Here is a 71,139-nt window from a genome sequence, read left to right as displayed (position 1 = left end):
CTTAGACAGACTCCCTAAAACCTGTTGCAGGGCTTCATCCCATGACCCTGAGATCATGACCTGAGATGAAATCAAGTCGGTCATTTAACCAACTGAGCCACCCAGTTGCCCCTTTTTTTGTTTGTTTTTTTCTAAGAGCAAAGCGGTCAGCATCATGTAGATATGGGTTTCTATCCCAGTTCTCTGCTTGATCTTTTTTTTTTTTTAAGATTTTATTTATTTATTAGAGCTAGAGAGAGCACAAGCAGGTGGAAGGACAGGCAGAGGGAGAGGGAGAAGCAGGGAGCCCACCACGGGACTTGATCCCAGGACCCTGGAATCATGACCTGAGCCAAAGGCAGATGCTTAACTGACTGAGCCACCCAGGTGCCCTCTCCACTTGATCTTGAGTAAATCAACTTTCTGGGTCTTCGTGTTCCCTTATCTGTAAAATCAGGATTCTTATAGTCCCTATTTCCCAGCACTGCTGAGAAAAGTAAATGAAATAATGCCTATAAAAACACTTAGCCCAGCTCCAGGCATACGATAAGCTTATAATTAAGGTTACCTGTGCCACTAAGTTTGGGTGAGTACCAACTTTTTGTGTGACCACAGACCCTGCTTACTTCTAGCACCTTAATTTACACAGACGTATGCTCTGGAAACTTCCTGGGCCTATGTATACATTTAAGGAAGTTCCAACTGTGTCATTCCTTATAGCATTTCAAAACAAGGAAGTATACTTCTTAATTGTTAAAACTCAATCCTCAAAACAAACAAGCAAACAGAAGACACCCATGGTTTAACTTTGGTGAAAAGTTTCACAGCAGGGGTGCCTGGGTGGCTCAGTCGTTAGGCGTCTGCCTTTGGCTCAGGTCATGATCCTGGGATCGAGCCCCTCACTGGGCTTCCCTGCTTGGTGGGAAGCCTGCTTCTCCCTCTCCCCCTCCTTGTGTTCCCTCTCTCTCTGTCAAATAAATAAATAAAATCTTATTTAAAAAAAAGTTTCACAGAAAACTCAGCATGGGGCATTTAGGTCAACCTCACACCCTTGGAGTGGAATTCAATGAAGACATCGTTGGTAAGTATGTGATTGATTAAAAGAGGGTATCACCAGGGCCAGAACAACAAGGAAAAAGTTCTCCCACGGTTTCTTCAGCCTCCGTACATGTTTATTTTTCCGTCATTTAAAGGTGAACTTAATTAAGCATTTGTATTTATACGTGCCAGGTATGCTGTGAAAACATAATTGCTTATGAACATATGAGAAGATTGGAAAATAATGTAAAAAAGCATAGAGCAAAACAGAAAACATTTAGAGGAACAGCTTTAACAGTTTAAATTTCTTCTAATCCGCTTATCTGACTTCAATGGGGAAAGGCTTACAAGTGTAAAGAGGACAGCCAGCCAAAGGGATCTCCACTGGGGCCAAGCAACACGGCTTGTATTAAAAAGAAATGCTGCTTTTTGAATACCAGCTAGGTACAAAGATTTTTCATATATTACCTACTGCACAAAACCCATGCGGGGGTGGGTGGTGAGGATTACTTTAACTCCCATTTTATAGATGAGAAAATGGAAGCCCAGAGTGAGTTTCCCAAGATCTCAGAGGTAGGAGGTGGTCCTACCAGAACCCGAGACCCATGAGTCTGATACCATACGGAAGCTACTTTGCCTTCTGCCACAGATCACTGGGGCCTCTCTCAGACCTGGCCTGGTTCTCCAGTGAAGACGAATCTTAAAGCCACACCCCTCCTCTTCTCTGAGCTAGATCATTTGAAAAGTTTTAACTTTCCCCACAGTGCCCTTCCCCGAAGCCTGGGTTCCTCCTGTGCCTCTGTTCCTCCCCCAGAGAATCTGATGCCATTGGTCTGGGGTACAGCCTGGGGTCAGTGAGCACTTAAAAGGTCCCCAAGTGGGGTGCCTGGGTGGCTCAATTGGTTGAGCATCCGACTCCTGGTTTGGGCTCAGGTCATGATCTGGTGGTCCTGGGGTTGAGCCCCGCATCGGGCTCTGCGCTCAGCATGGAGTCTGCTTCTCCCTCTCCCTCTGCTCCTCTCCACCCCAACTCCCTCTTCTCCTAAGTTAAAAAAAAAAAAAAGAAAGTCCCCAAGTGATTCTAATGGGCAGCCAGGTTGAGGACCACTGGACCAAGGGAATCTGTGTGGTAAGGATTCTGAGCCTCCAGTCCAAACCGGCATCGTGAAGGGCTCGGAGGAGATGTCCCATCTCCACTTGCGTGGCCAGATCAGATTTGCCCAGAAGCTGCTGGGCCTTTAAGATAAAGAAGAAAAATACTTCCCTGCCAGGCCTAAAGGCAGCCCCGCCAAGACTTTTGCACTGCTGGCTTCTGTTAGATAAGAAGCCCAAAGCCCGGGCTCTCCGCCAGCAATCCCTGGGTCAGGCAGTTGCTTCGCCAGTTCAATAGTTGCGTGAACAAAATGCATCATTGCAGCAGTTTGTGGAATACGAGGCTGGGAAATCCGGCTCCCCTCCCACACCTGCCCCGTGGCCTGGACAGCGAAGACAGCTGGTTGAGCAGCCTACCTCTCTCATCTGGCGTCTCTCCAACGCTCCAAGAGCAAGGGATGTCTTGGCCCCCAAACAGGCTGGCAGGATCTGTGTCATTTCAGAAAACACAGGAGAAAGACATCCAAGGAGAATGACAAGAAGGCGATCGGGAGCTGGAGGAGTCAGAAGCCCATGTGACTTTTCCTTGGGGTTTCTCTGTTGTTGGCAGAACCCACAAAGACACGCTGCTCATCTCAGGGACTGTGGAAGAGAAAAGCAGAATGTCGACTGTCAACTCACATTGGTTGAAAGATAAGATTCACCCTCTTCTTGTCCCTTTCAGGACCCACCTGAATATGAACACCCAGTTTAATCTCAAAATCATTTACCCAGAAACCTCAGCGAAACCATGGGCTTGACTTCTGCTTCGACAGAGGTTCAGGCCCTGGTTTGGAGCCTCTTGACCTACATTTTCTTTCCGGTCCTTATTAGAATTGTGTTCCCACTAAAATTCCCTGGATCCTTCCTCTCTGTCAGCACCAGCTAGGCGCTGGGGGTTCTTCGGGGATCCAGACGGGGCCCTGGTGCTCTGAGTTCACCATCTAGTTGAAAGCTACACATATGTCCCTTACCAGGGAATGAGTCTGACTAGGCTAAGAGATTTAATAATAATAATATATCCCCAAGAGGCGCCTGGGCGGCTCAGTGGGTTAAGCCTCTGCCTTCTGCTCAGGTCGTGATCTCAGGGTCCTGGGATCGAGCCCCGCATTGGGCTCTCTGCTCAGCAGGGAGCCTGCTTCCTCCTCTCTCTCTGCCTGCCTCTCTGCCTACTTGTGATCTCTGCCTGTCAAATAAATAAATAAAATCTTTAAAAATATATATATATATATCCCCAATCAATTCTTTTTTATTTTATTTATTTATTTGACAGACAGAGATCACAAGCTGGCAGAGAGAGCAGGCAGGGACGGGGGGGGAAGCAGTCTCCCCACTGAGCAGAGAGCCTGATGCGGGGCCCGATCCCAGGACCCTGAGATCATGACCTGAGTGGAAGGCAGAGGCTTAAACCACTGAGCCACAAAGGTACCCCGTCCCCAATCAATGCTAATACGTCTGGTGAGAGGGATTCTCCAGGTTGGTTGGTAACCTCCTTGGGAGCTTCTCTGGCGAAATCTGAGATTACACACCCCTCCTTCCCCTCCTCGCCCCCACGCCCACCCCACCTACCCCATCCGCACCCCATACTCAGAGGGCAGGGAGAGACCAAGAAAAAGCAGGTCACTCCACGTTGGTAGATGAAGCTTTAACAAATAAAGGGAACTTACCCAGAAGGCTTGTCTTGGGCAGCAGCAAGATGAAAAGAGCCCCGCAGCTGCCCCCCCACATCCGAAATTTACAGGGAGGGAGGCCTTACCTGGGTTCAGGCAAGCATACTGTCAAGGTGTTCTCAACACTGCATCACCATCTCAAGGCCACATCCTTGCAGCAGGCTCTGGGGGCGGAAAAGGTAAGGGGAACCCCCATTCCGAGGACAGGAGAGGGGGTGAGGAGCCTCAGAGTCCCGGGGTCCAGGTCACCCATTAACAGACAGTCACATCTGCACGATGACCTTCCCCAACATTCCTACCTCCAGAAGACTACAGCCAGGAGATCCAAATGTGGGAAGAACCGCTGGAGACAGCTGATAGTTGAAAGCAGAGCGAAAAACAAAACCAAAGACTTGGAAAACACAGAAGTCTGGGGCCATTTAGTGCAGGGCAAGCTGTCTTCCAGGCCTCTGTGGGCACCCCGATTTTCATTCGGCAGTGAAATATGGCTAATGATAACAACTCTGACTTACTGCTAGATACCGCCCCACATACTCCGGATACAGAAGGCTCCCAGCCACCCCCCGCGACACGAAGTTCCCCACTCTGCAGCGGGAGGACGGCCCCCCAGCCACGCAGCCTCACGGCACCCCCCAACCCCCGGCTGGCAAGTGCCAGGTCAGAATTTGAGCCCAGGTCAATCTCTCTTTCCACCTGTCCCCAAATGGTTGTTCATGGTTATAAACCAAAGACACATGAGAGTTGGCAGGGGGACCCTCATTTGGCAGAGGAGGAAACAAAAGGGAATGTCTCTCCAAATATGCCAACTATATTTATTAGGAGTCTTTGCTGAAAAAGGCAAAGAAGGGTGTTACATTTCAGGTAGATTTCCACCATATATGGTCCCCGTAACGCTGTCATGGGCTGGGTCCCTGGGGCACAGAGCCCGAGATAGGCTCTTGGGGTCTATGACTTGTTAAAAGGAGTGTTCTTCAGGGGGCGCCTGGGTGGCTCAGTCAGTGAAGCATCCGCCTTTGGCTCAGGTCATGATCCTGGGGTCCTGGGATTAAGACCCTGCATCAGGCTCCGTGCTTAGGAGGAAGTCTGCCTCTCCCTCTGTTTCCCCCCACCCCGCCCCCGCTCCTGCTCTCTTTCTCAAATAAATAAATAAAATCTTGCAAAAAAGAAAAAAGCAGTGTTCTTCAGAGGTTGCCTGGGTGGCTCAGTCGGTTGAGTGGCCAACTCTTGGTTTTGGCTCAGGTTGCAATCTCAGGGTTGTGCGATCGAGCCCTGCGCTGGGCTCTGGGCTTGGCGCCCAGTCTGCTTGTCCCTCTTCCTCTGCTGTTCCCCCCACTACTCACTTTCTGTCTCTCAAATAAATAAATAAAATCTTAAAAAAAAAAGATGAAAAAAAAAAAAAAGAATCTCTCCCTACCTCTCCCTCTGCCCCTCTCCTCTCTAAAAAGAAAACAGAAGTGTTCTTCAGAAAGACCTGTGACGCTCTGAAGCAGGATAAAGGGAAAGAGCCACATGGAGCTTTGGTCCCAGGCAAAATGGAGCCCTGGCTGGATCCGCAGTAGATGGGTGGGCAGGCAGGGTCCTCTGGATCGTAAATAACGTTGCAGGGTCGCCTGGGTGGCTCAGTCATTGAGTGTCTGCCTTCAGCTAGGGTCATGATCCCAGGGTCCTGGGATGGAGCCCTACATCGGGCTCCCTGCTTGGCAGAAGGCCTGCTTTGCCTCTCCCGCTTTCCTTACTTATGTTCCTGCTCTCGGTGTCTCTCTCTCTCTGTCAAATAAATAAATAAAATCTTAAAAATAAATAAATAAATAACATTGCAGAGTTGTCCTCTCCCCCACCTTGATGTCAAGGGGCTGCCCTTTCATTATTCTGTATCAGTTAGTCTTTGGCTGTGGGCTGCTGGGGGTGGGGGGCGGGCGGGTATAAACTGAGCAGGAAAAGAGACCCTTAGCCGCTGAGGACGACTCTCAGAAAGAGGGGTCCTCCACGAGCTTTTGCAGCCAACCCACACAGGTGGGCTGGGTATGCTGGGCCAGGGAAAGAAATCTGGGCAGAGTGCCAAAACAGCGTCCACTGACATACTCTGGACAAGGCGTAATCCTCGGTCTGTGTCTTTGCTTTCCCTGCTGGATTGTCCGCTTTCGTGTCATCAACTCTCAGTTCCCAGCACAGGCCTGGGCACCTGATAGGTTCTCTGTAAATACCAACAGAATGATTCACAGGAGGAAAATTGCCACTGCTTTCAAAGAAGCAAACTATAGTGGTCTGGAAAAAACTGCCAGCTAGGTGAGGTATCACTGGGCTTAGGGCCACGCTGGAGCTCAAGAGAGACTCATTGAATACGGGGCCCACAAACTCCCCTCGGCGGCCGGGTTTGCTGAGAATGCAGGTCTTTTCATTGAAGCAATACGGCTTCCCCACTTTGGGAGAGCATATCCCATCAAAAAGAATCTTTTGATGGCTTCTCACAAGCAGGAGATATATGTGCTGTCACTGAGAATTAATTGTCGAAAGCCTAGCCTAAGGAAATGCCCAATTTTCTCCTTTTTGCTACCAGATTTGGTAGCAAAGCAAGAAGTAGACTGGCAGATGATTACTGATGTGTTCTCTACACCTCTCCAAATGGCCTACTTTTGCAAGCAACATCCCACCTTTAAATAAAGCTGCTAGCAAATGCAGAAAGCTGTCTATGTTCTCTTGCCAAGTCGCAGTATTGGAGTTATAAGTGAAATACAGGAAACCTCTAGAATCCGCAAGGCTGCTGCTACTCTGATAAGGAAAAATCCCTCGACCCTGGGGATCTCACATACTGGGATGTACTCTCATTTTCCACGCTTGTCCAAAATCAAGAAGGATGACCGATATTGTCTGACCTCTGAACACGGTTACAGGAACGGACACCAGATACAGTGGGGAAGTGGACTGGTTTCCAAACAAAAACCAGGAGATGGAAGGCATCACATGAGACGGGGCTGTTAAAGGGCTATTTCACTAGGCCTCCATTAAAACCAAACAAAATAATGGTAAGCATTAGTGGAACTTGGGGTGGGGGGTGAAAGTGACTTTGGGGCTAGAAAATGCATATGAGCACCTCAGATCCCAGATGGGCTCTGCTAGAACCACCCCAAGGCTGATGTCCACATACACACCTGTTACAGTACCTACGTGGACCCTTCCTGTTCTGGCACATTCCGGTTGGGTTCCCATGGGCACAACGTGGAAAGTCGAGGGCTTATCCAGATTCAGTTCTTCTGGGGTGGGATGCTGGCAAGGAAAGAAGAAAAGGACAGCCATTGTGATACAAAGTGGCATTTACACAGAGGGAGAACACTGGAGGTCTGGAAGCAGAATGTAAACTGTAGATGTATTTTGTTTGGCCCACAGTTTTGTTTTTGTTTTTTACAAATTTTGAATCAGTTGCCAATTGGAAGAATTCAGAGATTTCACCTAAACACCCAGAATTTTCGCTTTTCTGGAAAAATCTACCCACATTACTGCACACCGCACGTCTTGGTTGGGCTGGGGAGCTACTGCCCCCTCTGGTGTACCGTGCTCCCTGCAAGTCACTGGGCTCACACCTCGTTTACAGGCCTTGCATGGCCCTTGCGAGTGTGTCAGTTTGAGACCCCCGATGCTGTAAGCAAATGCTGTGCATAACTGCTTGGTTTCTTTTTTTTTTTTTATTGTAATAAAATGTACACAAAATTTACCATTTTAACCATTTTTCAGCGTACAGTTCTATGACGAAGCACACGCACACTACTGTGCCACCCCATCAGCACTGTCCATCTCCAGAATGCCCTTCATCCTGCAAAATGGGAACTCTGAGTCCCTTCAACTCTCCACGCCCCCGTTGGCAACCAGCATTCTACTTTCTGTCTCTCGGTATTGGCCTCTTCTAGGTCTCTCGTAGAAGGGAAGTCCTACAGCACGTGTCCTTTTATGATAGGCTCGCTTCACTTAGCACAGTGTCTTCAAGACTCCTCATGGCTTTGTTTCTGACTCAGAATTCTGAGGCTTAGTTTACGGATGAGATTGAGACCCCAAGAAAGCCCTGCTTTCCTATAAGCAGCAAGGGGCCCAGTTGGAATGGGAACATGGATCCTCTCAGTTCCTGCTCAGGGCACTTTCCTCCATGTCACTCTTCTTTCTTCTCTTTCACCTTCTTCTTCTTCTTTAAAGATTTTATTTATTTGAGAGAGAAAGAGAGAGCACAAGCAGGGAAAGCATCAGAGGGGGAGGGCTCAGTCCCAGGACCCTGGGATCATAACCCGAGCAGAAGGCAGCTGCCTAACCCTCTGAGCTGCCCAGATGCCCCACGTTGCTCTTGTTAGACCAGATTTCGACTCCCCAGCAGGGTGAGTAGGAAAGACGTGTTCTTCACAGCAGCAGAGTCATCCTTGTTCATAAGGGTTGAGAACCTGCCCTTCTCCTGGTTGGCCCCTTGGAGGGGTTGCCCAACATCAATCTCATGAAAGGGGAAAGAGGTGCCCTCTGATGAGGATGGTGGTGGACATTAATAATGTATTCCCCTCCTAAGGGCCCAAACACAGTTGCAACCAAAAAAAAAAAAAAAGACAAACTCACTCTGTCCCCTCCATATACTTTTAGTGAATCCTTGAACTCCAAGGAGGATTTTAACAATGGCTCTCTAGGAAATTGTGGCTGTCACACCATTCTTATTGCCAGGAAATGAAGAGAGCCACCCTCATTCATGTCTGGGTGTTTCTAGAACAACCCCCTTCTGGCTCTCCCGGGATTGATTCATGAGGTTACATACCCCCACCCCCACCCCCCACCCCAACACACATGAGAATGTTCGCAGGAGCCATTATATTGCCGTGAATGCGGTCCTTGAAGGCTGAGAGGGAGCTCGCGGTAACCAGGCTGATGAGCATGCACATGTCTTCCCTGCTGCCCCCCCGTACCCCCTCACCCCCCCATCTGCCCCTGCTCGGCACCCACCCACCTGCTTTGCCAGAATGCCCTGGAAGGATGCGGGAGCGGGCTGCCTACCCAGGCGGGCACGGGAGCCGTGGGTGACAGCGGGGCTGGCATTCTGTACCCGCTTAACAGGTTCATTCCTTCTTGAGCAAGCTTGTTAAAAGTTAGAGGGGCTTCACACCAGCTAACTGGCTCCCGTCTCATTTTCTGCCACGCTGGTTTCTACGGGAGGCTTTCTCCCGAAGCACGGGCTACGGTTGTTACGCACTTTCTCATTTTAGTCTTGAGATCATTTCTTGCTTCAGGCAAGAGTGAAGTTTAATTTTACTCCGCGTCAGCCCCTTCCCATTACTCTAATCAACAAGGCTTTTCTTGGCTGGGGGTGGGGGTGGGGTTTGGGGAGAGAAGGAAAGAGGGAGGGGAAAAAAAAAGGCAAGAAAAGGCAACCTCCCCAACGTCAATAATCCTTTTCCTTGAGTGAAGAATAATCATCAGCTACTATAGATATGAATAATGTGGTCTAGCACTTCTTTATTTATGACTGTGGCAATGAAAATAACTTGGTACTTAACCAATTATTTTTAAGAGGTGGTAGCACAGTGTTTCTTTGAATGTTAAAAACCAGAAATAGAGCCTTTAAGAATTTCTCCCATCTGCCAGCCTGGATGTTGGCTGGGTAGAGTTTTTAACAGCACACATGTGATAGGCTGGGCCTCCTCGCCCCCTATGTAGAACACAGGCCCATGAAACCCAGCGCCCCTCTGTGACACGCAATTAGCTGAATTCTGCTTCGCCAGCCGGGGCTCCACCACTGAACCGTTGGGCAATCGGGGGAGACAGAGCCCCCGTCTGGGCGGCAGGTCCTCCCCGGAGGTAAGTAGTGACATTTAGGGGAATGAGCGTTGTGCTGCTCTGGGAATGACAGCCTGTTACCAGGGTAAACACTGCATAATGAGGTTGATTGGGAATGCCTTCGGCAGCGCCTTGCTCATTTCAGGAACTTCTCCTCACAGGGATGAAAAGGAGGCAAAATCTGGGGTATTGGTTTTGTGGTTTCGCATGTCTATTTGGGTTGGAATCCACTTAAAAATGAGTTGGGGCTCATTCTGCATAGAGGAAAGCTGGCGCTTTGAGAAGAGATCCAGACACGATTTAGATATAGTCCCCAACCCAAGGAGCTCCAGGAGTTGTAGGGGAAGGCAGATGAGTAGTTAGAACTGGAAAAATACCACAGCCCGATGGCTGGGAGTTTGCTCTGGACAAGAGGAGAATAAATCTCTATACAGATTCCCTTTCTATTACTGAGACTAGTGGGAGAGGGAGCCCTGCCTGGGAATTTGATTTGCCCCAAGGTAAGAAAATCTCAGTGTCATGGCTTCTGCCCCATCGGTGTGGAGCTGGAGGTGGGGTGGGGGCGGGTAGGGGACTCTTTGGGAGGAGCACCCAAATAGGCTCGTTCTCTCCTGCCCACATTTTAGCTTCCTTGTTATGTCTGAGATTTCAGAAAAGCCTCTTCTGCAGCTCGTGTTATACTGTGAAGAATTAGGGCAGTGGCAGAAGTGGCCTCCTCTCCTCCAGCCCTCTGTTGAGGTCAGCTTGGTGGCGGCCGTTTCCTATGGAGGGCGCTGGTCTTGGGGGGGACAGTCAGCCCCACTCCCCATACACACTTTCCCCACATGACCAGGGAAAGGGGAGCCTTGGAAGAGAGGCTCCTGAAATACTTGGGTCCAACCCACATCACCAATATTCATACAACAGGGCAAGTGCATTTTGGGGGGATTTAACGGTTTCCTTTCATCCCCTACCCTATTTGCTCTGGGCAACCGTGGCCAGTCCTTCTCTCCCTGGGCAGGCGTGGAGGTGCCCCACGGCCGCTCTCCTGGTGGACGTCTTCTCGGCCGCCCTTGTTCTCACCGCGTTCCTGCATTTGCCGCCCTTGCTGCAGGCACACACGATGGAGAGTGTGTCACGGTGTGCTGCCTTCTGTAAGCGCTGGGCTCCCCGCTCCTGTGGCTGCAGGGCCCGACACACCGAGAACTGCGGTGCCCTCCTAACATCCCTGGGGGATTTGACCAATGACTCCTTCGGTTTGACAGCTCTTTAAGAAGCCCTCTCTCCCTAGCTCTCCTGGCAAGCCAGGGAAGCCTCGAGAACCAACAGAGAAGACAATGAGGGAGGCAGGGAATGTTAGCTCTTTTTTTCCTTTTTTTTTTTTTTTAAAGATTTTACCTATTTATTTGACACAGAGAGAGAGAGAGAGAGAGAGAGGCAGGCAGAGGGAGAGGGAGAAGCAGGCTCCCTGCTGAGCACAGAGCCGGATGTAGGGCTCTATCCTGGAACAGTGGGTTCATGACCAGAGCCCAAGGCAGATGCCCAACCCACTGAGCCACCCAGGAGCCCTGGGAAGGTTAGTTCTTAGAGGTGTTCCTCTTCTCAAGTTTTTGCCTGTGAATCAAGTTCAGACTCCTTAACCTGGTTCCCACGACCGTGATCTGAATCCTGCCTTCCTTCTGGCCCCATTTCTCACCACTTCCCCTTCCTTTTCCCTTGCGGTTCCCCAAACGTGCCTGCTATCTCTCACATACTCATCTCCATAAATACTGGGCCCTTGACCTGAAGATGGTTCCCATAGCCTCACCCACTTTTCTCCCTCTTCTTTTGACTGCCTCCTGCTCATCACGCGGGATTTCGCGATGATATTTCTCCCACGTGTTCTCCCAACACCTGTGAAAGTTGCCCTCTTCTGCGCTCCCAGAACACCCTGTCCTACCATCTCAACGATACCGCTGAGCACTGTGATTGTGATGTCTGTTGGCATCCCTATCTCCCTGCTCAGACTGCATAGTCCTTGAGAACAGGGACTATACTTTATATTGATTTTATTGATTTTATTTGATTAATCTGATTGATTTAATTTGAATATCTGATTTGATTTGATTTGATTTCATTCGATGAATATTTGATTTGAAAATCTGATTTATTTGATTACATCAAAAATATTGATTTTATTTGCTCTTCTTTTGAGAGTGTGCAGGAGGTATTAAATAATTTATTGGATGAATGAATAGTGAAACATTTCCTGGAATCAAACCTGTATGCTTGAGTCTCTTCCTTTTAGACAAGTTTTTCCCAAAGGGGGACCCAGTCTGCAGAGTTCATAGACTCCAGATGGACCTACCCCATTGGTCCTCTGGCCTGACTCTTAGGGTCAGCCTGGCTGAGGCTTGAGCCAGGACTCTCCCTCCGTAAGCATCTGATGGTGGTGGGCTGCTCAGGGCTTTTTAAACCTTAGTATGTGTGGACACCCTGGGGTCCTGTGAAAGGCAGGTTCCAGCCTAGTTGATGAGGGTAGGTCCTGAGATGTTAATGCTGCTGGTTGGGGACTCACACTTGGAGTGGAAAAGCACTGACCAGGTGCCTTGTGCAGTCGCTTTCACCGATTCCAAGATTCCAATTTACAAAAATTAATTGGCAAAAGTGGAAAGTACTGAAGCAGCCTTTCTAGGAGACACTTGGGTTTTTCAATGCTTAATTATATTAAGAACAGAAGTGTTTTTTTTTAAGAACATGTAATCATCACTGTAGGTTGCATCCTCCTATTCTTACACCCAACCTTCTTCTCCCTTGTCTGTCTCAGACAGAGATCGCTAAAGCTCAAATACTAATATCCCCAACCTCCCTTACTGTTTTTTTTTTTAAAGATTTTATTTATTTATTTTGACAGAGAAAAAAAGAGAGAGAGAGAGAGAGAGCACAAGCAGGGGGAGAAGCAGAGGGAGAGGGAGAAGCAGGCTCTCTGATGAGCAGGGAGCCTAATGCGGGGCTCGATCCCAGGACTCTGGGATCACGACCAGAGCTGAAGGCAGACGCTTAACCGAAGTGCCCCTCTCCCTTACTGTTCTTGTGGAGAGGGATGTGGTTAGCCCTTGTGTTCTGCCTTAAAGGCTAACGTGCTAGCCTGAGCTGCAGCACTAATTTCAGCAGTTCAAAGATCACAGGCTAACGTCTTTGTGATTCTCTCAGCCTTTCTCATATGCTTCTTACCTCATGGTCACAGAATAGCTGCTGCTGCTGCTCACTAAGATCTAACATCTCTCTCTCTCCTTTTAAGGAATCTCTACACCCAGTCTGGGGCTCGAACTCACGACCCTAAGATCAAGAGTCACATGGTCTATACCATCTGAGCCAACCAGGCAGCCTCCAACATCTCTTATTATCACTGAACATCTAGTCCAGATTTTTTTGATCTTAATTTTTTCTACAGTTGACTTACTTGAATCAGAATCATATTATGTTTGGTTATTTTTTACCAATGTCATATGTCTTAACCTCCAAATTTCTTATGAGATGAAATAAATTCTTACTTGTTTAAGTTCCCTTATCAGAGTTTTATGTTCCTTGCAGTCAAACTGTAATACAGTATTACCATTTTAAATATTAAAATGTATTCTCTCTCATTAGCAAATTAACATACCCTGCTTATAGAAATCTTTAAAAATGTGGAAGGGCACCTGGGTGGCTCAGTGGGTTGAAGCCTCTGCCTTTGGCTCGGCTCATGGTCTCGGGGTCCTGGGATCCGGCCCTGCATCGGGCTCTTTGCTCGGCAGGGAGCCTGCTTCCCCCTCTCTCTCTGCCTGCCTCTCTGCTGACTTGTGATCTCTCTCTCTGTCAAATAGATAAATAAATTTTTTTTTAAATGTGGAAAAGTAGGAACAACAAAAAGAAAATTAGGGAATCCCATCATGGAAGTACTATTAACATTTTTGTGTATTTTCTTCTGGTGTTGTTTGTACAGTTGAGATAACACATTTAAAAAATACTATTTTTTAAAAAGTAAGTTTAAAAAAATAAAAAATACAGGCGCCTGGGTGGCTCCGTGGGTTAGAGCCTCTGCCTTCAGCTCAGGTCATGATCCCAGGGTCCTGGGATCCAGCCCCACATCAGGGTCTCTGCTCAGCGGGGGGCCTGCTTCCCCCCCCCCCGCCTGCCTCTCTGCCTACTTGTGACCTCTGTCTGTCAAATAAATAAATAAAATCTTAAAAAAATTTTTTTAAGTAAATTAGCGGTGGGGGCACCTGGCTGGCTCAATAAATAGAGCGTGCAACTCTTAATCTTGGGGTCGTGAGTTTGGGCCCTATGTTGCATGTAGAGTTTACTTGAAAGAAAGAAAGAAAGAAAGAAAGAAAGAAAGAAAGAAAGAAAGAAAGAAAGGGACTTCCCAGGGCACCTGGGTGGCTCAGTCGTTAAGCATCTGCCTTCGGCTCAGGGGCTCAGGTCATGATCCCAGGGTCCTGGGATCAGGTCCTGGGATCAAGTCCCGCATCAGGTTCCCTGCTCAGTGGGAAGCCTGCTTTTCCCTCACCCACTCTCCCTGCCTGTGTTCCCTCTCTCACTGTCTCTCTCACTGTCAAATAAATAAATAAAATCTTTAGGGGAAAAAAAAAAAGGACTTCTCACTCTTAACTATAGAGAACAAACTGCGGTTACCAGAAGGGAGTTGGGTGGGGGGATGGGTTGAACAGGTGATGGGGATTAAGGAGGGCACTTGCTGTGATGAGCGGTTGCTGTATGAAGCATTGAGTCACTATACTGTACACCCAAAATTAATATTGCACTGTACATTAACTAACTGGAATTTAAATAAAAACTTTAGAAAGCGGGTGGGAGAGGGCGCGGGGGAGGAGGACTTCTCTGTATCTAGAATTAGGTCCTCCAGGAAGTAGAAATATTGTGGCGAAGTGTAACACTGCTTGAGTATTTCTTGAAGGCTTACTACCCATCAGGTGGGGACCAGGCTAAGTACTTTGCATGTATTATTTCTTCAAATTCTTCATCCCCTAAGAGGTCTCTTCTATCTCTAATTTTCAGAAGTTGAAACTGACGCACAGAGAACAAGAAACCCCCCCAAGGTCAAGGAGCCAGGCGCCTCCCCAGCTCTGCCTGTTCCCAGAGTCCACGATGCCAACATTCCCTCATGGGGCACTAATTTCTACAAACCTTGCTAGTTTCAATGGCGAAATTGCTATCTTGCTCTGAATTGCTTCCCTTCCACGACTGGTGATGCTGGATATGGCTTTGTGTTTGTCGAACTAGACACATTCTAGTTCGGGGGCCTTTCCCATAGTTGACTCTACCACTGGAAGAGTGAATAAAGTGGGACCTACGGGCTTAGCCCTGTAGTTCAAAAGAAGAACTCGAGGCACGGTTTTCTTTTCGGAAGTATGCTCAAATGTGGCTGCGGTTTTATTGATGGCCAGCACGACTCAGGGGACTCCTTATGCCCAAGCTCCTCGACAGGAGTGCCCCGTTCTCTCCCTCATTCCTGCCGCGGTGGATGCTGGGTTTCGTTCATTTCGACTTTTGGCATTGTCCTCTACCTCCCCGGCCTAGTTCCTTATCCTGAAACATGAGTGGTGAACTAGACAGCATGTAAGGCCCCTTCGGCTTTGAAATCCTGAGCCTGGGTACGGATTTGCGAGAGCAGCAGCACAGTGGAAAGCGACCTGGCTGTGGGGCTGGGCGTCCCCCGCTGGAGCAGACTTTCTGTTCTTTCCTGCAGCGGGAGGGCTTCGGGCCACGCTCAGCTGCTCCCTCACTGCTCTGTTCCTAAAGCACTTAGCCAAAGAACGGCTTCCTTTCCACCGTTATGTAGACAAAGACGACAATGATGAAGATGCCAAGCACAGCGAGCTTCAAGCCCACTGGAAGAATTTCTAGGTTCCCGTACTCAAAACTCCTGTTCACGGGGCAGTCGTCTGTCTCTCGGGTGTTCCGTCCTCTGCATCTGGTGTTTGATGCTCTCATGGGTAACCTGTGAAAACATTAGTGGTTCTTAGGGCTGTGGACAGCTATGACTTGAGCACCCCTTTAACGTATGTGGGCCTTGGGCCCCAAGGGAGCAACCGTTGTGGGGCTAAAATTTAGCGAGCAGCCCTCTACTTGTTTAAAACCTATGCTGATTTCAACAAGTGAGACTAACGAGGTATCACAGGGATGTGAGATCCCTAAAATCCCCAAAGGCATTTTTTAGCAGTACCACCTGCTTGCACAATGTCTCCCTATGTTGGCCCAAGGCCTGCCGCAGGGACCCGCAGACCCTTCAGTCCTTACTGGAAACAGGTACAGGTGGATGGGGGATGCCAGGACCCACGATCTCTCCTTTCTCTCTTCACATGTGTGAGTAAGGACTGCCCCTCAGGGGTAGGATGGGAAGTACTTTCGAAATCTGCTAATGTTGATTTCAAAGGACAAGTTCGTACGTTCTGAAGTCTCTTAGTGAGAGTTTATGTATGGACCCACTTGTCTAATCCTGGAAATCTTCCTAACTTTATTCAGAAGTTCTGGAATTTTCCGGGAGACTTTTCTTTCTGAACAACACATAAAATGACCTGTCTTGAGCTCTTATTTCAACTACCTGCTCCTTTTTTTTCCCCCCTCTCTCCCTATTTTCCAAGACATAAATAGGAATAAATGTATCCAAAGACTGCAAATCAAGACACGTGGATTCTGGTCTCAGTTTGTGTTGACTTTTGGTATCTAGCCTCTCCGGCCTATTTCCTTATCTCTAAACTTAAGTGGTGAACTAGATAGTTCATGCAAAGTCCTTTCAGTTTTGGAACAATGAGCTACGGGGATGCCTGGGTGGCTCAGTGGGTTAAGCATCTGCCTTCAGCTCAGGTCATGATCCCGGGGTCCTGCGATCGAGTCCCACTTCGTGCTCCTTGCTCAGTGGGGAGCCTGCTTCTCCCTCCGCCTGCTGCTTCCCTGCTCGTGCTTTTTCTCCCTCTCTGACAAATACATCAAAACGTAAAAAAGAAAAAGAAATGATGAGATACTACGAATCTTTTTTTCTCAACAGATTCTTTTCAGCCTCAAGCCCTTCACAGAAATTTGAATAACAAATTTGTCCCCAGGAGTTATATAAGACAACAATATCCTCTCACATGCTAAGAAAAGCATTACCTTATTCCCTCAGAATGCTTATAAGCCAGGCAGTTGATATCTAGGGCTTTTGGTTTCGTGATGGAAGACTTGAGTCTCTAATGAACAGAAAGAAAAGAATTTATTGTTTCCCAGGTCTGGTACAAAGGACTTTATTTATTTTTTTATTCTAGAAAAAGCCATATACTCTGAGGACTGATCGATGTTTCTGGTACATCAGGTCTTTAGCCACCTCATAACACAAACTTCCAGTTTGCCTTTACTCAATAATTAGCAAAAACATTCCTGTGCCATGGAGTAATATTTTACTGCAGTGACTCACGCATTAACAATAGACACTCTGGTAATGAACTCTTTATTTTGCTTTTCTTTGTGTCTTATTGCTTGGAGCTTTTTTTTTTTTTATGAGCAGGCATCATTTGTATATAAAGAATAATGTTATTCTCAGTCAGTTGAGCGACCGACCCTTGGTTTCGGTTCAGGTCATGGTCTCAGGGTCGTGAGATCGAGCCCCGTGTGGGGCTCCATGCTCAGCGGGGAATCTGCTTGAGGATTCCCTGTCCCTTTCCCTCGGCATCCACCCCCGCCCCAATTTGCACACTCATGTGCACGCTCTCTCTCTCACTCTCAAGAAATAAAGAACTCTTTTAAAAAAATAAATGGATTAATTAAAAATAAAAATAAAATGAAAAGCAAGTTGGCCATGGACAAAAAATGGAAAGTATGGGGTGCCTGGGTGGCTCAGTCGTTAAGCCTCTGCCTTCGGCTCAGGTCATGATCCCAGGGTCCTGGGATCAATCTCCGCATCAGGCTCCCGGCTCAGTGGAAGCTGCCTCTCCTTCTCCGACTCGCCACCCCCACCCCGCTTTTGTTCCCTCTCTCTCTCTCCCTATGTCTCTCTCTGCCAAATAAATAAATAAAAATCTTTAAAAAAAAACAGGAAAGTAATTTCAGAAAATGAAAATGCTGTCCTGTAAAAGGTATAGAAGTCAGGACAATCGCATTTTCTGTTTTTTTTCCCAAAACTTCCTTTCGTTTTGTTATGTTTCCAATAAAGTGAAAAGGTACAGCTCTCTATGCCTTTGTTTCCTCCCTGTGAAATAGAGTTGTAAAGAGGGAGTGACTTACCATATGCAAAGTGAGGGGCCCCTGGGTGGCTTAATCAGTTAAGCAACTGCCTTCAGCTCAGGTCATGATCCCAGGGCCCTGGGATCGAGCCCCGCATTGGGCTCCCTGCTTAGTAGGGAGCGTGCTTCTCCCTCTACCCCTCCCCCTGCTCATGTGTGCTCTCTCTCTCTCTCCTCTTTCTCTCTGAAATAAAGTCTAAAAAGAAAAAAAATATATATATATATATGCAAAATGATTAAAATATCTCCTGGCCCATAGTCAGCATTCAATGCATGTTAGCAATAATGATTATGATTCTGGTCATTATTATTAATTGTGTGTTGCTGTTTTTCCTCATATGTCTAGGTTAGCCGACTGTCCACTCATGGTTATGATGCGGGTCTCATCATCCTCAAACATCTGCAATGTCCAGGTCAGGTGTGTTGTGTCTGCAGGACCGATGGTCTCAGCCCAAGGTGGGCTGGGGAGAGAGCATGGCTTGGTGTACCATCATTTATGACTGGTCACCCCCTTCCCAGTACTGGCCACGGATGCCCAGCTATGGCCTCCACCTCTCACCTCTACTCTCTTGCCTTGCTTTTTTAAAGAAGATGTTCTTTTTTTTTTTTTTTTTTTTTTGTGACAGACAGAAATCACAAGTAGGCAGAGAGGCAAACAGAGGGAGAGTAAGGGAAGCAGACTCCCTGCTGAACAGAGAGCCCGATGTGGGGCTTGATCCCAGGACCCTGGGATCATGACCTGAGCTGAAGGCAGAGGCTTTAACCCACTGAGCCACCCAGGCACCCCAAAGATGTTCTTAACAATTGCTTAGTGATACCCAAGCCAGGCCTCTGCTGATGATGGGAAGCTATGCCCAGCACAGGAAGGCCACATCAAGAAAGCAGCCCAGGGGTGCCTGGGTGGCTCAGTGGGTTGAGGCCTCTGCCTTCGGCTCAGGTCATGATCTCAGGGTCCTGAGATCGAGCCCCGCATCGGGCTCTCTGCTCAGCAGGGACCCTGCTTCTCCCTCTCTCTCTCTGCCTGCCTCTCTGCCTACTTGTGATCTCTGTCTGTCAAATAAATAAATAAAATCTTAAAAAAGAAAGAAAGAAAGAAGCCCAGTGCAGACACTACACACGTACACACCTTTATGATTTCCCAGAAGAGGGGGACCCTTGCAGAAAACGGACTTTGAAAATGCTCATCAAGGATCCAGGGCTAGTGGTGGTTTGCTTACCGAGAGACACTTCAAACTATTTCCAAGGGCGTAGGAAAAATCGTTTATAAGCACATTCTTTTTTTTTTTTTCCAACCTTTTTAATTACAGAAAGTTTCAAGCAGACACAAAAGTAGACAACAGGATAATGAGCCTCCACGTACCCATCACATGCAACTTCTTTTAAATTCTCCTACATGTAAAAATAGGTCTGTTCAACAAAACATTGGGAGTAGAAGTCTTTTGCAAAATCAAATTATAGGATTTCACAGCTCTTAGGCGATCCAGTACTCCCTCTCTTCTCTTCCCTCCTGCCACAAGGAGGTTTAGGTCTTTGATTGCCTTTCCTTTTATCATTTCTGTCCTTGACTATCATTCACACGTAGAGTTCCCCCTACAGCATGTGAAATGTGGACATTTGGGTTTTCAAAAAAGGAGTAATTACGGCTTATCAACTTGACTGTTCAGGCATCAATAATAATAATGATTATAAAGTCAGGGTTATTGATCATGGCAAACAGAGTAAAGAATTGTACGCGCACAGTGATGACAACTGGCTAAACTTACACCACACGGTGCCCATAAACAACAACTAGAGGGAAATAGAAACAATGAAACGGTTTTTGTGTCAGGTGGCGTGTTTAGAGTTGATTCATTTTTCATTAAAAAAAAAATCCTTTATGGGGCACCTGGGTGGCTCAGTGGGTTAAGGCCTCTGCCTTCGGCTCGGGTTATGGTCCCGGGGTCCTGGGATCAAGCCCCGCATCGGGCTCTGCTCAGCGGGGAGCCTGCTTCCCCCTCTCTCTCTGCCTGCCTCTCTGCCTGCTTGTGATCTCTCTCTCTGTAAAATAAATAAATAAAATCTTAAAAAAAAAAAAAAAGAAAAAAAAAATCCTTTAATGTTGTTAAAATACGGTTTTCACTATAAATGCCATTTGCAATGGAACTAAAAAATATTGGTGTTCATTAAAGCAATGGTTTAGTGAGGATGAAATCACCCCCCTGGGGGAGTGTAATGCTCCTTTCTCCCTATGCCCAGAGCTAGAATTTGAAAAAAAAAAAAAAAAGAAAGAAAGAAAAGAAAAAAAGGCTGGCTGTTTTCAAAGCATTCACAGCTAAGGTTGTGGCCACCTCTGCTTCCCCACCCTCTTCATTAACCCCCTGGCATTCAAGTCAGAAAATGTCACCCATCCACATGTTATTGATCACAGCTGTAGTGACAGATGTAATAATCCTGAGATATGCCAATTCGATAAACGAGTATCTTAATATAATCCTGACGCCTATGTAGTTATTTCCTGTGTGCCAAGCACCACTCTAAGCATCTTACATAAATAAATCCATTTAATTCTCAATACCACCCTGTGAGGAAGGTGCTTTTATGGCACCCATTTCACAGACGACAAAACTGAGGCATGGAGAGTTTAAATCACGTGCCCTTGGCCACACAGCTGGTGAGATGGCAGAACCAGGAGTCAACCCAGGTGGTGTAGTCTCAGAGCCCCTGCTCATGCTCACTCTGCTATCCTGCAGAAGGTGGATAATGAGGCTTTACTAGAAGAGAATTAGAAATATCATGTTCTCAGCATCTGTTGTTTTGGGCATTCAACATGCCCCCAGCCACATATTCTTTCTAATAACTCTGTAGTGGCCATTTTATTTTATCTTGTTTTATTTTAAAGATTGTATTTATTTATTTGACAGAGAGAGACAGCGAGAGAGGGAACACAAGTGGGGGAGTGGGAGAGGGAGAAGCAGGCTTCCCGCAGGAAACCCAATTCAGGACTCAATCCCGAGACCCTGGGATCACGACCTGAGCTGAAGACAGATCCTTGATGACTGAGCCACCCAGACGCCCCATGTAGTGGCCATTTTATACATGAGAAAATTGAGGCTTATGGGAGTGGAACTATTTGCCCGGGTTACATGATTAAGAGAAAGCACAGCTGTAACCGAACCCCCATATTCTGGCCCCAGTGTTTTATATTCTTGTTTTGTAATTATTTCTATTGGGGAAACTCATCATGAAAAACAGAGCAGAACATGTTTCTAAAAACTGTTCTCACTAACTGATAAATGATCAAATCATTAATTCATTTCCCATAGAAATGACACTTGTAGCCATCTGATGTCTTCTTAATTATCTTCGATGAATTGTTCTTTTTTTTAGGAAGATTTTTCTAGATAAACTAATTTTGTGCTAATTCTGGCTTACTTAGTATATCCATGGAATCCACAACCAGAGTGTGTATTATGTCCTACTGTATTATAGGGAACTACAAAACCCTGAGCTAATATCCAGAACCAGACGAAAAAGAACCATTTTGTTTTCTCATTCAATCCTTATTCATCAAAAAATGTATTTGATTTTTGAAAATGACCTACTTTGACTTAAAACAATTCATTTTGGGGAATGAGGAAATAGAAGTATGCTTTCATATCTACGAGACATGTATTTGACAAGGTAGACCCCCCAAACCTAGCCAGAGATGTCATGGCCTGACCCCTGCAGTTACAGGCAATCAAGAGAGGGGGTGTCGGGCGCTGTACCGAACTGTGCCAACGTCTTCCCTGCTCCTTTCTCTTACTCTCCCAGGACGACGACGATGACGACTACGACTACTACTTCTTTTTAAGATTTTATTTATTCATTTATCATAGAAAGTGAGAGAGAGAGAGCACAAGCAGGGGGAGAGGCAGGTAGAGGGAGAAGCAGACTCCCCGCTGAGCAAGGAGCCCTGTGGGACTCGATCGCAGGACCCTGAGACCATGACCTGAGCTGAAAGGCAGATGCTCAACCGACTGAGCCCCCCAGGCGCCCCTTACCCAGGATTTCTTACGGCTGGCCTCTGGGGCATCAGGAGGCAGTGCTGTTCCAGAGGTCGGAGATGAAACCCTTTCCTAACTACAATGTGTTACACTTTCCAATCACGCTAGTTCATGGATGCAGTTTTTCAAAAACAGCTTATACTATAGAACCAGACATTTTTACCAATAGCTTGACAAACTGGCCGTTGTGAACGGGCTCCCAGGCAGGAAAAAACCTTTTGATTTAGAGCTCTTTAATATTGAGTTAACCTCAAAGTCCTTTATTGACTAAAAATGATTCCATTAATAACAGATCCTACAGTAGTTTCAGACTTTTACTTCATTGTTTTTACCTCAGCCCTGATTTAATAAAGCTCTCATTTTCAACATTGTGCTCTGTTAACCTTAGTCATGATTTTGAGTTAATTAAAAGCCTTCTAAAATCATCTGTACCACATTAACAAAAGAAAGGTTGAAAACATTATGATCGTCACGATTCCTGGTTTGTTTGTTTTTTAAAAGAGACTTCTAGCAAACCAGGAATAGAACAGGAACTTCTTTAACTTGACAAAAAGTGTCTTCCAGTACCTACACCAAAAATCATCTCAAAGGCAAAATGCTAAATGTATTTCCTTTAAAATCAGAACCAAGGAAAGAATTCTTATTACCATTCTTTTTTTTTTTAAAAGATTTTATTTATTTATTTGACAGAGAGAGAAAGAGAGATCACAAGCAGGCAGAGAGGCAGGCAGAGAGAGGAAGGAAGCAGGCTCCCTGCTGAGCAGAGAGCCCGATGTTGGGCTCGATAAGTTCATGGAACTTGATAAGCTTATTCTAAAATTTATATGGAAGGACAAAAGGACAAGTCAAATAGAGAATCTATTTTAAAACAACAAGGAGGATGGGGGCTTGTTAAGGTAATTAAACATTCTGCTGTTGGCACAGGCCAGACAAACTGATCAGAATAGAGACCCTGTTGAATTAATCACAGCTTTTGTTATCTGTGGTTTATGATGCTTTGACATCTTGAGTCTTGCTAATCCTAGAGAGAAGGCACGTGAGCAAGCCCTTCACAGGCAAGTCAACCAACCCCAAACCCATATCCCCAAGTCCCTCCTTTGCCTCTCATACACCAAGCCAATATTTCCCCTGCTGTAATTCAGCCCAGGGCCAGATACTGGCCAATGAAGAACCAGTCCTGTGGCCTGGAGACTGAAATTGTTAAAACTAGCCAATCCTAAAACGCTTACCTTGCCTGACCAATTTCTTCCAACAAAAACCACGATGAATTCGGTGCCCGTACCTTTCTCTCACCGCCCCCACCCCCACCCCGACCCCCACATCCACTGACCCTGGTACTTCCCCATGTGGCCCCGGATGCCACGAACTCTCTCAGTGGCAGCTCTCTCCATGTCTGTCCCCTTGCCACACGTGGTTAAAACAAATCCTGGGTACATTTTGAAACAACCATGTATGTATGGAAATTTGATACAGGACAAAAGCTAACAGTGCAGATCAGAAGAAAAAGGACAGACTTCAGAAATGGGATTGGGAACAAGATGGGATAGATTCGCTTCTCTCAATTTCTTCTACTGAGTATTGCTCCAAAACCTGGACATTACATATAAAGCAAATATAAGAAGACGCTGAAAGGTGGAGAGAAGCAGAGGGACTAGGGGCCTTGGCACCCAGGAATGACACATGGTGAGTGTCCTGGGTCATGCTTTTACCCCCAGAGGGACTGCTGGAGAAGGGTGACCTGAAAACCATAATGGGTGCAAATGGAAAAAGCCCCCAGAAAAGCCAAAGGACAGGAGAAAGGGGCAACCAAGCATGACGGAAGATTTTTTGACAATCACTGTCGTACCCCAGCCACAGAGTCCACCCCTGTCCCCACCAGCCAAGGTGCAGGGGGGAAGCTTGGACCACCAACCCCAGGTGTCAAATCCTCCCCCTCCCCACAGGGGTGGAGTCAATGGAGGCCACGCAGGAGCCCCCACCGCAACAGCAGCCCAGCAACAAGGCACCCCACACCCAGACCAGGGTGGCACTGGAAGCCCGGAGGGGGACCTTCACTTCTATCCCCACCTGACAGCAAAGAGCTGTGGCTCCTCTTCCCCTGCTTCTCCACACTTCCTCAGTGTGGAGTCTGAGGAGGCTGAAACAAAAGATTTAACTGAGATCCGGAGTCTCATAAACATGAGGCAATGGAGACGACACAGATGTTGGAATTATCTGACCAGGATTTTAAAGCGGCCACCGTAAAATGCTTTTTCATAGGCAATATGAGCAATATGAAACGTTTTGTGACCAAAAAAAATTAACTCCTCGCAGAGAAGTAGAATATATATACAGAAGAGCCCCATGTAAATTTAGAAGTGAAAAAAAATGCAACCACCGAAATTAAAAACTCACTAGATGGGCTTGACAGAAGAATGGGGAACACAGAGGAAAGAATCAATCTACGTGAAGACAGAACTGTATAAATCACCCACAACAAAACACAGAGAGAAAACAGGAAAAGAAATAAAAGCACAAAAAAACAGATAAACAGGGTTTAGGGGGATTACTATAGAAGATCGAGCATTTGTGTCATCAGAGTCCCTGAAGGAGAGGAGAATGAGGTCAGGCTGAAAAAGATATTTGAAGAAATAATGGCTGAAAATGTCCCAAATTTGACCAAAGACATAAATGTACAAATTCAAGAAACTTGGTGAATTTCTGAGGACAGAACAGACACAAAGAAATCTATACCAAATACGCATCATAATCAAACTTCTGAAGACCTTTGAGACATCACCAAGAAAGTAAAAAGGCGACCCACAGAATGAGGAAAAATATTTGCAAATCTTTTCTCTGATAACAGTCTGGCTTTCAGAACATATAGGAACTCTTAGAACTCAACAATAAAAAGACAAGCAACCTAATTAAAAAAACAGACAAAGGACTGGACTAGACATTTCTCCGAAGAAGATATATGAATGGCCAATAAGCACATGAAAAGATGCTCAACATTATTAGTCATTAGGAAAATTCAAATCCAAACTCACTGAGATACTGTTTCACATCCTCCAGGATGGCTACTAAAAACGAGCTGGAGGGGTGCCTGGGTGGCTCAGTGGATTAAAGCCTCTGCCTTCGGCTCAGGTCATGATCCCAGGGTCCTGGGATCGAGCCCCACATCGGGCTCTCTGCTCAGCGGGGAGTCTGCTTCCCTTCCTCTCTCTCTCTCTGCCTACTTGTGATCTCTGTCGAATAAATAGATAAAATCTTTAAAAACAACAACAACCAAAAAAAAAAAATACCAAGCTGGACATTGGGGAGGGTATGTGCTATGGTGAGTGCTGTGAAGTGTGTAAACCTGGCGATTCACAGACCTGTACCCCTGGGGATAAAAATACATTATATGTTTATAAAAAAATAATAATAAAAAATAAAAAAATTTAAATTAAAAAAAGAATGTTTTCAAACACATAAAGAGAAAAAAAAAAACAAGCTGGCATAGAACGACAAGTGTTGTCAAGGGTATGGTAACCCTGGGTCCTCAGACATTAGTGTAAATGTAAAATGCTGCAGCTAATGTGGAAATTGGTTTAGCCACTACTAAAAACGTTAAGCACAGAAATACCACATGACCCCGCAATTCCACTCCTAGGCGTATATCTGAAAGAATTGAAAACAGAATTTGAATGGAAATTCAAATTCTTGTCCTTGAATTTTTACAGTATCACTTTTCCCAAGAGGTGGAAGAGGTGGAAACGACCTAAATGTCCATCAGCAGACGAATGAGCAGGCAAACTGTGGTCTATTCATGTAGTGGAACGTTATTCCCTCAGGTGCTGATACGAATGCAGGCTGTGATGTGGATGAACCTTGCAAGCCGTCAGGTGAGTGAAAGAAGCCAGTTGCAAAATGTCACAGACTGACTATTCCGTTCGTATGAAATACCTAGAAGAAGGAAATCCACTGAAACAGAAAGCAGGTCGGTAGGAGCCAAGAAGCTGTTGGGAAGGACCTGCTTAACGAGTACTGAGTTTTATTTTGAGGTCATGAAAACCTTTTGAAACTAGATAGAGGTGATGGTTTCGCAGCACTATGAATGCCCCCAAATGTCAGTGAATTGTGCACTTTAAAGTAGTAAATTTTATGTCAATTTAATCCTGGTAGAAAAATTTCTGGGGCACCTGGGTGGCTCAGTCGGTTAAGCCTCTGCCTTCGGCTCAGCTCATGATCCCAGGGTCCTGGGATGGAGCCCCGCAGCATCGCAGCATTGGGCTCTCTGCTCAGCAGGGAGCCTGCTTCCCCCCCTTCCCTCTGCCTGCTGCTCCCTCTGCTTGTGCTCTCTCGCTCATGCTCACTCTCAAATAATATTAAATAAAATCTTTAGAAAAAAAGAAAAAATTCTGATTCTTGTCACTGTAGTGTGAATATCTTTATGTCTTCAGTCTAAGGAAATACACACCGAAGTTTTGGGGATGGCGTAAAAGATCATGATGTTTACAATTTAGTCCAAGAAAAGAATAGATAAAATGATAAAACAAATATGGCAAAATGTTAAAAACCAGCAAACTGGGTGAAGACCATAGAAGAATTATTTATTAGAAACTTTTTGTAAGTTGAAATTATTTTTTTCATTACTTTTTTTTTTAAGGCACTGAGGAAAGAATGAAAAAACAGGGCCCAGGTGAGGGATGGTAAAAGGGAAGACTATGCATGCGTGGGAACAGGGAGTAGATAAGAAATCTCTGCACCTTCCTTTCAATTTTGCTGTGAACCCAAAACTCCTATAAAAAAAAAAAAAAGATAAGCCCAGACTACTAGAAGATACATGCTACACTTATGACTGACAATGGGTTAGTATCCAAAATATACAAAGAGATCCTGTACCTTAACAAGAAAAAGATAACCCAATAGAAAAATGGGCAAAAGACACGAACCGGCACATCATAGATGAGAAAACACAAGTGATCAAAAACATGTAAGATGCTCAACCTTATAAGCAATAATAAGCAAATTATCATTATAATGAAATACAATCTTATACCCACTACTTTGATAAACATTAAGTGTGGCGATATGAAATTATGAAGAAGATTAAGAATGACAGAGCTCTTCATATATTGCTGGTAGGAATGGAAAATGACGCAAGTCACTTTGTAGGGTTATTTAACATATCTCTAAAGTTGAAGAGGTCAGTGTCCCTGGTTATCCCGTAATTCCACTCCTAGGTGTATTCATTCAATCAGAAAAAAATTCTTGCACATGTATACAATGAATCACATATCACAATGTTTGTAGCACCATTGCTCATATTAGAAAAACCTGGAAACAATCCAAATGTCCAATAAATAAGGAATGGATAATATATTTTTACAATAACTATATAGCAGTACAAATGAATGAACCAGCACTATAAATATTGGAAGAAGCCCATGACATAATGCTGAATGATAATTGGAAGTTATAGAAAATATTTATATGATGGTGTTATTTATTTATTGAGTGAGTGAGTGAGTGAGCGAGCGAAAGGGGGGGAGGGGCAGAGGGAAAGAGACAGAGAATCCCAAGCAGACTCCATGCCTGGTGTGGAGCGTGGCTTGGGGCTCGATCTCATGATCCTGAGATCATGACCTGAGCCTAAATCAAGAGTGGGACTCCTGATCAACTGAGCCACCCAGGTGCCCTATGACGATGTCATTTAAATAAAATCTAAAATCAGGAGAGGGGCACCTGCGCGGCTCAGTGGGTTAAACCTCTGCCTTCGGCCCGGGTCATGATCTCAGGGTCCTGGGATCTAGCCCCGCATCGGGCTCTCTGCTCAGCAGGGAGCCTGCTTCCTCCTCTCTCTCTCTCTGCCTGCCTCTTTGCCTACTTGTGATCTCTCTCTGTCAAATAAATAAAATCTTAAAAAAATAAAAAAAATAAATAAAAACAGGAGAAACTAAAGTTTGTGGGTACTATAAAGGAAAGGAAAAGAAGGAAAAGTAGCAAATTCTGGATAGTGGTTACCTTGCAGGGAAGGAAGGAAAAGGAAGGAATAGATCAAGAAGGGCTCCATTGGTCGTCAACAGAACTGATTTATTTTTTTAATCTCTGGGGTGGGAATCTAACTGCTCATTATAGAATTCTTTATACCTTTTTTAGATGCCTAAGATCTATCATCATGAAACGTCAAAAATACTTTCAGGTTTGAATTTTTTTTCTGTCCCCTTGGGCAAATTCCAGCTGCCCATCTGCATATATGTCAGCCCATTTGAGCAGTGCTCATTTCTGTACCAGGGCTTCTGCGTGTGAATGGAAGGAGCACGGAAGAACGCCTGCTAAGGACTCTCATTACAAAGCAATCTCCAGACCAGAAGCCCCCGCTTCCGCAGGTGAACTCCTGTCCAGGAAGTCTTCTTCGATATCATGGAAAGAGACACTGGGGGGAGCTGTTTCACTACTCAGGTGCCTGGTTGTCCTTCCTCCCCTTTCGGCAGCCTGATCTAAGGGCAATAGAATGGAAATTAGGAGGCTGGAAATCTATTTCTGATTCTTCTGCTACCTCTCCGTGTGGTCTTGGGTGAGTCATAATCCCTCTTGGCCTATTTCCTCATCCTTCACCTGAAAGAGGCCACAGAGCCTCCTTCAAAAAGCCTTTCAAATAGGAAATTCCATGATCAATAATGACAAAAAAATCACGCCTGAACTTATGAATAGTGATGAATAGGGTCTGGTGCTTACAAAACCTTAAGTCCCAAGAGAGCAAAATAATCTGGGGTTCTCATATAGGAGGTACAATGGGGAAACTCCTCTCCCTAAACTGATGCATAGAGCCATAGACCCCTAATGCAGAGAATAAATTAGCCAAAGTCAGGTTATATTTGGGGGTGAAAAGGAGAAGCTGAATTTTCTAAATAAATTCATCTTTTTCTGTAGGAAGAGAACACCGCTACTCATAATTCAGTTTTACAAAAATAATTTTACCTTTATTAACATGTTATCACGGTAATCAGAGTTTGGTTTCACTATCTCTTCCTGCTGCGCTTGTATTTCAAAAACTGGGTTCTATTACACAGAAAGAATCAGCATGTCATCAATAAGATAAAGACATATTGATCATTAAGCATATTTAAGTATATCTGCCAGGAGGTTAGTATTTTTGTAGTGAGAATGTTAAATTACATTCCTTGTAAAGACAGTATTTAGCTCCCATTAGCACGTTACAGGTAAGAAGAGAGGGCTTATTAAGTAGTTATAGAATATGTAATTTACTCTTCACTTTGACCCAAGTGGAATATACAACTACTACTGGGAATAAGGATGTTTTTCAATTGATTAAGAAACGGTTACAGCGATGTTTAACATGGGGTCTCCTAAAACCTTTTCATGCAACTCAGCTCAAACTGCATACTTAAGTAGTCCTTTAACACATGCTCCCTTGGCACATCGGGCCTCCCGAGGGCAGCATTCGGGGTAGTCAACGCACATGCTAATTACAGGCCAACATGGTAACTTATCATCGGTAAAAGGAGAGTAAAAATCCTATTAAGGTTTTGGCACAAAGATATGGAAACAGACGTCAGAATTGGAAGCAAAAAAGAGACATGAAGCTTTCCTTCCCTTCCTTTCCTTCCCCTGGGAGTTAGTGTGGGAAGAGGGGACATGGGTGCTGAGGGTCCGCGTGTCCAGAGGCCAAAGAGATGGCAGGGGGCTGTGTATATGCAGGGATATTGGGGCCCCCCATGGTTGAAGAATGAGAGGAAGGGACAGCATGAAAGCATTAGTGTGCCCTGCGACCAAGGAAGAGGGATGGTGAGAGAACGGCCACGTGGAGGGGTTGGCACGTCCAGTGGCAGAGGAGGGGGTCATGGGAGTTTTGTAGAAGAGGCAGTAGCTGTTACGGTGGGAGACTTGTTACACTGACAAAAATTTTTAAATTGACCAAAAATATACTGGGGATAACAGAAGCCAGGTTTCTCACTGTCGTAGGAAGGGGAAAGGGTAGAAGGAACATTGAAATACTGGATGGGAACCGGAGATCAACATGGACTCATGGCTTTTAACTTTATGTAGAGAGAGAGACCAAATCGTTACAGATGTTTAGGTGTATGTGTACATATGCAAACATTTATTTTTTAGCTCTATTCATCGAGAGGGCCTGGAAGCCACGACTCCCCAGGAGCAATGAGCTCCCTAAATGCCTAGATTTTGGTTTCCAAACACCACCCTGCAATGAAAGGAAACGAAGCTCCCAGGGCAAGGAAAGCACAAGAAGGGTCTGAAACTTCTTGTGCCGGAAATTAAGAAAATCCTCAAGGAATAATGAGGACATGTTAAAAGGACACAGTACACGTTTTGAAGGGGGCTCCCACAGGCCAAAGTGAAACAATTTGAGCGTTAAAATGATATCAATGAATACAACCTATGAGTCAAAAGGAATCAACGAGCCCATGCTAATATACACGAATGAATGAATGAGAAGGGGAGCTCTTCTTTACGGTAGAATGTCAACTAAAAAATACAGAAGGAAGGACAGAAATAGAAAATCTTTTTACCCTTATTTTTAATTTTTTTTTTTTTTAGTAATCACTCTGCCCGCCATGGGGCTTGAACTCACAACCCTGAGGTCAAGAGTCACATGTTTTACCAACTGAACCAGCCAGGTGCCCCTAGATATAACAAATCTTAATGGGCCATCATCATAATGGAGGTGGAATCAGGCAGTCATCCATGGGTGCTGCGGACAATGGATGAGGTTTGATGAGGAACACTATGTTGGTATCATTTCAGAATAATTCCCCACAAAAGCCAGATCGGTTACAAAGGGGAGAATGATGGTTTTATGGAGAAATCTGACAGACGCCAACTTTCCCAGGTGATTTAGGTTGCCGTCACCAGCAGTGGGACAGGATGACATTGTTCCCTGGTGTGATGCTCTGAGAAGAGCACAGCACCCCGTCTGAGGAATTTCTGCCCAGAACGCAAAGCCTCTATGAGTAGTCAAAAGGAAAAATCAGACAGAATAAAAGGCCTGTACTTTCTGAGACAGTCAAGGATAAGGATGACAGGGAAAGATTGAGGCACCGTTCCTCCAGACTGAAGAAGGCTGCTGAGAGGCAAAGTGTGTCCCTGGACTGGTCATGGACCAGAAAGCAGAAAGACATTTTGGGGACAATTGGTGAAATCTGAATGGGGTCTGATTATTAGACGGCAGCATTGAATCCACGTGAATGTCTCTCTTTGGAGCACCACATGGTGGTTATGGAGGATGGTGTCCTTTGGGGGTAGCAGAAGACATGCAGGGGAGCTGAGAGAATTCCTGTCTACAGTGGACCCTCAAACGGTTCAAAGACACAATGGTAGAGCGTGTGCGTGGACACGTACATGTACGTGCGTGCACGCGCGCACAGAGTGAAGGAGGTAAAAGCTAACCACTGGATAATCTGGGGGAGAGCAATCTAGGATTTCTTTATACCAATCTTGCCACTGCCCCTCAGTTTGAAGTTCTTTCAAAAATAAATTATTTTGGGGTGCCTGGGTGGCTCAGTGGGTTAAGCCTCTGCCTTCAGCTCAGGTCATGATCTCAGGGTCCTGGGATCGAGCCCTGCATCGGGCTCTCTGCTCGGCTGGGAGCCTGTTTCTCCCTCTCACTCTGCCTGCCTCTCTGCCTACTTGTGATCTCTCTCTGTCAAATAAATAAATAAAATCTTAAAAAAAAATACATTGGCCGGACTTTCTGAGGGGTCTTAATCTCCAAAGCAGAGGGCTGCGTATGTGGTCTGATAAAACACAGGCACGTGCGGGGTTACAAAGCGTCCCGAAACGGACATAAGCCAAATCTCAAAGTGGTTTGTATCCGCTGGAAACCCTACTAGGATAAGAGAGAAACAGGTGCTCGTTGGTGTTTCAAAGCGGCGCAAATTCTGCCTCTCCAGCTACTCACAGGACAGTTAGGTACACACCACTGCTCTTACGTCGTTGAAGTCTACAGTGTTAGACAGGGGACTCCATAAACACACTTTTTTACCACCTTTTACATGGAAATTTAAATGCTTATTTACATTTACTTCAGAATTTAAAGTTGAACAGATGTCTTGAGGCCCTTCTGAGAATCAGAATGGCTTCTAAATATCCTTCAGATCCAAACATTTGGGGCCTCACAAACTTTCTATTGAGTTCTCTTGCCAATTCAAAGTATTGATGTGGTTTTATTTCAGGTTTACGGAAGGCAAAGACCAAAGGGCCCCATAGACTGCAAATATTCAGGTTGGTTCTTTTCTCCCCTCTGTGTCTGTGCAGGAACTAGACAAAGGGGTGATCTGCCAACAGGAGGTTTTCTGAATGGGAAGGATCCCTCTGATGAGCCATTTGGAAGATTTAAAAAATTCTTTTAGAATGTTTGATAAGCTATCAGAACTACTTCATCAGATTCGAATTGTTTCCAAATGGGAAACCAAAGCTACAGGAATGTGTACTTCGCGATTCCTTCTCATTTACTGAAACTCAGTGAGGAGTACTCAGTACTGGGCTATGCTGGCAAATGAACCTATTTGTCGCTAGAGCTGTTTGGTAGATGCACTGGGTTGAGCTCTGGGCTCCTACTCTGTGCAAGGGCCCGTGACAGCTGTTGAAGGGTATGGATGGCAATTTTAAGGGAATGCACAGGCCTGGCCTTGGAGTCGGGTCCTTAAACAATCACAAGATTTTAACCAGAAGAAAAATGGGCAGGGGATGGAGTGCGGAGGTGGAGGCTGAAAAAAATGCCAGGCATAAGGAACAGTTGAGGCAAAAGCACATAGGAAGGAAGTGAGAGGGGTGGGAAAGCGGGGAAGAATTTGTAGGAGGATGTGGGAGATACTGGGGTCTCTTCGTGCTGTATGGCAAGTTTGTACCTTGTTTCCAGACGAGTGAATGACATGGTTCAACCCTGCTCATATGTGTCAAATGGAATCAGGGAACGTCAGAGGCAGAAGTCAGTTAGGAGGATATTACAATTGTTCCTATAAAAAATAAAACGAGTACTATGGGGGCACCTGGGTGGCTCAGTCGGTTAAGCGTCAGACTTGATCTCAGCTCAGGTCTTGATCTCAGGGTCATGAGTAATATGGATGCAAGCTAGGAGAGCAGAAAGGAGGGATGGATTTTTAAAGATCATAATTCAAATCCACTGGCAACTCTTTATATGTGAGAGGCAGTGGGTGTTCCAAAATAACTCTGAGATCTGGAGCCTGGACAGCCGGAAGGTGGTGAGAGCATCAAGGTGAACAGAGGCCACAAATGCAGGTTTGGGGTGAGTGAAAATGAGCATGGTCCTGGATGTCCTCCATCCAGGACCTGGGAGGAGCTGGGAGGTAGAGCTTACCCTGGGGAGAGGAATAAATACACTTTGCGTAATCTATGAAATGTTCACGATTATAAGTAACATTTGCTGCATGAATGCAGGAAGAAGGGGAGGAAGGAAAGAAAGACCAGGAAAGGAAAGGAAAGGAAAGGAAAGAGCTCTCCGGGAGGCGGCTGGAGGTGAAGGCCTCTGCCTCGGGGGACAGGGCCCGTGTGGAGGCTTCTGTGTGGAAAGAGGACAGGAGGCAAAGGGAAGGAGGTGGGCAATGGAAATGATGCAGAGCAGGAGGAGAGGGGGCCTCAGACAGATCTCACTGAGGGGCCTGAAGACAGTCAGAATGGAAACTGTCAGAAGGGGGCAGAACCAGGAACCAAGCCACCGCTGTGTCCTCAAAATGGAAAGAGACAGGCGTCTCTAAATACGGAGGGACAGTGGACAGAAGACTGGGAAAAATCCTTGGGGTTGGCATCTTGGAGTTCATTATGTGAACTAATTATGTGCCTCATTCTAGATCTTTCCCTTCACCCCACGCTATGAAGTAGGCCCAGCTATCAAGCCACATGAGGAGTTGACATCTGTTAAGTGACTTCCCTGAAGCCCCAGGACGAAGCCCGGGGAAGAAGGACTCTAAGCCAGCGAGGCCTCATGACAAAACCTCTGACCTTCACACATTTGGTCATGAGCTTCAACATGGCATTGAGGGTAGAAGCCAGAGCTCAGTGTCTGGAAAAGAGAAGGAAGCAGGGGGATGCCTGGGTGGCTCATTCGGTTAAGCGGTTGCCTTTGGCTCAGGTCATAATCCCAGGGTTCTGGGATCGAGTCCCACATCAGGCTTCTTGCTTGGTGGGGAGCCTGCTTCTCTCTGTCCCTCTGCCTGCCATTCTGCCTGCTGCTTGTGCTCTCTTTCTGTCAAATAAATAAATAAAATCTAAAAAAAAAAAAAATTCCTTTAAAAAAAAAAAGAGAGAGAGAAGGAAGCAGGAACTCACATTGATTCTCTGCTCAGGGTGGGTCTGGAACTGTGCCCAGGGCGCCCTGCGAATGTGGACCCTGGGGCAGGGAAAGGGTCGGGGGTGGGGGAGGGGAATGCCAGTCGAGGTCAAAGCAGGGTAGCTGCAAACTCAGGGAGGGACAGGAGGATGGTGACTCTGGGTCTTGAGCCAGAACATGGCAATAGTTTCACAAAACAGAAACCTGCATTACAGTGAGCTGTTGTAAACTAGGATTTTCCCACTGGAACAGAATGGAGTCACTTTTGCTATTTCCTTTCTTAATACATAGGAGGAGTGCTATTTCCTATGTTTAATATTGTATGGGTAAAAGTATTCATGCATTAGAATTGTACATACTTTTTTGGGTCCCTTGTTTTTTTCTGATGAGAGAATGATATTTCCTTTCAAAATGATAGTGGCATTAAGCTCTGGATCATGGAAAACAAAAGGAGAATAGGCCATGAGAACATACGAGCTAGAGAAGGGAATAAACACCTGTCATGGGATGAATTCTCCCAATTGTAGGGCAGAAGAATTTCATGAGGGGAAGAAAATTCACTTTGCTCTACTGAGGGCAAAGGGCGTTTCTGCAGTGGCCTTTGTGCAAAGCGCTGCTGCCTTCCCCTGGGGACACAGGGAGGGCTCCTAACAGGAAGGTCGTCATGTCTGTCTGACTCCAGGAGCTCACAGCTGGCCACTCCTCTGGGCGGCTGTTTTCAGTCTAGTTATTGCCCCTTTGAACCAGCTGCAAGCCTCACGAGTCCCTGAATGTCAAGGTCGGCGGGAGGACTTTCTCCTTCCAGGTCGGAAGAAGCCCCCAGAGGCGGGAAGGTCAGACCTGCCCTAAAGGACTTTACCATCGGGGACACTGCCAGGGGCAGGAAAGGTGGTTGTTCATCAACCCTTGGCCTCAGCCCGTGGAGAAGCATTTTGATAAACTCGCAGCAATCATGACTGTTGCACACGGAGCAGAGCTGCTGGAGGGATTTTAAAGGAGCCCTCCGACTCAGAAATATCTGGGAAGCTGGAGAAGAGGTTCGACCATAAAAGCTATGCCCGCTCGGTGCCAAAACAATGAATGAAAATGAGAAAAAAAATCAAATCCACCCGTTGTCTGGGTTACCTACTGCTTCGCCTCTGAACTGGCCCCTGCCACACGTTCCCCACCGAGACCCCTCCCCCCCAGGGCGAGGTGTTTCTGTGAATCTCCCCAGGACTTTATCAGTCCTGTGGCAACCCCTTCATTCTAATGGCACCAGGGTCCCTGAGACTCCTCCAATGAGCAGACTTAAATGTCTGATTCAGACCTGACCCGGAGAATGCAGTCGTTGTGTACCTGACCTAAGCGCTGTCCACTGACACCGCAGAATTGCATGACAAGGGAGGGACTGACCCAGAGCGTTCACCTCTGACCTGACTGCCTGCACGTGTCTGGCATCAGGTGGACACAGTCTGTAAGGCAATGGCAAAGCTTACAAACGGAAGGACCCATTTTTTTCAAACCTGGGCATGCGTGCCCCTCTGTGGAGGGCTGCGCGCTGGGAAGCAGGAGAGCTTGGTCTGGGACCACCACAGCTTGGCTGTGCAGCTCTGACTCACAGTCCTGGGCAGCTGTGAGCAGTAAGGACACAAGCCTTCCTCTCTGGAACCTTCCAGCCTGGCCCTCCATTTCATCAGAGGGCTGGTCTAGTCCCTTCAGCTCCTGCCTAGGGCAGGAAACACCCGCAGTCCCAGGTCCGGGACGGGACTCTGAACATATCCCCCTTGCAGAAAGGGCCTGGGGTATGCTCAGGAGCTGGTGGGGTCCGATCCCCCAGCCCTGCTGCTCTTTCCAATGAGGCTGACCCTGCAGGACTTAGGGAAATCTCTCAGAACAGTGCTACCTCGATACCAAGCATCCCCAGCAGGTTTTTCAAAAGGCCCCAGGCACTTATCTTACTTGTTCAACTACTCCCTTGAGCTGTATGAAATTGCCGTTTTTTGGTAGGTCAAACACAGTCAAAAAGGTAATGTGTTCGTCCTCACAGTAGAAATCGTGAGAGCAGTGTAAGGCGTGTGGTGGCAAGAGCACAATTACGAGAACCAGACCTGCGTTCAAATCTCAGTTCGTTGAAAGAACACAACGAACTTTCAACGAACACATCCTGCATTCCCACTCCGTGCCTGGGAATGTTCCAGGAGCTGGCCATGTAACGGTGACAGAGACAACAGACCCTGTTCTTCATGGCACATTCTGGGGGCGCTTCCTAGCTATTCGATGTTGGGTCAGTCATTCGGCCTATCGGAATGTCAGCTAAAAGTTTGTGAGGGTTAAATGAGATATTGCACATTGGGCCAGAAGTGCATTGGGGGTGGGGGGCCTTCCAGGCATGGTAGTTCCTATTACTTTACCGTGCCTCCTGGAGGACTCCTAATAAATATTTACTGAATGAAACAGCCTTGGAATGGATTGTGGGAATCTTCGAGCCCACCCCCTACAGGAGGATGGTGCCTGTGGGGGCAGGGGGGAGTGGAACAGAAGCCCCCCCAGATCCCAGAGACCACAGCTCTGCACCTACCCTGGAGCTCGGAGGAGACCAGCTGTGGTCAGCTCCCATGAAGCCAGGAGGGCAGTAGGCATAGGACTTCCGGGAGGTACCATTTGGTTCATCTTTCTGAATGGGTTTGAAATCATTTAATCTGAAGAAAATAATCATCCCATTTATTGACTGAGGCAAAGCAGAGTTTGGGCCCTCAAAGGAGATGTGGAAAACGACCTGTAGGAACTCCCGGTTTTAGAAATCAAACACAGATTTGGCTCTGGCTAATAAGAGGACATGCAAATTGACCAGTCCTTCCCCCCACCCCTTTCCACCCAGTGGAGTTGCTGGCATGAACATGGCCATGGAATAATGGATTCCTTTTGCGGCCCAGGGACCAATTCTCCAGGCCATAAGGACCCATAGGTCAGGCCATAGGTCACCCTCCATAGCATTTCCAGCTGCATAGAGCATCCCAGACCAGGTATGAAGAAGCCCACAGTTGTTATCTAACAGTACAGCTTCTGATGGTACCTTCACTGCCGTCATCATCCTGAGCTCCGTCCAGCTCCTCAGGTCCATTCATCACCGGTGGTGTACAGGGAGGTGAGACCAACAGCTGCACTAACTTTTTTTCATACACTTTTCTGGTGGAAGCTGAAGAAGGAGGTGGGAGAACGGATTAAGCTATGCTGCTCCTGCAGGCGATCTCACTGCGCTCAGGGTGTTTCACGATGGGATCCTTATTCTTATACCTTACATTGTTAATTATGGTCTTTACAATTGGGCCCACCCCACAGCTACTCAACGCACTCCTTTCCTTCCACAAGCAATTAAGGTGAGGTCTCCATTGGATATATCCAAAAGTAAGACTGACAAAATTGCACTTCCTATCTACAGGGAATATGAACAATAAGTACATAAAGTTAACATAATGCACAGACTAGAAACGAAAAAAACCCAACAGGGTGATAGAAGCAGGAGTAACCGGGTTTTCCTCGTTGGAAGAAACCAATCCTTTCTCTCGGGCACCCTACTTAGTAACCTGTGCACAGAATCTGGGTATATTTCTCACTCCTTCCCACTTTATGGTTTTCTGCGTTTTTTTTTTTTAATTGATTTTTATTTATTTATTTACTTGACAGACAGAGATCACAAGTAGGCAGAGAGGCAGTCAGAGAGAGAGGAGGAAGCTGGCTCCCCGCTGAGCAGAGAGCCCGATTCGGGGCTCGATCCCAGGACCCTGAGGTCATGACCTGAGCCAGAGGCAGAGGCTTTAACCCACTGAGCCACCCAGGCGCCCCGGTTTTCTGCGTTTTAAGAATTTTTTTTTTTTCTATTTCCATGTTAATGTTTTTTAGTTGCGTATGTCCCTTCCACTGTAAATAATTTTAAATCTTGGGAGGTGGTTTGTAAGTAACAAACGACGAGTCTCTGATGTTTGCCTCATACGTACGGAGTATTGGTCCAGGTGAGAATCCGAACTTATTAAGTTCATGCTGCAATTCATAGTCACTCAGACACTTCACATCCACCATGGTGTGACAGAGGAGTTGGGTCTCTTTCAGACAGTGGAATCTATGAAAGAGGAAAACAGTCAATTCATTAAAGCAGCCTTACAAAGAAGAACTAGAACGTTCCTGAAAGTCCACAGAAGGGCTTACAACCCAATCCCTCCACTTTTGGAGATGTGTAGGCAATAACATACCCCCCCGACAAAACCACCATTCTCTACCATACATCTCTCTTGGGTTGAGGTTGCCTCAATGCAAAGCTTTGGGTGGGTGTTACTTTCCTCAGTGTCTCCGGGGTTGAATTATTTCTAACTTTTCTACCCATCTCATGGGAGAAAAGTCTTCTGCCTCAAATGAACACGGGAACAAATACTTCTATGACAGCTTAGGAACTCTGAGCAAGACTCAGGCTCTGAAAAGATAAGAAGTTAATTAAATATGAAAGAGCTGAGAGAGATTTTCTAGTGAGTTAAATAAAAGTTATTTATCCCTGCCCTCCTTTTGATGAGAGTACAGAGAGTCAAGACCGTTCAGTTACTGCAAACACTAGTAGTTTTCACACTTGTAATTTAACTCAGAACATAACGAGACGGTAGTTTTTAATTAACCGCCAGCAGACTTTGTAATTGCTGAATTGGCATTTGGAAAAAAAAAAAAGTCAGCTATTCATTCTCTGGCACATAAATTGATTTATATAGGCTTACACCAGTCATGATTGGCTTTCCCGTCCTACACCAGCCTCAAGATCCATCAGATCTATGCACCTGATAAATGTATCCCCCCAAAAGGACCCCTCCACCTACTTTACAAAGTCTTGGAAAAGACCCGTTTCTCACACCTTTCAACAGAGATCTGTAATACAGAAGTGTATGTGTTGTACCTCACTTCTATTACGTTTCCAGGTTTTTTAATATTGCTGTGAAAACGACTGCAAGACCATCACTCAGCGTAAGAGGATCTGGACCAATTTTAAGTAATGACTTTGCCTTTATTGGTGATCAGTCAATGCCCAATTAGGAAGAACATGGTATACAAGCTAGGAGAAGCTGTGAGTAGTCATGTATAACAGGGTTGTTGGAGAGCACCTTGCTTTACGGTTCTCCTCTTTAAAGCTGCACTTGGACCACAGTCACATTCTGGCACACAGTAGGGGCTTAGTAAATGGAAGTTCCCTTCTTTTCTGTGTGTTGGGGAAGCTGAATTAACATGTTTGGCCCCTAAGAAACAACCTATTATAGAAAGGAAGAGGGCAATACACCTCAGATTTTTTTTTAAATTATTCTTATTATCATTAGAATCTAGCTTGGGCACATCCCGTGACATTTGTTCTTGAGAACAGCTGTCTATTGTTTTGCCACCTTCCCTAAAATAACCTCCAAAAGAACCCTCATCAATTTCAAGTGACACTAGGCAATTGCCTAGAGGGAACACACATACGGAAGAAAAATATTCAAATGGAATCCAATGGGATGATTAATCCACTTACCCCTTTACATGGTTGTCTAAAGTCTATGCAGTTGGGTTGGTGACTAAAGCTGGGAGACTTTCACCCAAGGGTTTCTAGTAACAGCCGGTCCCTCTTTGCCTATTAGATATTACAGTAATCATAATCCTGACAGTGTGACATCAGTAAACCCCATAGCAACAGACTGATGTGAAAGCCAGATGATTAATTTAACCTAAGTTCAGACAGAAGGAGACACTGGTTGACTTTAGAGGCAGGCTGCCATGATAAAATGTCAAGGGATGCAGAGAAGTTCTCATTGATGCACAGGAAGTGAGGGGAAAGGCCTGCTACCCAACCAAACAGTGCCAGGAAACTGGGAAGATAAAGGAAAAATCAAACAAACTCAAGGGTCTCGGCCGTCCTCAAAAGACCCACAGTGGTAGGTGGGTAATTTGGCCTTGGACTCTAGGCAGAAGTGAGAAAAGAGAAGATGGCTATATTAACTTGTCAAGGCATTGCTCGTTTAAGAATAAGAAGATCCTTCAGGCGATCAGCTTGAGTCTTTTTAAAAAGAACGGCTGAGAATTAGAAACAGTTACGCAAGACAAAACCTAAATATGGGAGAACACCCTGCCTTCATTAAGTGCCAGGGATAGGAGGGAGTCACCTGAAAGGTTTAAGGGGACAGACAGTGAGCCAGCCTGCTTGGAGGCCCATCCTAGCTCTATCTCTTAGCAGCTGGGTGACATCAGGAAGGTAAGTTACTAACCTGTGTCTCCTTTTCCTCCTCTGTAATGGGGATGACAATAGGACCTACCTTACAGGGCTCAGTGGCAACTGAGTTTATAAAACACATAAAATGCTCGGCACTTAGTAAGCACTATATACATGTTTCCCATTATTCTAATTACTCGTGAGCCATATCCTCAAAGCCTCCACGTGTAGTTTCTTCCTAAGAGGCCCCATCCCATTCACACTTGTCCATGGAACTCGACCATCTCAACGCCACCCAGATTCTGGGAAAAGATTAAACATCTTTCTGTGTATCATCAGGAGGCTCCATTGACTGATTCTAGGCTATGGTTTCAAGGGCTACAGCTCCAGAGTTTCTGAATAGAGCATCAGTTTCCAAACAAACATGTAAGGCAAACATTTGCCAACATCCAAACATTGGATTCCCCAAACAAAGACTTGGAAAATTGACACATTTGTTTCAATGAAAGCAAATAAATGATAGGCTTGGGTTATTAGGATGCATAAGCATTTTGTTTACATTTCCCAGAATTGCTTTCAACAAAAAAGCAGCCAGCAGGTGGAACTGCTTGCATTTAAACAGACTATTAGGATGAAACAGGCATTTCTAGAATATTTGCTGAGACCTCTGCAGTTTAAAGGAACTAGGTTGACAAAGGATTCCATCAGACGATCTGATTGGGTTGAGCCTCCTATTATGTGCAAACTATTCTGTCTGAAATTATTTTCCTGAAGATCCCACCAGCCTAGCTATGATTCTGTTCTCAGCATTACTCTGTTTAAGAATTCCTATACTCTGCAGGACCCGGAAATACTTGATTTTGATGTTTGCAGCTCCCCTTTCCCTCAGTTTTGTCTGTGCAGTCCTGGGCACTTGTTTGTTTTTCGTTTCTTATTCCCTCCATGGCTGCAAAGATATTTTATTCCATTTCTCGAGGCAAGCAGGTTTAATTGCCAATCGAGAAGGTATTCAACATGATAAGGTATCTAAACCCTGAGAGCTTCCTCTTTTCATTAAAATGTAGATCCAATTTCTTTCCCCTTAATGCCACATGCTGTTATTAAGCCAAAATAACGGAAATAGTAAAAGCCAGATGTCACTTTGGTCTCAGGTTTGACGTGGGGCACAATTTCCTCTCCTCAAGTTTAATCTGCTGTTATTTACTAACCCCTTCCTTTGGAAGAATGCACAATTTAAATGTAAATGCAATTTACATAGGGGAGCAGATAGTAGATTTGCGGTTTCAATTGCCAATAACCGTTTGCAAAGGGGGAAATCAGCTGAAGCAAAGATCAGCAGCTGTCAGGCTGAAGTCTGCATCACTTGCCATTATCCTAGACTTTCCTCCTGAAGGCACCTGCCTCTGAGCCTCTGCGAGGCGGGCAAAAGGAAGTGGAGAAGGGAGGCATCTTCCCAGATATTTCAAACTGCATTTACTATTGACTAGGGGAGAGAAGAGGAAGTTTGGGTTTCAAACGGGCAAATTCAGTTGGCATCATCATTGGAGTCATTAACTGACTCTAAGTCTTTCAACGAATATTTATTGATCGTCTCCTATGGGACAGACATCATGCTTGGCCTAAATTAGAGAGTGGTAGAGGAGAATCCGAAGATAAAGTTCTCCTTTTTAAGGGGCTCTTTGTCTCCTTTAAGAAAAAGAGAACAAATAATGATGGGGGAATCAGGTAAGCTGTTAACAGAGGGCTATCGGAGCCCAGATTCGGAAGCCCCAAAGTGTTGAAAGATTTCATTTAGGCTGAGACTTCCGGAATGAGCAGTAGTTTGCTCTATAACGAGGGGGTTGGGGAGAGCCATTCTAGGAGCATAGTGAGAGAAGGGAAATGAGCTGCAGGGCAGGTTGACCGCTGATTTGTGAAGGAGCCTGTAGGCCATGTGGAAGAGTTAACCCTTCACCCCTGGGCACATCCGGAAGTTTGGAAGTGGGATCTGGCAAGATTAAATTTCTCTTTGACACTGGCTGGGGGTTCCATGTTCATATGTAATTTAGGTTTGGTTCTGAGTGGAGACTGAGTCAGTAATGCAAAGTCTGGAGGCTACTTGGGGGACTGAGTTGTGACAACAGTCCAGGAAAGAGTTGATTCAGACTCGGACCAGGCCAGGGGCACGGGGAGGACTGGAGAGGAAGATCCACGATGCGTGAATGATTTAAGAGCTGGAATAACCAGGACAAGATGTCTGATTGGATGTTTCCTCCCGACTTCACTGGTGCCGGCGCGAGCTCCATCTAAATCTTTGGGTGACTCGGCTAAGCATCTGCCTTCGGCTCAGGTTATGATTCCGGGGTCCTGGGATCAAGACCCAGTCGGGCTCCCTGCTCAGCGGGAAGCCTGCTTCTCCCTCCCCCACTCTCCCTGCTTGTCTTCCCTCTTCCGCTGTGTCTCTTTCCATCAAATAAGTAAATCTTTTGTCTCCGCCATGAGTCGCCTTACAGAAGGAACCATACGGAGTGTGGTCTACACAGCACTGACACGGAAATGCTTCCGCTCTCATCTAGTCAGCCTTGGATTACCCACGCTACTTGAAGGCGGCAGCGATGCAGATAATCCCTAACTCTCCTATTTGGCTTTGGAATTAATTACACCTTTTAGAGCAAATTTGCCTTCCTAATTAATCTTTCTTAGGCTAATATTAAAATTAACTGATATTCTCTGAGCCTGTAACAGCTGGGCAGGGGAGGGGGAGAGCAGGGAAGGGGAGGGCAGGGTAGCTGCTCAGATTCAGGCTGAGTGGCAGGAGAAAGCCACTTCACGTTAAAATTCGGGGTGAATCATCCACGGGGGCCCTAAGCCGGGTCTAGCTCGCCGAGAGGCTGCATACAACCAGAGACTCAGATCCCCTGGGGGTTCAGTCGCTGAGCACCTACTATGCGCTGGGCACCCGCGCACCCGGCTAAACCTCTAAGGCGAACCCCACAGGATCTCTGCTGTCAGGGAGCTAGCTGCCTGTTTGACGGGGACGACGGAGGAGTAAACAGATCGTTTAATCAAATGCAGTCAGGCCTCTGGCAGAAGCGTCTTCTCCAGAGAATAAGGCATGAGCAAGGTTAATGGAGAAAAAACAAAAACAAATGTGTGTGAAACAAAGGGGAGAAAGCTGTTTAATTGCTGTTTTACAAACACACCGGCAAATATGCTTTTAATAAAATGCGTGCATATAGTTTCCTCTTTCAGTAACTCCAATTTGTAAATTCCTCTTATGTGAAGTAAGATGTGATCCCCACCCCCCATGATTTTTAAGCTATAATACTTTGACCCCAAGATCTCCTCCGAGCTACCAGGGAGGGGTGCGGGCACAGAGCCGCCCCACTCAAGGGCAGCCAGAGGAACTCTACCCCTGTCTGGTTTCCATATTGGCTCCTACGAAGACTGCTTCTATTTGATTGATTGATTGAGAGGGAAAGAGAAGAGGGAGCACGCAGGAGTCCACGCGCAAGTGGCGGGGGTGGGGCAAGTGGCAGAGGGGGAGGGAGAGAGAGAATCTTTAAGCAGTCTCCATGCCCAGAGCGGAGGCTGACTTGGGGCTTGATCTCATGACCCTGGGATCATGACCTGAGCTGAAATCAAGAGGAGGATGCTTAACTGACAGAGCCACCCCGGCACCCCTGAAGCCTGTATTTAAAGGAAGAATCTCACTGCTGTACAAAGTTAGGAAGCCACTCATCTAGACCGTTTTCTGGACTGCTTCTTAAAACCAAAATGACATCTAGTCGTGTTATGAAGACAAACCAAACCTTAGATACTGACAAATTATGATCCTGAGGGCTTTCCTCCTAGTGTTCTGTAAGCCCTGCATATGGAGATTGATTGTGCATAAACCTGCAAGAAATTTTGGATAATCCATGGGTGACAGATATCTAAAGTGTGCTTTTTGTCCTCAAAGGGATTATGTTCTAAATGGAGAAACCAAAAACACACAAGGAAAAGGTAAATCAAATTTCATAATCAAATGCCAACACAGTGGTACCCATGGGTGCCACAGAAGTTCAGAAGAGAAAAAAAAATCAGCACGGGTTGGGATGGTAAATGTTCAGGGAAAGCTTCCCAGAGGAGATGGAATTCAGAGTGTGAGCTGAAGCACGGGCAAGGTCTGGATAGGCAGGAAGCAGGAAGGTGGGCATTCTAGGCAATGACACATGATGAACAAAGGAATGGAGTGGGCTGGCTTCAGCAATGGATTTGCTTAGAGAAGCAGATGGATACGGTTGAACCAGAGAGTCCTTGGATTTCCTATTAAGCTACAGGCCCCCACGACCATTCTTCCTCCAGGATCCTCCCCTTCCGGGGCGCTCTGATGGCAATGATCGGTCGCCCCTTGAGGCCACAGACAGAGGATGCCTGGTGGTGAGAGCAAGGCCATCAGGAAGACCAGCCTGGCAGTACAGGACAAATTTCAGAGGAAGAGATACCACTGGGGAGACGCCATGGGTTCCTGACCCTAGTCTCCCCTTGACATGGTCATGAACAGTCGTGGAGGGAATGCAAAGAGGCTTTGGCCTGCCAGAGCCTTGAGAGGCAAATGCGGAGTGGTCAGGAGCACAAACTCTCAGGTCAGACTGCCTCTGCTTATATCGTGGACCTGCCAGTTCCTATAAGCTCTGTGTCCCCAGGCCCTGGCTTTCACAGCTCTACAATGGAAACATAATAGTACATTCTTCATGGAATTACTGACAACCGAATTAATGCATCTTAAGTGCTTAAAACACTTAAAAATATATATTTTATTGGGGCGCCAGGGTGGCTCAGTGGGTTAAGCCTCTGCCTTCAGCTCAGGTCCTGATCTCAGGGTCCTGGGATCAAGCCCCGCATCGGCTTCTCTGCTCAGCAGGGAGCCTGCTTCCCCCTCCCTCTCTGCCTGCCTCTTTGCTTGCTTGTGATCTCTCTCTCTATCAAATAAATAAAATCTTTTTTAAAAAAAGATACTTCAGGGGCGCCTAGGTGGCTCAGTGGGTTAAAGCCTCTGCCTTCGGCTCAGGTCATGATCCCAGGGTCCTGGGATCAAGCCCCATATCGGGATCTCTGCTCGGCAGGGAACCTGCTTCCTCCTCGCTCTCTCTGCCTGCCTCTCTGCCTACTTGTGATCTCTGTCTGTCAAATAAATAAATAAAGTATTTTAAAAAAGATACATATATATATATGTGTATATATGTAATTAACTTATTTGAAAGAGTATGAGAGAGCACAAGTGGGCAGAGAGGCAGGTAGAGGTAGAAGCAGGCTCCCCACTGAGCAGAGAGCCCAGATGTGGCGCTTGATCCCAGGACCCCAGGATCATGACCAGAACCAAAGGCAGACACTTAACCAACTGAGCCACCCAGGGGCCCCTAAAACACTATTTCCAGTAAGTGCCCACGGATAAGTGCTCAAAGGTGTGAGTTGTTAGGAAAGCCTCATTTCTATGCTGTGGCATTAGGGACATATCCGAGGGGTGTCCGTGGGGAGGTGACACAGGTGTGACAGCGGCATCTCTCGACCTCAACCCCACCTTTCCTCCTGAAGCCAGGGAAACCGAAAGCAGCTTGTCCTTCTATAAAGAACTATAAAGCTGTTACTCCAAGGAACATTGAAAAAGAGGGACTGCCCTGGGTGGGAGAGGGCTGGGCCCCCAGTGCAGTCAAGGGAGGGTGTTCGCTCAGCACAAGGAACACTCAGAACACTCGCTGAGAAGCGGCCACATTTTAGAGAAGACTAGACAAACCAGAGGGAGAGGGCGTGATGGGAGATCCAGTCCCGTCCTGAAAACCCAGGAGAGGTCAATTCTCATGGCTTAAAGGAGACTCTGCAAGAGTTTAGGACAGCCACAGAAAGATAATCAAGGTGGAAGCAAAAGAAGGAAGAACGAGTAGGAACATGAAACAGAGCCAAGAACGAGCTGAGTGAGAAGGAAACCCTAATGGCCCATATACACGGTTACTGTACTTGCCAGAGGATTTCCAATTTGACCTAGCTCTCCAGCAACCATACAGAAATCGAGTCCATTCCATACTCATAAAATAAAAACAAAACTGTTCCAGAGAATTCTGTCTGTTCCTGGTAATAAGGAGTGTGGATGTTTCCTGGGGAATCCTCTGAGTGTGCAGAGCAATGGGGTGACAGCTAAGGGGCGAGGCCTAATACCGGTGGGGGGAGGGGGTGGGCGTGGGGGGGGGCAGCACTGGGAAGCACAAGGAGCTCTCGGCTTTATCCTGAGGACAGTGGGGGACATTTTTTATTTCCATAATTTTTCAAGATTTTTTTTTAAATTTTTAAGTAATCTCTACACCCAACACGGAACTCAAAACTCACAACCCCGAAATCAGGAGTTGCGTGTTCCACTGACTGAACCAGCCAGGCACGCCTCCATAATTTTTTAAACCCCATTAGCTTTAAACAGTTTCAAGCAGGGGCGCCTGGGTGGCTCAGTTGGTTAAGCACCTGCCTTTGGCTCAGGTCACGACTGAGTCCTGCCCTGAGCTCCCGCTCTGCGGGGAGCCTGCTTCTCCCTCTCCCTCTCCCTCTGCAGGTCCCCCTGCTTGTGCTCTCCCTTTCTGTCAAATGAAAATAAAAAGTTTCAAGCAGAAGGAAATTATAAGCAAGTAAAGTGAAAGTTTAATGAAACTCACACATACCCTTCACTCTGCTTCCACCATTGTGAACATTTTGTCTGTCAGCAAAGGGCTATGAGCAAAGGAGTGACCTGATGACATTTGCTTCTGAGAGGGATGCCTCTAGATGCTTCAGAGAGAATGGTGGGAGTGGCGCACGACTGGACACAGGGTACCATTAGGTTACAGCAAGCCATTCGTTCATTCATTCATTCATTCATTCATCCATTCAACAAATAATTCCCGAGTTCTACCACGAGCCTGACACTGTTCTTAGTGCCGCGAATTTAAGGGCAAAGTAATGGGGCTCCTGTCCTCCTAGAGCTCGTGTCCTAGGAGGGGAAAGCAGACAAATGAGCAAATGAAGTGAACAAAAACATTTCAGAGTGTGACAGCGAGACAGTCCGATGTGACAGTGAAGGACTCGGGGGGCAGGGGGCTCATTCAGATGGGGTGGTCGGGGAGGGTCTAGCTTGAGTGCCCAGAACAAGAAGCCCAGGGGTCCTCAACGGCATCAGCAAGAGCATGGGAGAGAGGAGACCAGAGAAGCAAGGCGGGAAGAGGTGATGGCTTGGACCGAGGTGAAGGCGGTGGAGAAGCAGGTAAGCGTATCTGGGGGAGATGTAGGAGGGAGAGCCAACAGGATTTGGGGATGGATCAAATGTCCGGTGGAGAATGGGGTGTCAAGAATGGCTCTCCGGCTTGAATGGAAGGAAGATTTCTGGCTCCAACATCGAGGTGGACAAGGATGCCCTTTACTGAGACAAGAGGGATAATGAGCAGAGCTCCGAGCCCCAGCCCCCCTCCCCCTCACAGGCCCTTTCAAAATGAGGACCTGGCAAAATGAAACCACTTCTCCCCCCAGCTCCAGTCAAGAAACCAATGACCTATGTAGCCCCTGGTTCAGACAGTTGCCTGAGGAAATTCCAACCACCACCATCACCCGAACCCTCCAAAGCTGGTACTAACCCACTCCACTTCCAATCACATAGAGAGTATGGAAGGATGCTTCTGGGTCCAGCTTAATTTGCTTGGGCCATGGAGGAGATGAAGGAGATGCCACAGCCTCTTAGAGAGGGTGAGAGCATTAAGCTGAATCAGAGGAATATGGTCTCCATGGTGATCTTTTTATCATCATAGCAGGGGTTCTCTGAAGCCATGTCTGTGTCTCATGCCATTTTGGGGCTTGACTTATCTCAATGTCCTCTGTCCCAGTAGTCATGACGGCTGAAATTCAAAAGGAGTGGGATTTGGCTGGGAAGCAATACACAGGTCTTGCTAGAGGGAAGCCTAGCATTAGAATTTCAATCCTGTGGCTTTTGCGTGGTGTACAAATTAGGGGGGACATAAAAGGTGGCCTGTGAAGACAGCTGGGGTAGGGACGAAGAAGATGTCCCAAAATGCAGTCTAGACAGAAGACCACGGTGGCTAGGCAGGTGTCTGTTTCTGAAAATGACACCTCCAACTCTCCTTCCCCCGATTTTCATCAATCCTTGCTTTTTGCCCTAGAAGGGCATTTTCCCCCACAGCTGTCTATTTTGAGGGGGAGGGCAGGGACGGGCATTCAGAGTCATTGTATGGGAATGAATCCTGGACAGCAGGAGGCTGCTGCTCTCACTCCTCGTCCCCATCATCTGTCACCCAGCGAGGGCCGCTGGCAGCCAGGCTGCGGACTTCCTAATGAAGACAGAGAGGTGGTTCCGGCTGTGCACAGGTGCCATTTCCCCATTAACAGAGGTGACATTCCGAAACATGACTCATTACAGAGCAGACATTGGACAGGGCTGGGACACATATTGATGGCAGCGGGGCCAGCCAGCGTCTGTCTCAAATCCCACTGCCCCTGAGACAGCAAGCAAGAGCGCCAGAAAGAAGCGTCATAAGGGTCGAACCCACTGGCCCCTCACTTTGCAGAGAAAAATGAATGCTTGCCACTCCGCGGACATTTAGGGCTAAGTCATTCTCGCCGCTGTCCGCACACCCAAGGGTCGTTATCTTCAGGCTACACAGCCCCTCCCCTCACCCAACGGGACCGGCTCCCGAAGAATCCTTCAATTCCTTCCCTCCTGGGAAGGGCTGACGGTGCAGATGGCTGAGTGTGCGGGTGGGGAGGCCAGTCCTCAAAACGGGACGTGGATCTGGACTGGGCCCATGGGGTAGCTTAGAGCTACCGAGCCAGGCTAAGGAGAACTTGCAGACAGGGCGATCAGGGACGGGGCGCGTGGAGAACCACAGTCGTGGCAGATGCTTTCCACCAGACAGGGAGGAGTGGACAGAGCTCCATCTTGGCCAGGATGGGCCGCACGTTCCGCTCGAGCCGGGGACCACCAGGAACGGCAGAGCAGGCCGTGGCCACGAGCAAACTGGCCACGTCCCCGGGGTGCAGGCTCCCCGCGGCCAGGACACCCCCGCTCCCACGGCACCCCGCCACGGCACACACACCCCCCCACGGCACCCCCTCTACGGCACCCCGCCATGGCACCCCCCCCCCCACGGAACCCCCCCTACGGTGGGCGCGCAGGCGCGCTCAGCCCCACCGCCCGCCCCCTCGCGGCGCCGCGAGGCGCCCCCGCCCCCGCCCCGCCCGCTTCCCAACCCGCAGCAGACGGAACTCGACTTAAAAATAACTATTTTGACAGTTCAGATGTAAATATGTGAGCGACGCGTGGGGCTGTTTTTCCTCCACACTTCCCCTCTCCCCCTCGCTCCCTACCCCAGCCCCTACTCTGCCGACGCTGAGATGATGGGAGAGCGCCGCCTGCAGGACGCGCCCCAGCATGGAGCTGGGGGAAGTGACGGTCGGAGAATGTTCGGCTCCTGGCGCGGGTGGGGGGAGGGGGGAATGCGAAGTTAGAAGATACCAAGCTCGCTTTCCCCACGCCACAGGGCACAGCACTTAGGGGCCAGCCCATCTATGCACCATTTCTTATCTATTACCGGAGAAAGGAGAAGTCGTCTAGGACACCTTTGAGCTTACTTAGTAACTCCTGACCTACCCCTAAAGCGTCTTCAATTCAGTTTGACCTGTGTTTACTGACTCCCGGTCCCGTACCCAACACTGTGCTAGAGGCAGTACCAGAAGAGAGATATGCAAAATTTTTTGCCCTGGGTAACTTTTCAAATGACCCTGTCAGGTTAACTAGTCTTTAGCCCCTAAGCTAAGGAAGCATTTAAGCACACGCTATCTTATTTGATAAGATTGGGGGGGCTGGGCATTATTACCTGCATTTTACATAGGCAAAACAGAGGTTTGGGGAGATTAAGTGAGTTCTCCGGACTGCCGCAGCTAACGAGGAGAACTGAGATCAGAGCGCAAGTCTGATACTCTTTCCTCCATAGCCAATTCAGAGGAAGAGGGTTGGAGGCAGAAACTCACCCATTCTACAAGTAGGGAGGCCGAGGTCCAGACAGACAAAGACACAGGCTGTCTGACCACCTGCAAGCATCTTAGCTGGAGCAGAGCCAGGACAAAAACATGGAGGGGGGGGTGCTTTAGGACTGCCGGCTCCAGCCTCTGTCCTCAACTTCGGGACGCAGGCAGGGCTCTGGGACTTGATGGAGCATCATATGATGTCTTTGAGGTTTTCTGACGGTCTCTTTGGAAGGAAGGTAGAGGAAAAGGGGGTCGGCTAGAAAAAGAAGGGGAAGGGAAGAGGAGGGAGGAGGTCTGGAGAATGGAGGAGCAGAAGCAGGCACAGGTGTGCATAGCCCGGCTGGGCAGAGCGAGGAGGTAGAGGTAGTTCCTTGTCACACCTCCCAGCTACACTTTTCTTTGTCCCCTTTTCCCCACCATGTCATCCCCAGCCAGATGCCCGTTGATGCTATCACGCTTTTCCCCTCGTCCTAATGAAACCCGCTTCAGGAGGGCATCTGAGGTAGCTGGTGATGTAGTAGGGCCAATGCCTGACAATCGACCCCCGTTTGCCTCCCTCCTGCATTACAAACCCAAGGGGACCAAAGCCTAGAGCAAAAGAGAGGAAGCACTAATGAAATGTCAGATATCAGACTCTTTGGGGAGGAGAGGAATTTGGGAACAACAGGGCCCACCTGCAACAGAAGAGGCTATGTACAGCACCTGCTTGCAAGGTTCTGGCTGGCTCTGGCTGGGCATCTGACCTCGGGCAGATGTCTGTAGACTGGCGAGGAGGAGAGAGGGTCCCAGGATCTGCGCTTTGAATGTTCTATCCTCTTCATCCTTCAAGGCTCAGCTGAAATTCACCTCCTCTGTGAAGCCTTCCCTGATTCCTCCCCATCTTCCAAACAGTTCTGCTCTCTCAGACCCCTGCAGCTTTAAAACACTTTGCTATATACTCTACCTAAAGCATCTTGCATCCTTCAAGCCCTGGCATGTTGCTTTTTTTTAAAAATTGTGAGTTCTGCAAGGGGCAGAGCGATGTCTGATTTCCCTGTTTTTCCTACAGCTCCTCCCACAGAACTTTGCACAGAGTCAGAACTCAAGATCTTGATTGAAGGGCTTGAGCTGACAGCAGTACAGTGCACACCTTCCCCACACAGGGAGGTGAGGACCGGTACTTACAGCCGAAGGGCTAAAGGCGGCGTCCCCAGCTGACTCCCGAAGACTGAAAGTTGGAAGGCACTGACCTGCTGCAGACCATTTAAAGACACTCACTGAGGGGCAGCTGGGTGGCTCAGCCCGATAAGCCCCTGACTCTTGATTTCAGCTCAGGTCATGATCTCCGGTCTTGGGATTGGCCAGTGTGGGACTCCCCGCTCAGTGGGGAGTCTGCCTGGGATTCTCTCTCCCTCTGCCCCTACCCCTGCTCATGTTCCCTCTCTCTAAATAAATGGATGAATAAATCCTTAAGAAGAAACAAACACTGAGTGCTTCTGTGCTAGGCAGCGTGGTGGCTAGAGCAGGAGAAGCAGGGAATCCACTATTCTAAAACTTAGATTAGCCTTGTCCTGTCCCAAAACACTCCATGCCTACCGGATGCTGGCTTTGGGGTTAGAATTTATGACTCTAGCTTCCCAAGCTCCTCTCAGGTCCCCCTCTTTCAGGGATAATTTGGAATCTCTGTCCCTCTGATCAAAGTGGAGTCATGGTATAATAATTCTTTTTTTTAAAGATTTTATGTTTAAGTAATTTCTACACCCAATGTGAGGCTCGAACTCACGACGCTGAGATCAAGAGTCCCATGTTCTACTGACTGAGCTGGTAGGCATCCCAAAGAATTCTTTCAAAAAATACTTTTATTGATATGCAATTAACATACCACATAATAATTATTATCCTTAATATTATGCCATCTTGTAGCATCTTGCTCTCCTTGTAAGTTTGGAAATTCCCATTTGTTCTGTCAACAGTCCTGAGAAGCCCGACTTAAAGGTCTTTATTCTTTCTGTAAAAAATGAAAGCACTTTTCAGCTTATGCGATTGTATTATAATCTTAAACAACTTCCCCGCTTCCCAGCCCACCTCCTCCAGCCAGCTTGATTCCACTGTTTCTCTGGGACTCCGAGGAGGTAGGAGGCCTGCCTTCCCTCAATGTATTATAGGTAGCACAAGCGAAGCTCACAGCTCTAGGGGCTCTCCCAGAGCCTCCTTCTAAGCCCTATCACCTCGCTTTATGTCCACGCTCCTGACTTCCTCCTGCTCTCCATGCCCCTTTCTCTCCCCAGCAGAGCTGGTGGAAATAAACGTTGAGCTTCTGCTGCTGGAGCGTATCACAGTGCGAAATAAACACGGATACCCCATCTACCCTGACAACATAATTCATTTACTGCAAAGGGATATAATAAAGTCTGTTTATTACAGCAATTAACAGAGAAGCATTTGCCGGCATGCTTTTCAGAGGCAACTAGAAAAGTGCTTACTCCAGGTGCATGGATTCGGGAAACCGTGCAACTTGAGCCAAAATGAAACCAATTAGAGGCTTAGTACATGCATCCCAGCCACCCTAGACAACTGAGCCATCCCCGAGTCAGTTCAGCTGAGGCGGAACTCACTGTAAGAGCCCAACACAGTATGATTGCCACTTTGTTGGGTTAAGACTTGGACCTGTCTCCAGGGTCATGGTCTTGAGGATGTGCCTGAGAGGGTCCCCCCAACCCAGCTGCCCCAGCTGCTGGGTTCAAATCTCACTGATCAGAGCATATAGGTGGGGAACATTAGCACCATTGACTCTCAGCATTCCACTGTGGGGGAGGTGGGGACATAGGGGAAGGACCAGAGGCTGGGCCAGGTGAAAGGGACAGAGTAGGATCAGCCCTAAGAAATCCTTTCATTAGGGACGGCTGGGTGGCTCAGTGGGTTAAGGCCTCTGCCTTTGGCTCAGGTCAAGATCTCAGGGTCCTGGGATTGAGCCCCGCATCAGGCTCTCTGCTCAGCGGGGAGCCTACCTCCCCCTCTCTCTCTGCCTGGTGCTCTGCCTACTTGGGATCTCTCTCTATATATATTCAATAAGTAAAATATTTAAAAAAAAAAAAAGAAATCCTTTCATTAACCCGTGACTTTAGGGATATTGTCAAAGTTTAAGACCTCAGGGCGCCTGGGTGGCTCACTGGGTTAAAGCCTCTGCCTTCAGCTCGGGTCATGATTCCAGGGTCCTGGGATTGAGCCCCACATCGGGCTCCCTGCTCAGTAGGGAGCCTGCTTCCTCCTCTCCCTCTCTGCCTGCCTCTCTGCCTACTTGTGATCTCTGTCAAATAAATAAATAAAATCATTAAAAAAAAAAAAGTTTAAGACCTCAAGCCCGGCGAGAAGAAACATGGCTGTATGGGGGAGGGCGAGGGTAGGAAGGAGAGGATCTCAGCCTGGAGAGCGTATGCTAACTTGCTTTGTGCATAAAGCCTGGATGAAGACAGGAAACCTAATTGCTCTGGTTCTTGGGTGGAGGGGCAGAGGAAAAAAGGGAGATACTGGTTTGGAGTTCCCAGGGATGTTAAGTGCATCTGATTGCTAATTAATCAAACTTCGCTCTCCATCCCCTTTCAAGGGGCCAGGGCTTGGTTTGTACCAATAGGACATTCTGCAGAACGAGGTCTGACTTTCCCAAGAGGAGCAGCAGCTAACCCCCTCACTTCCCCCGAACAACCACCACCAGTGTCACAGCCCTGTGGAAAAGACATCCAGAGTAGCCGCTCTTCCTTTTTTCTCTGGAGCAGCCTCTCAGGGAGAACGTGGGGAGTTTTGATCTCCTTGAAAATATGAAACGGAGCGCCCAAGCCAGCTCGAAAACCAAAGGCTCAAAAGTGCAGAGGCGAACCACCGCCAGGCAGCTCCGCTAGTTGAGGCAAGACCAAGGGTTCCCCCTTTCCTCCATTACTCTTTCTCCTTCTCAGGCCTCTGGGAGAAGGTGCTGCTGCGTTGAAGGATGAGGGCAGAAGCCCGCCTGGCCTCTCTGGAACAGAGAAAGTCAGAGCTTTGAGCATCATGAACAACGGGATAAAAATAGCAGCGTTGCCACGGCGACGAAGGCTGGGGAGAGTCCTGAGGACCTGGCTGGGTCCTGCTGTCTTCCCCTGCAGCCTTCCTCCCACCTCTGCCTCTCGGATGGAACACCGGGACGAGATGAGGGTGGGGGGAAGGCTGCCCAAGGACGGGGAGACAGACCAGTACCCACGAAGAAACCCTTGAACTTCAGAGCCCGGAGCTGGGGCTGCCCGATTTGGGGGATTTCTGGCTTTTGGATCTCCTTCCTCAGTATCGCGAGTTCCTCCAGGGATGCCCCGGATAGCTCCCCAACCTCACCCTCCTGCGGGATGGTCCTGACCTCCTGGCTCCCCTGTGGAGAGCCAAGGTTTCCGTGTCCTCTTTTGTGATCTGTAGCTTGATCCCACAGGAATTTACAGAAGGGAGCCCAGGCTGGACTGGCCACAACAGCCCGAGGCAGTTGGCACTGACCTGGGGGTGTGGCGGAGGGGGGATGGTGGGGGGTAGAGGATTCACTTGGGCCAACCAGCCACCAGGACCCTGGATTGTCTAGCCACAGTCCAGCGTGCTGTTTGCACTGGGGACAGGGTGATGGTGATGACAGCCTGCTCAGGCTCTTGCTTTTGTGCCAGAGGGATGGAGGGTTCATTCTTTGGGAACAGATTCTGGTTCTTGGTTCTGATGGTGTTGTCAATCCCGTCCCATGCTGGGCACAGCGGCCACCTTCAGGGTGAACACCGGGCTTTCTGGACCAGCCTACGAGGAGCCCACCAAATGCAGCAGTGAGATTTCCTTTGCTGGTGGAAGCCCACCTTCATCGTTGTAAGCCAAGTATTGTCTCCGAAAGTACAAGCCACACCGAGGCACCTCTGATTCAAAGTGCCCTTGTAACCCGTGCCTTCCTGTGAGGTAGGGAGGAAATGGGTCTTGTCACCACCTTTTACAGAGTCTGGGAGAGAGGAAGCAAGTGGCTGAGGTCAGGAGGCAGCCTCCGCGGGAGTGCTGGGTACCTGCGGGCTGCAGCTCTCCATCCAGACACGGTCCGTCTGTCATCAGCCCATCCCACCACCCACGCTCCCAAACCAGTGGGCAAACTGCACATTCCTTCAGGAGACGGGGCAGACAGCAGCCCCAGACCCCTCCCCTTGCAGAAGGCAAGGTGATGAGGCGGGGTGGGTCAGGCAGCCTCCGCTGAGATCCCATCCCACCTGCAAGGGCTGGTGTGTGTTGCGGGGTGGGGGGGGGATGTGCAGGAGGGGACACCTGGGGTGCAGTGACAGGCCTGGCTGTTGGAGGCAGGAGAGGCGGGACTCCGTGGAGCACTGGCACAGGATTCCAGTGGCAGCTCTCGGAGCCTCGGAGTCCCTCTCACACTCCCACCCATTCTCAGATCCCCCAGATCGCTTCCGTCTGCCCTGCCAGCACATGCGACCCTCCTCTTCCACCGCCCGAGCCCAGCTGAGGCTCAACGTCCCAGGGCCACACACAGAGCCCTGGCCTCCAGAGGGGGTTCCTTAGAGGACGTTCTCGGGAAGAGACTGAGTCCCAGAAGTCGGACAGGATGATGGGGTTCAGGTCACACTGTCATCGGTGTCAAAGCAAGGCTAGAACCCGGGAAAGCCGGTTCCCAGCCCAACGCCCTTTGCATCCCGCTGCGCTACCTCATGCACATCTCAGTTAAATGGTTGCTCTTTTTATTTATTTATTTTTTCAAAAATAACACTCTTCTTATATATTTCTATGGACTCCTGTGCAACACCCAGAAAGCCCTTCCCTGGGAACGGAAAAGGAAATGACATTCTAATTAAAATGCCCTGAGACAAGAACCCCTGAGGGCCAGGCTCCCAGACAACATCCGAGGCACAAGCACCCCTCCCATTTCTTTATCCCCCACTTGGCGGCCCGCAGCACAACAGGGGGAAACTGAGGCCCAGGGAGGCCAAGGCCTCCTGCCCTCATACAAGGACTCAGGACGACACAGTGAGAACGAGAGGCCTGCGCCCTCGCAGAATCATCTACTCTTGTGCCCCCTGCCCCCGCCCAGGAGCTCCCAGGACCCTCCTCAACAAGGAGTCTGAGAGAGAATGGAGGGAATCAGAAACAGGGAGGGCAACATGGTCCCACCTGTCCTCTGCGAAGGAGCCTCAATGCAGGGCAGGAAACGAGGCGGCCAGACCTCACTCCCCCAAAAGGAACAGAAGGAAGAGAAGCCTGGTCTACAAGTCAGAGGCCTGGGGGGCATGGTCTGGGGACAGTGGGGCTGCTTCTGCCCTTTTGGATTAAACCTCTCGCCTGGGCTCACCCAGGTGCAGAGAGAGGGGCGCAGGTGTCCAGACTGGTTCTCGAGAGGCTGAGAAGAGCAAAGTTGCCATTTCCCTGAGAAGGAAGCCGAAGGGCGACAGAATGTGGGTTGTGTCTGGCTCAAAGCTCTTGCTGTCCTCCTACTTCCACATTTCAGCACAGGCCCCAGCCTTCACCCTGATGAAGAAGAGGCCACTGGCTTGGGGGCCAAGGGCTGCCGTCTGCAGGCATCACTGGGCCTCCATTCAGAGAGGCCTTGACCTTGGGACCGCTCCCATGTTCCCATAGCAGGGGCTCCAATATCCAGTATCCCTTTGGAGCCAAAGGAGTTCTCCCCGGGGGCAAGAAGCTCTCTGAACGGGCTCACTGCCAAACCCCTGCAGCTGAAATCCCTGCCAAGGCCTGAGAGGTGCGCAGGGGCAGAACTCTCCTTCACCTCCCCTCCTGACCTCTCCTCGGGGTGAGCGTCTGTGGTCGGGACCGAACACCCAATCCCTCGGGGGATTCAGTTTCATCCTCCACCGCAAGAGTGACTTCTCTGGGGCTGCAGCCTCGAAGGCGACCGCTAGGGACACACATGCCCTCCAGGCAGGCTCTCCTGCGGCAGGATCAAGGTACCCTTGAAAGCCTTTCCGCCCATCTCTGTGCCTCATCCAAGTCCTCTGCTGTGTAAGAGCCCAAAGAATCGGGGAGTTTTTCTTCCATCCCTTGTGACCCCACTGGCCTTTATTGCTGTTTCCTCGAGGGAAGGACTTCTGTTTATAATTCTTTGGATATAAAAGGAACTAACAGATTGCACAAGGCTGGGACTGGATGGTAGGGGCCAAGGAGGGGGTTGGAGGATGGGAGGAAAGAAATCGTAAGCTGTGCTCTGGCTTCACAAAGATGACCTGGATCCCACCAGATCTGCCCCAAACTCTGGAAATCTCCCTGAGCATGCATGAGCTGGACAGACGAAGGTTGCCAGGATAGAATGTGCTTTGCCTCTTCCGGGTTCTGGATGAACCGGCAGAAGAGGTCTTCTGCCCTCCCGGACTGCCCAGAGAGGCACATTCCAAGGGAAAGGGCACCCAGCCCCCTCCTTCTGTCCTGCGGCCCTGACCTTCTCTACCCAGGAACTGTCTGTTAATTGTCAGAAAGGTTATTCTGTCCCTAGATGCTACAGGGGATCTGACTTTGTTCCTGGGCTGACCTGCTCCGTAGTGAAGTGGGGGGGGGGGGGTTGCTACAGCTACAGATTCTGCTGGAAGCGTCTCTGCCACGGGCCTGGTGTCCGTGTGACCCTCTAGCACCTGAGCGGTTCAGGCACAGTGACAGAAGGTAAGTTACAGCAAATGGGAGGAGGGAGGAAGGAAGGAGATAGGTTTTGGTTTGCTTCCTACCGGCTGGACATGGGCTGGCGGAGGGGAAGAGACTGACCCTGGAAGACTGAGGGGGGCAGAGAGATGAGGGGAAAAGTCAAGGCGGGTCCTTGAGGGGCCCCCTCCGCCCAGTTTCCCCTAAAGGCACAACAACATGCAAGCCTTTCCCTCCCTGTGGCTTCTGAGAAGAGAAAGAGGAGGCAAATGGATGAGGCGGGGCGATGGGAGAATGAAGGGAGGACGCGGTCTAGTCCAGGAAAGGGGTCCCACAGTCCAGCCCTGGAAGACAGTTCCTGAGAAGGGGAGTCAGGGCCTGGGGAATGGGCCCCCACATGTGGGCTGCTGCAAGGAGGCCTGGTGGGAGTGAGAGGGTCCTGGAGGCCAGGGCTGGAAGGAAAGTGGCTTTCCGGTGTGCGGGGGAGAGCGGCTCTGAGGGGACACGATGCCAGCTTCCTTCCACGAGGACACCGCCTGCCTCTCACTGTCCCGACTCTGCCGTCCGACTCGCGAGCAGGCTGCCCACCTTGGGCCCGGCTGCAGCTGCCCCAGGAGGACGCGGGGAGGGGACAGGAAAAGATTCCTCTCTCGGGGGTGCTGCTCTGTAGAGGCTCCTGCCTCACGTCCCGGAGTCCCAGGAGCGACTCCATCCCGGGTTTGGAGGGGGCTTGTCTTACGCCTGCGCCCTGCCTAGGCTGCCTGTGTCCTACTCCAGGGTCCGGGCTGCCGGGGGGTCCTCTGGCAGAAGAGCCCACTTCCGATCCGGAGCAGGGCTCCTAGCCCAAGGCGGTGCATCCCTCCCTCCGGGAGGAGATGCCTTGAGCGGAGCACCTGGAGCCCTTGGGAGCCGAAAGCAGTTTCACTCCTTGGGCCGCCCCAGGGCTTCTCGGTCTCTGGAGGGCTGGCCAGGTCCTACCAGAAGTGGGTGCCCTCAGGCCTGGCACCTGTCGGAGGCGGCGGGAGATGGGGGCCCGGGTCCTGCTCACACTGCCGTTTCCCTCTGTCTGTGAACTTCCTCCTTCTTCCTCTTCATCTTGCAGAAGCCGTGGAGGCCACAGAAGCAGGCGAAAGTGAACTGGGGCATGCCCTAGGCCAGGCTGGGGGGAGCTCACCAGAGATCTGCAGGGAAAGGCAAGGGAGGAAGAGGGGCAGGAGGAAGGCAGGAGAGAGAAGCAAGCTGGGGTTAACCTTCCCAGAGCCCTCTGGGGCTGGCCAGTCACTGCCACTCCCCGAGGGTGCCCAGGCTCCGCCAACCCTCTCACCCGGGCCGGGGGGAGGGGCCACCACACAACAGCCTCTGTGAAAGTCAGAGTGTCCTGATCTCTGGGGAGCTGATGTCATCCCTGTGATCAGAGCCTGGGAGAGTCCAGGGTAGGCAGGAGAAAGCCACAGCACCTGGTGCCTCTGTTCTCCTCCTGCCTCCTCTGCCTAGCTCCTCACCGCACACCTGTGCTTGGGGGACAGGAAGGAGGAGGCTCAGAGTAAGCTCCGCGCCACCTTACAGGGGTTGGGGGGGTCCACTCGCCCCTTTAGGTCACACAGTCCGGTGATCCCAAGGCGGGACTTCGTGGACCTGTATCCAACACAGCCTTGACCTTGGTGCCTGGAACAGAGTCCCAGGGGGATGGGGGGTTCCCCCCCTTTCCTAGCAGGCTCGGTTTATCTGATACTCTTAGGGAAATCTGTAGAGAACAGAATGGACTTTCTTTGACGGCTTAGAGCCACACAATTCGCGGTTCTCCTCATGCAGAGAACAGACAGCAGAGTTCTTTCAGCCAACAGGCTATTTTATTGAGCACCTACACTGGGCCAAGAGGTTGGGAGGTAAAGGGTAGAGAGAAGAGTCTCTTCCCTGGCACAAAATTCAGTTGAGGCTGGATTTGCCCCAGCTGAGCATGTCATTACCCCACCCCCACCCCCGCCCCCGCCCCCGCTTGCACAGCTCTCAACCCCCAAGGCAGGGCCCCCTTGTGGCAGATGGGGCGGTCTGGCTAAGGGTGGGAGGGGGCTGCAGGGGACCGGCACTCAGTCTGCAGATCCCTCCGGCTCACTTAGCTGCCCCCTGCCTGGGAGGGAGCACACGTGTGTTCAAGCCGGCTCAGCCCTGCGGCGCGGCCCAAAGGGAGCACCTCGCATGGAGGTCAGGCCCGCCTCCGAGGCCTGCTTTGAATCACATCTCCCTCTAGAAGGGAGACAAGGGTGCAGCCCAAAGGCCGAGAGGAAGGAGGGAGGTGTGGGGCGAGGCTGAAGTCTTGACCAAGGAAGCACGAGGCCTGACTGCCGTCCAGCTTCTTGGGCGAGATTGCTTCAGATGGCCCAGACCCCAAAGGCTAACCACACCTCCAAGGTGTTCCATTGCGTTTGAGGAACCTGGCCAGCCCGGGACAGTTCCATGGGTCTGGCCAACTTTGCACCCTTGGACAAACGGCATGCTTCTCCAGGCAGAGCAGAGGCCCAGCTGGCAGGTTCTCGTTGAGCCCAGTGCACCCAGCGGGGCCGGGTCCTGTCGGGATCCTCCCCTCCTGTCCCCTCCAAGTGTCCTGCTAATACAGCTGGTGAGTATAGTGACTGTAATTAATAGGTGTGATGCATTTGCAGCAGCGAGCTGGGTGGGCAGGAGGCCCAGCTTGAGTCAGCATGGGCAGGTAGACAGGTTATTCAATCGCCCACTTTCCAGCATCCTCCATACACCCACTCTCCTAGAGAATCTAGAGAGAGCAGAGAGCCATCTCCGGGATATATATAGACAGAGCCGAGACACAACTACTATATTTCTAGATCTATCCACGGCAGCTATCTCTGGATCCCTCCTGTGACAAACCTAGAGAGACGGGGATCTAAACTGGGGCCTCGATGGCCTGGGTTCTATTCTTGGCTCTGACGCTGGCATGCTGTGTCACCCTGGCAAGTGGCTGTCCCTCTCTGGGCTTTCATTTCCTCATTTCAGGGTACCATGAGGTGAATCAAGGTTTAACGGCCTCCAAACCTAAGGGGCTAGCAGGGCGCTGGGGATCCTCGGCTGATCAGGGAGAAAGGAGGGAGGACAGGTGGGCTTCCTTGTAATCGGTAATTTTAACGCCTACACTTTCTTGGCTAGGGGGATGCCTATCAAGCGTACTATCAACAAAGCATTTCCATGATTACAGGAAAAAGACATGGGGAGAAATCGGGAGGCACAACAAAGCTGATCTAGGGAAGGAACTCATAATTAAAACAAGCCAGGAAAAAAAAACAACAAGCCAGGCCAAGTAGCTCTGGCCATGACCTTCCCACCCCAAGCCTGGGTCTAGGAGCAGCTCGGGGTCTCTGGTCCCCCAGGTGTATAGATCCTCTTCCCTCTCCATCCTACCTCCCCTCCAATGTCTGCCTGTTCTACAAAAACAGCAAACCATGCCGCCTGGTGTAAATATTCCTCCCCAGGGTCCTTTAGGAAAGACGAGACCATCTGGGCTTTTTAGCTCACTGTGGAAAGTGTGGGGAGCAGAGTTTGGAGGCACCAGGACCTTCACATCAGAGTTTCAGGAGGGTCGAATCAAACTGCCCAGGGCTAGGGGGTGCCTGGGTGACTCAGTTGGTTAAGCGGCTGCCTTCAGCCCCAGGTCATGATCCTAGGGTCTTGGGATCCAGCCCCACATCGGGCTCTCTGCTCAGCAAGGAGCTGCTTCTCCCTCTCCCTCTGCCCACAACTCCTGTGCTTGTTTTCTTCCCTCTCTGTCCAAAAAAAAAAAAAAAATCTTAAAAAATAAATAAATAAATGGCTCAAGAGCTAGGCTAGAAGCTACAACCTAGTTCCTGAGAGCTATCCAGGGAGCCAACCATCTCCCGGAGATTCCTGGGTCCTGGCTCCTTGGGCAGAGACTGGTCTCTGATATGAAGTGCAGGTTTGTGCCCCACCCCCTTCCCTACCAAGGCCTGGAAGCAGTCTGGGTCCTGTGTGTGATGCAGGTCCCTGGGCCAGCCCCTGAAGTGGGGACCTGTGGAGCAGAGAACCCCTTCCCATTTCAAGGTCCCTCCTGCCCTGGGTCCCACGCATCCTTCAGAATCCCTCTGCCAGTGCGGTGCCTCTGCTCCTCTCTCTGTGCTCCCCCCTCCCCTTCATCCCGTCATCCTTCGCAGTGTTCCAGCACCAACTGGAGGGCTCCCTGGATGTCAGGTCCTGGTGAACCTGCTCTTACTAGGTCTACTTGAAGAGAAAGGGGTTCGAATGTTCAAAACGACGGAGTCCAGAGTTTCCAGGAAGCAAGTGGCCAGCGCATGGGAGGGACCCCCCCCAATTATCTGTGCTCATGATGGAAATGTCCCCTCCCACCCTGCAGCTTCCCCTCTGACCTCAGCTTTCATGCCTCCAGCCCAGGAGGGGCTAAGGGATAGAAAGCTGGGCCCCAAAAACTCAGAGCAGGAAGGAAAGGAAGGTGGACACTGGACGGACCCCTGCTGGCTCACGGTTGGCTGCATCGGACTGCAAGCTGGTGGCCCAGATTTCTTCCCCATCCTCCTCTCTGGCCTTTCCCCGGCTCAGGGCTGAGATGACCCGGGGTCTGGGGCCGAGAAAGATCCTCTGCTTGGCCAGCTTTGTGGGAGCCCAAGCAGAAGAGCTGTCAACCCACAGCTCATCGCCCCCAACCACCAGGGGGTTCCCGGCCTCTCTGGCCTCAGCCCCACTTCTCCAGTCTATCCCAGGAACCCTCCCAGGGCCCCCCGGCCCCGGTACCTCCAGACAAAATGGGGCAGTGGGTCAGAGACCGCTTAAACACGTGGAGGGATCAAGAGGAACTGGGCTAGAAACTAAGAGGGGACAGTCAGGGCTCCATGCCGGCAGACCACGAGCTCTGGGGTGCCTCAAATTTTGGCAGTGTCCTCCATCAAAGTGGACGGCCAGTGGGGGGCTGAAGGGTGGGGAGGTATTTACAAGTGTTGGGACTTGCCCGGAATCCTCTAACAAACAAAAGGGGGGTATTTTCCCTCCCACCCCCCCAATCCCCTCACCTCCCAAAGCAGAAGCAGAGAACTTCCCATGAGGCGCCCCCCCAGGCTCACTCTGCCCCACCCCCACCCCAGGTAAAGGGCAAAAGAGAAGTGACCCAGTGAGGAGGGGCGCCTCACGCCTCCAGAACAATGCCAAGCCCTCCGCCCCCTCCCCAGCTCCCCTTAGCACCGCGCCTCAGTAATTAAAATATGAATTCACCTTCCCTCCCCGAGCCATTCATCACTGCGAAGGGTAGCAGCTGCGGCTTAGGAGACCGGATTTGGGGGATTAGCTCGGGCGGTGGAGCAGACACACCAGGAGAAAGAATTAAAAAGGAAGGGGGGTGAATTGGGTTTTCCCTCCCCACCTCCTCCCTCTCCCTCCTGCTGCCACCGAGCCTCACACCCCACCCCTTCCCCCAAAGCCTGGCCTCTGCAGGTTTCTGGGAACTGTAGTCCCCACGACTGTGTTGACAAACAGGCAGGCCACGGGTGGGTGGTGACACAGACTACAGATCCCAGGACTTCTTCCCGGAGTTGGCAGCCGCAGAGCTGGGCACAGGCCTCCAGTCTGGGAGTAGCCCTCACTCTCCTTGGAGATTAACTCCTTCTTGGCCTGCTGGAGACTGACTTCCAGCCTCTGGCTTACGGAGCTCCTTGGAATCGGGAGCCAAGGTCCTCTCTGCCTCTGATGCTTCTAGGCCATTCCTGCTTATTTCCTCCTTGCCCACCTATGGAGAAAGAGGGGAAGTTCTTCCCACCTCTCAAGACTGCAAGGACAAACAGGCAGTTAGCAGTGGTTCTGAGGGACTTGGGGGCCCCAGGGACCGGAAGGGTCAGACCGTGAGGAGTCTTGAAACATCTTGACGCCCTGACCTCCAGAGCCTTCCAGGAGACCCACTGCTGGGCAGAGGCTGACCCACCTGAAGAGTCATCCTAAGCGTATCTAGGGTTGTCAGCCTGACACGCTGGGAACACAGCGGTCCAGGGTCAAACGTTAGGATCACCCCCTTCTAACAATGGGGCAGAGATTTTTTTGAATAGTCTTTGCATTTGAAAGGAGCAGAGTTTCAGCAGTGAAACTCCACTTGCACTAAAAAAATGGGACACACACAACCAGAGAGATTCGCTTGAATCTCTGTGTTGCTCAACATGCGCCCGCTCTCTCAGGGGAGGCCGTATGATGGGTATCTCCGAGCACTGTGACCAACACTGAGGTTCGGGGTCGTTTTTTAGGTCTCAGCTGTCTGCAGGCAGGGACCAGGATAGACACAGGCTTCTGATCCGCGAATCCTCCGGGGAGAAAGGGCAGGAGGCCAGCTTGCCTATTCAATCCGGTTGAACAATTATGTGAAATATATAATTACGTACCTCCTCCAGGCCAGCAACACCGGCAGTGGCCAAGAGACAAAGAACAGAGAGAATCCACAACCTTGTAACCCCAGAGGCGCCCTGGGCCCAGGTCCAGCAAGGCCACCTTGCTCTGTGTCCCCGTTCTCCAGGCTCACAATTCATTTAACGAACATTTACCCAGCCGTCCTCTGCTCAGAGCCTTGCCTTGCTGGAGCTTTAGAGAGGCAAAAGCTGGCCTGGTCGTCTGTTCTCTTCGTCCAGGCCCAGTCCAGGCCCAGCCCGGGGCTGCGGGGGGCCTTCCCAGCAAACTGTGCAGCGGGATTCCGGTTAGGGACCCCGCTGCAGAGGCAGGAAGGGGGCGCTGCTCCCACCTGACTTGTCAATGAGATGGGGAGCAATGGGCAGTAAACCTGGATGTCCTCTGAGCAGAGGCTCATTCTGAGCTGGGGGCAGCTGGACAAGGAGGGAGGTGGGGGAAGTTTCTAGCCACCTCTGAGCTCTGGGCAAGAGAACCCAGGGGGAGACTGACAACACCAACAATCATCCCTGTTCCTCGAACCACCCATGCTGGGGCCAGTGGGGGGAAGGGGCTTGGAGCAGCCCCAGTGGAATGCAGCTGGCTGGCCCTTTCTTTGCTTCTTCAATTGTTTTGATTTTTTTTTTTTTTTTTTTTTTTTTTTTTTTTTTTGCTCCTGTGGTCTTGCTAGAAAAGGAAAACCAGCAATGGACAAAGGGTGATTAGAGTTGGGCGACAGAGCCAGTTTGTGGACATGCATCCAGCAATTTCCAGCTTCCAGAGTGCTTCTCCGTGGGCTGTCTTGTCGGCTTTCCCTGCACCAGCATGATGGGGCTTAAGAGCCCAAGTTCAAATCCCAGCTCTGTCCCTTACTAGCCATATGAACTTGGGCCAGTTTCTTAGTTCCCTTGTGCCTCAGATTTCCCAAAGTAAAAAGGGATAATAATAGTAATTTTTATCTTAGGGTTGTTTCCAGGATTAAACGAGTATGGGTCAGATGGATGGGGCGCCTGGGTGGCTCAGTGGGTTAAAGCCTCTGCCTTCGGCTCAGGTCATGGTCCCAGGGTCCTGGGATCGAGCCCCGAATCGGGCTCTCTGCTCGGCAGGGAGCCTGCTTCCCTTCCTCTCTCTCTGCCTGCCTCTCTGCCTACTTGTGATCTGTCAAATAAATAAATAAAATCTTAAAAAAAACAAAAACAAAAACAAAAAACGAGTATGGGTCAGATGGATAGAATCTTGTCTGCTACCTAGCAGACACTAGATAAATGTTGGTCAGGGAGATTAAGGGCTTGGAGACATTATAAGTAACTTGCCTTCTGATTCTCAATACCAAATATAGTACTCTCTGATTCCTCTTCAGTGGTCTGTCTTAGACAGACTGGGCGCTGAAAGGGGAGGGGAGGGGAGGGTACTTCCTCTCCTGCTCCAGCCAGACTGCCTGCCTTATTTCCATCTGCTGGAACATTCCAGGATGGCTGGGATGGAGTTAGGTAGATTTGCATGGGCTTGAACGGTAGGGCAGGAACGTGAGAGTGAGAACGGGCACGGGCAGTCAGGCGAGATGAGTGCCAGGCAGTGGGAAATAAGGAGAACAGGTCCCATTCACAGACCCGGGGAGAGGGAGACCAATGCCAGGGCAGGGTGGCCGAGCAGGAGCTAGGGACCTCCCACACCCCCTTGCAGCCCAGAGCGGGAGGCTGCCTTCCTAGTTTCCCTCTGAGGAACTTCCTCTCCCTAAGTGGCCAGCCTGAGCTCTCCCATTTCAGCCACTGACAAGTCCCGAGGTCTCTCTTACACGGAGAAGGCTGTGCATTCGAGCAGACCACAGAGAAGAAGTGAGTGAGGCCAAGAAGCATGGACTGTCCTGGGGCCCCTGAGGGAAGGCCCGAGTGCTGTGTGGCCCCAGGACTCTGACTCTAGCCCCCAAACCTCTGAGCATGGGCCAGTCCTTAGTAACTTGGCAAGGGGTAGGAGACTTACAGACCTCAGCACCCCTCGAATGTGTCTCCATCCTCAGAGGGAACTCCCTCTGGAATCACCAGTCCAGCCTCCTCATTTCAGAGTGAGGGCCCAGGCCCAGAGAGGGAGAGTGACTTGGCCAAGGTCACACAGCCCGGCCCCAGACCCTCCATTACCAGATCCCCTGGATAACTCCATCCCCAAGTGGAAGCCCCTCCCAATACCCCCTTTGTGGCTGGCTCCCAGCCTGGTCCTCTGGGGAGGGAAGTGCAGATCTCAGGAGAAGGAGTGCGCCCCTCACTGTAGCCCATGGCTTTTAGCCCTACATGAATTAGAAACAGCAATCACATAGGAATGAAAAGCCATAGGACACAGCAGAGCTGAGGGGGTCCGGCGGTGGGAATCTCAAAAGGAAGCAGGGAGCCCTTCCCACCAACCCTCCCCACCCACCCTGCCACCCTCGAGGTATCGGGCCCAGGTCACATTCTCTCACATCCCCCACCACCTGCCCTGGCTCCAGCATTAAAGCCTTCCCAGTAATGAGTTTCCAGTCCTGGCCCCACAAAGTCCCCACACAATGGGCCTCCCTCCGGGGTATGAGGAGGGGTGGCTTCCTGGCCATAAAGGACCTCCTCAAATTCCCTTAATTAGCCTCCAGCCCCCTGCTCAGGGTCCTTAACTCCCCCCACCCCCCAAGAGTAAGGCCGATCTTTTCAATGGTGCTGCTGCCAGGGCGCAGGGCCGGGCCCCATATTAGCTGCTCTCCTTACAAAACTTAACCCTTCCTAGTCCAGCCACGAGAAGCAGAGGGCAAAGGAGGGTCTTGGTAAAGGAAGGCTGAGATGAGGGCCCGAGTGTGGGATTTGGGGGAGGGGGGCCTGGGGATGGTGGACAAGGAGAGCCGGAGGTCCTATTCTTTAGAGGAGTGAATGCGTTTCCGGAGCACCCCAGAGGTTGGGGGCTGGCCCACACTTCCTAGACGGTCAGGGGGCAGCCAGCTATAGACCAACTCTACCGGTGCTCCTATGGTTTAGAGGAAAGCGGGACCTTGTTTTCAGCCCCAGGTGGAGGCAGGAAGGGGCCTGAGCTTGACTCCCCGGCTGAGGGTGGCTAGCTTCGGACCCACCCCTGGGTGACGCTGTGGGAGGGGTGCTTGCTGCCCGCTCTCTGGCAGGGTATGGTGGTTGGCACAGGCATCTCTAGGACTCGGGGAGTTGGGGAGTTGCCGAGTGGAGGGGAACCAAGGTCTCAGAACCCTGGAAAAGATGTGTTCCAAACACAAGGACTGTCTCCTCCTCCCCTTTGCTGTGATGGGTCACTTGTGGGCAAGCACCAGCCTCGGAGGACAGGAGTTCAGGGAACCCAGGTTGAGGGAAGCGACAGGGGCTGCGGACCCCGGCAGGAAATCGAGAGACCTTCGGCCCAGACCCGGTCCCGAGTCTGCCAGGGAGCAGCGGCAGCCCTCACCTCAGGGCGCAGGCTCAGCGGTTCTCTTCAGGATCCTGGCTGGACCGACCTCCCTAAACTGGGCTTCCCACACTGCAGGAACAAGGCATACACACAACACACGACACACACCCACACACACCCACACACACGCGCGCGCGCGTCTTTTCCAACCTGCAGGCAAAACTGCTGGACATCTTCCAACTTCCCACCTGAACTTCTGGGCATTTGCCCCAACCCCAGAAGCCTCTGGTTCTCCCTTGGCTCCTTCTCCCGTGGGTCCCCACATCCCAGACTGAGGACCTGCGGAAATCCGTGGCCTCCAAGCAGAATCCCGTGGCCTCCAAGCAGATGCCCTCAGTCCCCTTCCAAGGGACACTGGGGCCAGGAGCTGGGGTCCCAGGGAGGGCTCACCTGGTGGGCCCCCTGGCCCTGAGAGTCTCCTCAGAATTCCCGCAGAGCCACTTCCTGCCTTCCAGGCAGCCACTCACTCCCCCACTCACCCCCAGAAGCTCCACGCCCAGCGAGGGCAGGCCTCCTCCCTCTTCCCGCCCACCAGCCTGGTCTGAGCTGTGCCCAACTCAACTTGACTCAGAGAGAAGCCCTGGCCTGCCCCTCCCCCAGCCCGGTGGCCGGTGGGGTGGGGGTGGGGGTGGGCTGGGCAGGCAGAGGAGGTCAGGTATTCCTTCAACCCTGACTTGGGCCTGGGTAACAAAGGTCTCATTGAGCCTCTGGCTGTCTGGTCGGTGAAGCACAAACCTCTTGTATCTACTCGCTTTTGATCTCACTCCCTCTGAACCAGCCGTGTATTACTCACGTCCCCCTGCCGGGCTATTGGTGTGGAGGGGCTGTTCCTCCCCTCCCTTCCTCCCCATCGCCTTTCTCTCCTTCCTCCCCCTGCTGCTCCCCTCCAGCTTTTTTATGGTTCAATTTTTGGCAGGAGACCTGAGGCGGCTCCCTAGAGGCCCCCCTCTCCTGCCTGGCTGGCCCTCCCCATCTCTGTGCGCCCACCCTGTGTCCTTCTACCCCCTCTGCCCCTGCACTCGTCGATCCTTCTAGTTGGAAGATCCACACACCAGCTAGATCTGGGCTCTCCATCCCCCCTCACCTGGCCCCAGGCACAGGAAAACCCCTGCCCCGCCGGCCCCAGCCCACCAGAAGGCCCCAAGGAAGCTCCATAAAGAGCAGTGTCCAAGGTGTTTCTGGGGCCAGAAATGGGGTTGGTGGGGGGGGAACATCTGTCAGGCAACGGCCCATCCAGACCTCGCTGGAAGGTGGAGGAAGGGGACACAGGTCAGCTCTCTGCTTCCTCCAATCCTGAGAATCTGCTTTCTAGCGAAAGGTCACTACTTGGTGAGGGCCCTAAGGGCTCACCCTCCTCAAGCTGGGGCCACCCCCACCACTCCTGTCTCCTCTGTGGTCACCCCCCGAACCCAGCAACTCTGCTGGGGCTGAAAGCTGGGGCCCGGGCTGCCCACTGGCACCTTCTCTCTATGGCCTCCCTGGCTCTGTCCCCACAGAGAGAGACAGTCACCTTTGAGCTCTGAGCTCTCCCCAGAAATGCCAACAGATGCTAAGAATCCATCCCCATGGTGGCCGGCTCCAGGGAGCTCTGCCAACTTCCCCCCACCCCACCCCGTGCCTACCACCTGTGGCCTCTCCCCCCACCCCCACACCCCCACCCCGCCCTCAGGTACTCCCATTCAGCCAAGCTGAGGATTGGGGAAAGTTCTCTTGCTCCGACAGAGGCCCCATTCTTCCTGCTGCTGGCTCTCATTGTCCCTCATGACTCCACACATTCTTGGGCCTCTAATGAGAAGCCAAGACAGCCACCTTCCCGCCCTGTCTTGTTGTCAGCACAGCCTGGGCCCTGCCACCGGCCAGGGGCAGGAGGTGGGGGAGGGGCGGGGCAACCAGGAGGCAGTGAAAGGAGAAGGGGGACAAAACAGAGGGAGGGGCGGAAACGGACAGAACAGCAAATGCTGAAGGAAATCATGAAAGGGGCAGAGCGGTGATGTAAGAGGAAATTATAGAGGAGAAAGTGAAGGGGAGAAAGGGACAGAGACTAATATTTGAGGGAAAGATGTATGTCATGCGGGCTCTAGGACACTGTTGATTAATTATAACCATTCAGGAACGCAAACCCTAATATTCTTATTCCCATTTAGCAGATGAGAAAACGGAGGCTTACAGAGGTGGGTGGGTATGGCCAATGCCCATGTGCCCTTGCCACGTGCCTCCCTCTCCAGTGGTAGTGCCTCTGAGCCCACATGAACAGGAGAACAGAGGGCGAGTCTGGACACCAAAGCCTCTTCCCCCCACCAACCCCCTACCCCCGAGAACAGGCTGCAGCAACTCCCTTTTTTAGGAGCCTCCGGTCCTACCATTCCCTGCAAGGGCACACAGTCACCCTGAACCTCAGGCTCAGTCTGGTCTCACTGGGGTTGGAAACAGTTGGAGCTGAGGATAAGCCAGATGGGGGAGCACTCCTCTGCAAGAAGAGGAATGAGGGTGTTTCTGGGTGGCTCAGTTGTTAAGTGTCTGCCTTGGGCTCAGGTCATAATCCCAGGGTCCTGGAATGGAGCCCCGCATCGCATCGGGTTCCCTGCTTAGCGGGAAGTCTGCTTCTCCCTCTCGCACTCCCCCTGCTTATGTTCCCTCTCTCACTGTTTCTCTCTGTCAAATAAATAAATAAAATCTTAAAAAGGAAGAAGAAGAAGAAGAAGAAGAAGGAGAAGGAGATGTGAGGCTGGGGCTAGCAAGCCATTTACCCTGCCCTCCATTGGAGAGAAAGCCACAGATGGAGGGGGAGTGGAACCCAGAGATGGAAGGGGCAAGGGGCCCAGACTGGGCTCTGCTCTAGAAAGGAGCAGCAGAAGAGGACCTAGAACTGCTCCAAAAGGAGCCACTGTGCTCCTGCCTCCAGAGGAAGTCAAACACAGGGTACGCAACTACGTCCCAGACCCACTGCCAGGAACAAAGTAGGTGCCCAGTAAATGGTCTACTAGTGTAGAAGGGACCCTTGCACTTGGCAGGAGGCTAGATAGATCCAATCCAAGGTCCCATCAACTCCAAGATTTAATGAGTCTATGTTGGAGCCGACTTCTCCTCTCAGAGCTTTTCATACTTATGTACCTTTTGGGGCAGCCTGGAGCCCAACAGCCCTACGTCTTTGCCCCTGGTGGGCAGGAAACCAGGCTGCTGGGAAAAATCTGAATAGGTGAAGGCTCTCACCCCCACCCCCACCCCCCCACTAACCTGGAGGGGATTAAGCTTGAAGTATATCAGATTCTTCTAAAGATGCAGACTGAATGATGGAGGTATGCGTTTGCTGAATGAATGAGCGGATGGCTGTTGAGCCTGG

General features: G+C 49.6%; 2 protein-coding genes across 2 annotated transcripts; both read right to left on the bottom strand.

Annotated features, from left to right (window-relative positions):
* Positions 1-15,377: 15,377 nt before the first annotated feature.
* On the bottom strand, positions 15,378-38,206 carry LEMD1 (LEM domain containing 1; the record flags this gene model as incomplete). Its single annotated transcript, XM_080824453.1, has 6 exons — positions 15,378-15,573; positions 16,725-16,801; positions 28,801-28,881; positions 34,507-34,577; positions 37,203-37,325; positions 38,125-38,206. The coding sequence occupies 6 exons, from the start codon at positions 38,204-38,206 to the stop codon at positions 15,378-15,380; spliced, it is 630 nt and encodes a 209-aa protein (XP_080680579.1).
* A 20,812-nt stretch (positions 38,207-59,018) lies between these two features.
* On the bottom strand, positions 59,019-59,120 carry BLACAT1 (BLACAT1 overlapping LEMD1 locus; the record flags this gene model as incomplete). Its single annotated transcript, XM_080824817.1, has 1 exon — positions 59,019-59,120. One exon carries the CDS (start codon positions 59,118-59,120, stop codon positions 59,019-59,021), a length of 102 nt encoding a protein of 33 aa, XP_080680943.1.
* Between the last annotated feature and the right edge of the window lie 12,019 nt (positions 59,121-71,139).

This window comes from Martes martes, assembly GCF_963455335.1.
Source record: "Martes martes genome assembly, chromosome: 15".
NCBI lineage: Eukaryota > Metazoa > Chordata > Mammalia > Carnivora > Mustelidae > Martes > Martes martes.
The sequence above is the reverse complement of the archived record's forward strand: the minus strand, read 5'-3'. Positions and strand labels throughout refer to the sequence as shown.